At 45.7% G+C, this 70,704-nt stretch overlaps 5 protein-coding genes, 1 long non-coding RNA gene and 2 pseudogenes across 6 annotated transcripts; all 8 read left to right on the forward strand.

Moving 5' to 3' along the window:
- Positions 1-4,526: 4,526 nt before the first annotated feature.
- Positions 4,527-6,267, forward strand: LOC136474368 (uncharacterized). Its single transcript, XR_010762911.1, has 3 exons — positions 4,527-4,807; positions 4,914-5,037; positions 5,696-6,267. It is a non-coding gene; the product is annotated as an uncharacterized lncRNA (long non-coding RNA).
- Positions 6,268-7,052: 785 nt separating this feature from the next.
- Positions 7,053-7,817, forward strand: LOC136474376 (protein REVEILLE 8-like). Its single transcript, XM_066471971.1, has one exon. It carries the CDS (start codon positions 7,131-7,133, stop codon positions 7,680-7,682), a length of 552 nt encoding a protein of 183 aa, XP_066328068.1. The 5' UTR covers positions 7,053-7,130; the 3' UTR covers positions 7,683-7,817.
- A 4,484-nt stretch (positions 7,818-12,301) lies between these two features.
- LOC136452614 (uncharacterized) lies at positions 12,302-16,914 on the forward strand. Its single transcript, XM_066453221.1, has 8 exons — positions 12,302-12,441; positions 14,498-14,747; positions 14,834-15,045; positions 15,436-15,517; positions 15,775-15,843; positions 16,055-16,189; positions 16,280-16,836; positions 16,896-16,914. Exons 1-8 carry the CDS (start codon positions 12,302-12,304, stop codon positions 16,912-16,914), a joined length of 1,464 nt encoding a protein of 487 aa, XP_066309318.1.
- Positions 16,915-21,211: 4,297 nt separating this feature from the next.
- On the forward strand, positions 21,212-28,106 carry LOC136552303 (uncharacterized; annotated as a pseudogene).
- A 2,977-nt stretch (positions 28,107-31,083) lies between these two features.
- On the forward strand, positions 31,084-31,629 carry LOC136452626 (uncharacterized). The gene has a single exon (XM_066453230.1). The coding sequence runs from the start codon at positions 31,084-31,086 to the stop codon at positions 31,627-31,629; it is 546 nt and encodes a 181-aa protein (XP_066309327.1).
- A 3,426-nt stretch (positions 31,630-35,055) lies between these two features.
- Positions 35,056-39,021, forward strand: LOC136552388 (uncharacterized). The gene is made up of 7 exons (XM_066543973.1): positions 35,056-35,924; positions 36,115-36,153; positions 36,263-36,333; positions 37,425-37,489; positions 37,569-37,658; positions 37,771-37,863; positions 38,232-39,021. Exons 1-7 carry the CDS (start codon positions 35,506-35,508, stop codon positions 38,631-38,633), a joined length of 1,179 nt encoding a protein of 392 aa, XP_066400070.1. The 5' UTR covers positions 35,056-35,505; the 3' UTR covers positions 38,634-39,021.
- Positions 39,022-45,794: 6,773 nt separating this feature from the next.
- On the forward strand, positions 45,795-53,831 carry LOC136552470 (putative 3,4-dihydroxy-2-butanone kinase). Its single transcript, XM_066544073.1, has 20 exons — positions 45,795-45,954; positions 46,080-46,153; positions 46,236-46,299; positions 47,026-47,138; positions 47,228-47,275; positions 47,748-47,819; positions 47,903-47,992; positions 48,629-48,802; positions 48,950-49,033; positions 49,577-49,632; positions 50,507-50,637; positions 50,945-51,037; positions 51,663-51,727; positions 52,064-52,207; positions 52,297-52,340; positions 52,688-52,771; positions 52,869-52,936; positions 53,014-53,126; positions 53,204-53,299; positions 53,455-53,831. Exons 1-20 carry the CDS (start codon positions 45,915-45,917, stop codon positions 53,584-53,586), a joined length of 1,785 nt encoding a protein of 594 aa, XP_066400170.1. The 5' UTR covers positions 45,795-45,914; the 3' UTR covers positions 53,587-53,831.
- Positions 53,832-70,143: 16,312 nt separating this feature from the next.
- The window catches only part of LOC136452636 (putative 3,4-dihydroxy-2-butanone kinase), a 10,973-nt pseudogene continuing 10,412 nt past the window's right edge, over positions 70,144-70,704 (forward strand).

Genomic DNA, 70,704 nt, shown 5'->3' on the forward strand with positions numbered 1-70,704 from the left:
ACCCCACGCCCAATGCCGCCATCTTCGCCGACCATATCCGCTACAACACCGATGCTGAGCCAGACCCAAAGCCCGAGGCCGAGGCCTTCGTGGGTCGAAGCACGCAGATGATGCTCGTGAAGGGCCAAATCCTCTCCGTCTCCTCCAGTCTAATCGTCTCCAACCTCGCATCCTCATCGGGGCCTGCCCGTCGCGTGCCACACCCCGCCAGCGCCATGCCCTACCCACTAGTCGCGCTCAAGGTTCGTGCCACCGCCGACTCACCCTACGGGTCTACTCTGAGCACATCGCCGTCTCCCACATGCTCAGCAAGTGGTCCCGTGCATGCCTGGCTCTGAGGCAGCAGCAGGCCTATGGGTAGGTCCCCGTCCCTCATCACCGGCGCACCCACCAGCATGAATGTTGTCTTCGTCGGTGCTGAGATGGCGCCGTGGAGCACGACCAGCGGCCTCGACGACGTCCTCGGCGGCCTCCCGCCAGCCATGGCCACGAAAGGGTCCCACGGGATGACTTGGTCGACACACGTTGCTGAAGCTACTCCAACATCATCAATGACATCTACATTTCCAGGTGCCTCAACCCCAAGCCCTGCCATGTTGAGTTCGATATCTCTGGAGCATGCCAGCTTGGGTGCACGCCAGGTGTTCGAGGAATTGTCACTGCATGCAGACATCTTCTGCAACATCTGCATTGACTTCGAGCTACCGAGTTGTATGTCACTGGGAGTCAATCAACACCAACCATGGCCACCACCTAACGAACTGAGGTTGACAGGTTGTTGAAAGGTCCTAATGGCTAGAGGAGAGGTGAATAGCCTATTAAAATTTTCTACAACAATACTTAACAAACCGGTTAAACAATTATGAGGCGAAGCGAGTGTTACGCTAGCCTACTAAAAAGCAAGCCATCTACCATAATTCTAGTTTATGTAGTTTCTATCCACACAATAACTATGTCACTACACTAAGTTAGTGTGCTCTCAAAAGGCTAACTAAAGAGTCATACTAACCAAACTAACAAGCTCTCACAACTAGCTACACTAAAGAGCTTGACAACTAGTTTACAGTAATGTAGACAGTGAGCAATTTGTTTATACCGCCGTATCGAGGAAGGAGCCAATCAATCACAAGAATAAATACCAATGAAGACCAATCACCTCGGAATCAAATAATGAACACAATGATTTTTTTACCGAGGTTCACTTGCTTGCCGGCAAGCTACTCCTCATTGTGGCGATTCACTCACTTGGAGGTTCACGCGCTAATTGGCATCACACACCAAACCCTCGATAGGGTGCCGCACAACTAACACAAGATGAGGACCATATAAGCCATGAGCAATCCACTAGAGTACCTTTTAGCTCTCCGCTAGGGAAAGGTCAAGAACCCCTCATAATCACTACGATCAAAGCCGGAGACAATCACCACCCTCCACTCGACGATCCTCACTGCTCCAAGACATCTAGGTGGTTGCAACCACCAAGAGTAAGAAGCGAATCCCGCAGTGAAACACGAACACCAAGTGCCTCTAGATACAAACACTCAAGCAATGCACTTGGATTCTCTCCCAATCTCACAAAGATGATGAATCAATGATGGAGATGAGTGGAAGGGTTTTGGCTAAGCTCACAAGGTTGCTATGTCAATGCAAATGGCCAAGAAAGTGAGCTTAAGTTAGCCATGGGGTTTAAATAGAAGCCCCTATAAAATAGAGCCGTTATACCCCTTCACTGAGCACAACATGGGGTGACCGGACGCTGGACCTCAGCGTCCGGTCACACGATGTGTGCCACGTGTCCCCTCTCTTCAAATGTTGATTGCCCGATCTCAACAGTCAAGTGACGACCGGACGCAGCAGCTCAAAGTGACCGGACGCTGAACCCTAGTGTCCGGTCGTTTCCAGTAAGCATCTAGAGAGGACTTTTCACGACCGGACACGTCCGGTCATGCTTGACCAGACACAGCCAGCGTCCGGTCAGCCACCTTCAACACTGTGTGTTGCCACGTCAGTAGGACCAGATGTAGGCTTCCAGCGTCCGGTCAGTTTGTGACTCAGTGTCCGGTCAGAGACCGACGTTGCGCGCCCTCTGCTGCCACTGACTGGATGTGCTGGTCCAACCGAGACCAGCGTCTGGTCACTTACAATGACCTCTGTCTTTTCTATCTAGGGCATCGGTAAAGTTCCTAACCCTTACTCAAATATACCAACCACCAAGTGTATCACCTTGTGCACATGTGTTAGCATATTTTCACAAACATTTTCAAGGGTGTTAGCACTCCACTAGATCCTAAATGCATATGCAATGAGTTAGAGTATCTAGTGGCACTTTGATAACCGCATTCCGATATGAGTTTCACCCCTCTTAATAGTACGGCTATCGAACCTAAATGTGATCACACTCTCTAAGTGTCTTGATCACCAAAACAAAACAGCTGCTACTATTTATACCTTTGCTTTGAGCCTTTTATTTTTCTCTTTCTTCTTTTCAAGTCCAAGCACTTGATCATCACCGTGGCATCACCATCATCACGTCATGATCTTCATTTGCTTTGCCACTTGGAATGTGCTACCTATGTCATGATCACTTGATAAACTAGGTTACCACTTAGGGTTTCATCAATTCACCAAAACTAAAGTAGAGCTTTCACTTGTGCACATATGTTAGCATATTTTCACAAATATTTTCAAGGGTGTTAGCACTCCACTAGATCCTAAATGCATATGCAATGAGTTAGAGCATCTAGTGGTACTTTGATAACCACATTTTGATACGAGTTTCACCCCTCTTAATAGTACGGCTATCAATCCTAAATATGATCACACTCTCTAAGTGTCTCGATCACTAAAACAAAATGGCTCCTACCATTTATACATTTGCCTTGAGCCTTTTATTTTTCTCTTTTTTCTTTTCAAGTCCAAGCGCTTGATCATCACCATGGCATCACCATCATTATGATCTTCACAATTTCTTCATCACTTGGAGTAGTGTCACCTATCTCATAATCACTTTGATAAACTAGGTTAGCACTTAGGGTTTCATTAATTCACTAAAACCAAACTAAAGCTTTCAGTTGTGATGCTGAGTTATGGCCTACACCATGGCCGTCGTTCTACATGGCTGTGAGGAACTCTGCCACGGGTCACCCTGGCCGACTCTGGAAGCCTCCATGGTATGTATCAACTCAACAACAAATCTGGTGTGTGCTTCCTGCACTTGTAGAGTCTTGGAAATGCTTGATGAGACCAAGGAGATTCATTGTTTTTCATGTACCTCTTGGTATCTCATTGCTTGATCCTGAGGTGATGAATGCATCTGTTCTTAGCAAGCTAAAAATAGTTAATCATGGAAGAGGTTGTGACAGAGGTGTTTCTAGTGTGCACATTATAGTTCATACCAGTATAGCTTCTCAACCATGGCTGCCACCTACACAAGGTCAATCTGTCCAGATGAAGCTCTGCATTGATATCAGTTTTGATGCAGTCCATCTCAGGCCAATCCCTTGGGCATTTTTCTGTGGTTATGCAGCCCCTGTGCACTTGAAGACATCACTTTCAGTGAATAATATGCTTGTGAACTCCACTCAACTCTATTTTGGTTTCTGGTCACTGATCCTGTTTAGGATGGGTTGCTGTGCAGTACAAGCCTCCATGGCTGTCACCCCAAAGCAACGGGACATCGTTTCAGTTATCTGTGAGTTTGTGATTAGCTGCTCATTGTGCCAGTCTACAGTTCCATTCTTCCATTATGTAAGCTGTCAGGAGTGTTGGAAGCTTTGGCTGGAGTTACTTCAAAATGCAGTGCAAGTTGCTGGACTCAACGATATCAAGTTGTCATGCACATGGTTAAGGGTATACATGATTTAGTTGTTTCCTGGAAAGCTTCAGGCTCTGGCTATAATTCTTCTACATCTCATCATTGATAGAAGACCTGGGCTGCTACTTGGTGTTGACAATTGGGGTCTGATTATACTACCTGCATACATTCACCAAGGAGTGTTTCTGGTGGACGGTGTACATGACCCGGTGGCAGTCACATTTGCTGAAACTGGAGCAACACTTTAGACCTTTCCAGTAGTGGTTTGGCTTTCTAATTGGTTGTATTCTCGCTGCTCTGGAAGCCACCATGGGCCTGCATTGGTTGAAATCATAGATGCTAGCCTTGATGATGTGGACCATGAGCATGAAGCAGAAGATGTTGTCCATGCTGAATCAACTGTGTCGAATGCTGCAGCTCCACTTGCACTACCCAAAGATATTGAAAGACAACTTTTCCAAGACGGAATCGAAGAAACAGGTGATCGTCCAGTTCACTTGGGATCCCGGTGGTTCTGAATTTCTCCATCGGCTTGAGGGCAAGCCGAAGCTTAAGAAGGAGGGATATCAGGGATTACCTATGATTGGGCCTTTATATGGGCCGTGGGCTTAGGCCTAGTCGAGCAATACTGGACAGCTTGACGTCATCTTAAAAAAAGGCATGAGGACGGCAGCGAAGGGGCATGATCAAATTATCAGCAGAATACCTCTTTCTTAGTTGTACTGTTTATCTTCTTCTTAGGACTCTGTAACTTTATATAGTTTCTTGCTACTTGAATTGAATCAAGTATCTGAGGGCAATCCCAGTTGGGTTGCTAACAGTGTGAGATGCTCCGTCCGCTGCCCCGTCCCCATGGTTCCCGCTTTCTGCAGCCCCAGCTACCCTCCATGTGATCTATTTCCACCAGGCGATAGCAAGCAACGACGGTTGGTACAGATGTGTGGCACGGTGGCGCTCAGAGCGATGGCCCGGTGGTGGTGACGCCAGTTGAGGGTACGGCCAAGCAACTTCTCATTTCCCTTCTCCCCTTCTCACCATCCTTATCTCTGCCTCCTCTCCCAGATCTATTTCATGGAGTTGTGCTTGCTCTCCCTCTCAGATTTGAGTCATGAGCTCCTCGGCGGTTTGGGCTTGTGCTCGAATGATGCTTCTAGATGGCGCTGAAGAGCCTCCTTGACGGCACTCGGTGAGCAGGCGTACCAAGGCACAGCGCGTCGTCAAAGGTTGGGTCGGCCACAAGCTCGAGTTACTCTTTCCTCCTTGCTCTTGATTCACTCTGCTTTACATTGTAGCGACCTGCATTTGATCCTTAGCAGTATGTATTGCCCTTCACATCCTAATAATAACTAATATAAATCTGTTTAGTTGCATTGTTAGTGCCATCAATTCACAATACCTTAGATAGTAGCTCACAACAAAACTAAAATCACAGAGAGCCTACCAATCATGAAAAGTGGAATAAGAAAATTAGTGCTTACTAAACTTCCTAATAGAGAGCTGTTGCTATTGTTTTTTTTAAATGCCTTGTTACAAGTTCCTCTGTGTTCGTTAACTAAACTGTGAACTAAATATGTTGGCTTGCGGTTTAGATTCCTTCCTCTGGAATTTATACATGCTAATCTAGAACTATAGTTGTCTCTTCATGGACTTTAGCTTGCTGTATTATACACTTGGGATACAGTTTGAGTAATTGGACGCAATTATAACTGTACATGGACATAATCTTAAAGTGTAAAATTCTGCTTCTCAAGTTTAGCATGTTATAGTGATTTGTTGCTTCCATAGCCGTGAACCTTCTCGGAAACCTGATCCTGATCCGATGCTTGCCTCACCTGATACTTTGCATATCTGTGGTCATAGGGATGTTCCTCTCCTTTTCAGATAACGTGTGCTGATTCAGAGTTTTGGAACGTTGAATGTCACCCATTCTTTGCTGTTTGCTCCATCGGAACATCTAGGTACCATCTCTGATTGAGGTACCTCATCATAGTTCTACCGATCATGTCTTGCCTTTGTTACTAAGCGTGAGGCTATTTCACTTAGATGTATGACATCCTTGCAGCTAAAAAGGGTACCAATCTGCAGTACAAACTAATTTGCCTTCTGTTGATCATGCACAACTTTCCATTGAATTTGACATTAAACATACATATTTGATCATGCTCTGCTTTTCCTATGTAAAAAACCTGGAAAATGTGCATTCATCGCTGTTCTTAGCAAAAGGTACTTTAGTGATGAATTGGCCGGGAGTGATGCTCACTTTTTTTATTCGATTAGCAGCTCATGCACCCAGGGGTGTTGGGCGTAGAGTCGTGAATTGGTCTTTGTTTTGATAGTCGTGAAGACAACTGAAGCATGTACTCTTGCAGTTTTGCTAAGAGCGTATGTGAATGTTTGATTTTGTAAAGAAGAGACTGAAATATTTGTACCGCCTAAAATGATTGAAAAGCTATACTAGCAATAAAAGTATTCATATGTTGTATGTGAAATATATGTACAGTGCACTATTGTTTCCAAGATGCTGGGCGCCCCGAAGCGCGCAAAGTTTTCTAGTCATGTTAATGTTAACGAATATGTTGTCTACCACGAAGAAAATACCATTAAATTTTAGAATAAATCATGAAAAATACGAATACTGATAGTATCAAGTGACAAAATGCGTTGAGTGAACCAGATACACAATTTGGTGTGTTCCCCTTGCAGTTGAGTAAGGTTGATTTGTTGTTCGCTTTTTTAAAAAAAAGAAAAAGAAATCGCTATTTTGTTGGTTGGTTTATATGAAAAATGATCCCGGAACGCAGACTGATCCATATGAAAAATGTGTTATAATTATAATTTCGAACGAGTTCCTAATGGAGAAAGGGATTAAGCACGATTTATATACAATATACCTCAACACATGGAGAATATATAGGGTCGTTCGTTTATGCGCAGATGGTTCAAAGCAACCCCGAAATAGTGCGTCTTTCACCTAATGTCGCACATCGGCCAAACCCCCTCCCCCCTTGCAGCATGAGCCATGAGCATGACAACGCTTGAGCATCCGGTCCGTCGGAAGGCCTAGACGCGTCCGCCTAACACGAGAGCAATTCGCACCCGCTGCACATGTCTAATCCCCCAAGCTTGTTGAGCACATGCGCTGTATCGCCCACACGTTTTCTGCATCCGATGCTCACTCATCGATCCCTATATATATATGTGGTCACGCACTCTGCACACCAGCACACACCATCCCAGGCCGAGAACTCTCAATCCTCCGCTCTCATTTCATACGTGCTCTCGCCGCTTCTGCTCTAGAGGAGTGAAACAAACGTCGATGGCGGCAGTCGTGGTGGCCAAGTCTACCGGGATGGCGGGGAAGAAGCTCCGGAAGCCGTACACCATCACCAATCCTCGGCAGAAGTGGACCGCCGACGAGCACGAGCGGTTCCTCCACGCGCTGGTGCTGCACGGCCGCGACTGGAAGAGGATCGAGGCATTCGTCGCCACCAAGACAGCCACGCAGATCCGCAGCCACGCCCAGAAGCACTTCCTCAGGGCTCAGAAGATGGGCCTCGCGGTGCCGCCGGCGCACCCTCGCCGCGCCGGCGCCGTCCGCCAGGCGCAGCCACCCATCAGCTGGCTGCCCTCGTTTGCGGATGATGACGCCGTCATGTCGGAGGACGAGACGATTTCGATTCGTCAGCTTCCGCTGTCTCCGGACCATCCGGACTTTGCTCTGGTGTACAGGTTCGTCGGTGACGTCTTTGGCTCGGACGCGCCGCGGCCGGTGGAAGCGCAGTTGCAGAGACTGCTGGGCGTGGATCCTGTCATTGTGGAAACCATTTTATGTGTACTAGGGAACCTGGAAGCTAATCTATCATTTTAGGATTTCAGATTAGCATTGTTGTGATTGATAATATTTTGTACTCAGCTATGTACAATTAGGTCACCAACCTGTGCGGTTGCATTGGGTTGTATTTTTGGATAAAACACAGTACTAGTACAACTTTACGAAATAATTAGTTTCAGTTATTGTAGGAGCAAAATCCTGACATGTTTTGGACAAAAAAAATGCCACTGTAACGTCCCTCAACTATTCTCTCGTTTTAAATTATCACCGCTCAAATGAAGCCCAAATAGGTATAAAAAAAATGAAGCCCAAATACAAACCGTTTCCTCCCAACTATCAATTCGGTCCATAGAACTCCTTCCGTCTCTGTCTCAATTTCCCGATTCCATGATTCCATCTCTACCCCAAGATTCGTGCGGACACTACTATTTTGTACACTTTCGCACTTTTGTTTTTCAATTAAAAAAACAAGAAATCCTCAAATGCTGTGCACTGCATGTACACGTTGGTGGTGAGGTATGGGTATGACCACAGGATGTAATACAGACACTGTTGCTCTCTGGCAATATCAGACGGCACTATCTTGCGTCGGAAATGAAGAGTTTGTTCCTATAGTTATCGGTTACCCATTACTCTGACATATGTGTTTATGCATATAGTGATGTATTAGCTTTAGTAGCAGTGGTGCTTTTGTTTCTGTTTCTCGATAGACTTTTTTTTTTTTTGAGTTAAATGCATCAGAGGTTATTAACTTGTGAGGATGTTTCGGTTAGGTCCATCAATTTTTAAAGTGGTTTTTTAGGTCTATAAACTTTGTACGTCGTATCACTTAGGTCCATACCTCTCCACGTTGGTTTCTCGTGATGATGTGGCATGATGCCGTGGCCATGCGGGCGTGCAGGTGGCTTTCTCCTGCTAGCTGCTCGCTGTAGCTCCTGCTAGCTGCTTGCTCCGGCGCGTTTTCTCCGCGTGCGTTTTCTCCTTCGCGCGGTCCCTCTCCCAGATCTAAATACTACGCCGCGGCCAGCAGGCCGCATCATCGTCCTTGTCCTTCGAACGTGCGGAGGCAGAGCGAGAGCACAGCTCCTCAGTGTGTGCGCTACCGCCCTGGCGCGGCATGGGCGGCTTCTGGTGTCCGTCCTGTGCCCCCTCGAGCGCCTGGTACGACGCGTACATCTTGCTGCACACAGAGCACTCGTAGTCTCGTACCCGTACTGGCTCGCTTTGGCCGCTATAGCCGCGCTCGCTCTCCTGAAGAACCTGAAGAAGCATCACCGGATGCAGACCACAGACCATGTTCCTGCTTCAATCCTTGCCTTGGTTTTCTTGAGATTAATCTAGAAGCAGTAGGTGCACACGATCAAGAATCCCTAGATGAACCTGTATAGCACTGAGCTGCAAACATGGCCAGGCCAAGTCCAACAGCCCAAGCGACGAACAGCAAGACGCTGCACGGTGACTAGCCGTAGCCGGTGCCCAAGGTGCTGATATGGGTTCAAAAAAAATAGCTAGCCTGATTTAGAGATTCTGCTGCGGACATTACATGTTTTGATTGTCTAAATAGTTTTAGAGAGCCAATTTAGAGATCAAAATTTACATATACTCTTGGAGTTGCTCTTAGGGGGTGAAATATTAGTTAATCCCGTGCACAAGATGCATAGTCTTTTCCTGTTTTAGATAGTGCATGTTCTCCCTTGATTCAATCTAGCTAGTTGCATGTGTGTGAGTGGTGTAGAAGCGGAGAAGCCAGAACCGTGCTGCGTTCACGGTGCGGGGGGCCTCGTCACCACGCGCGTAGGAAACGTTCCAGCGCCTCAGGCTGGCACGACGCAGTGTGAGCGGGCATGGCGGGCGGGGGGGGGGGGGGGGGGGGGGGGGGGGGGGTTCTCGGATCTATAGATGGCCAACGGGCCGTGCCGGCCCGTTGGGGGTCTTGCCTCGACGGGCCATCGTGCCTGCCGTGCCATGTCTCCACGGGCTTCGTGCCTAGCCTACGGCCCGTGGGCCGTCTGACCGTGCTGTGCCGCCCGTTGAGCACGGCCATTTTCCCCGTGCCGTGCCGGCCCACAGCACGACAACCAAAAAAACATCTCATTTTCACCAGATTTTCACCGAGTGTTTGAACCACTTCTTCATTTTCACCAGTTTTGAACAAGATTCCATCATTTTCATCACCATTTTCACAAAAGCTCACATATTCACATTCACCACAGTACCACACAATTGCAAATCACAACACAAGAGAAAAGACAAAGAGACAAGGTTATATGAAAATGATGATCAAAAGGAGTTGTTTTGTGCAATGCTGCCTCATTAAAAACCTTTCTAGGTAAAACTCACCCTTGTGAGAAACCCTAGAAAGGAAAAAAGAGTGCAACCAACTCAAAGAGTCAAAGTATTAGTAGTAGTGTCTTATTACAAAAGCCAACCAAAGTGGCAAAGTCCTAGTGACTTAGTGAGTCTACTCCACAGTCCACTCTCATCTCACACTCACTCACTCAGTCAGTCACAGCAAAAGACCAAAAGTACCTATAAAATTGTACAGAATTCATGTCAATATGTCATTCTTTTGCCATCAGTCTGATCTAATCAGGAAACAGGAAAGAGTCACTACCTCTCCAGTTCTTCTTCTTCATCAGTCATCACTATCTAGCACCAGCAGTACCGTCGCTGCTGCTGCCACTGCCTTCGCCTTCTTCGTCCAGGACCCGCGGGCATCCTCACCGATGTCATCGTCGTCCTCGATTTCTAGCTCCTCCTTGGGCTCGGGGTGCTCGCCATCGGCTAGGTGGGAATAGACATCCGCCACCACCGGCATGGTGACCCTAGCCGATGAAGGGCCGGACGGCCAGCCCTGGCCCTGACCTCCAGCTCCAACACCGTCCCTCAACGGTGGACGTTGGCGCTTTGGCGCTGGCAGCCTAGCCATGGCGCCTCTAGAGGAGGAAGACGCGGCGTTAGGCACCACCAACCTATGAAGAACATAGGACAGAACAAAAGAACATGGGTGAGTCAGTGAGTGAGTGAAAGATGGACAGACACAATATAGATCTAAGGTTAGGGTTAGGGTTAACCCTAACCTACGCCACCGGAGCCCAGTGCCGGAGAAGAGGCCAGGGAGGTAGCCAGAGGAGGAGATAGACAACAGTTAGAACGACGACGAGTGGTGGCGGAAGGACAGACACGACGAACTCACATGGTACACCGAAGGAGGGGGAAAGAGGGGATAGGAAGGGAAAGGAGGGAGGAGATGGTTAGCGAACTCAGGTTGAGGTGGACGAGCGGCGATGAGGTCACTGGAGCAGGGCCAGCGAGCTCAAGGCGAGCGGCGACGAGCTCCAGGTGGCAGATCGAGAGCGAGCGAGATGAGACAATTGCGACTGCGAGCGGCGGGAGTGGAGTGGGACTAGGGTTAGGGATCGGGGGGGCGGGCCGAGGGGCAGCATATATACGGCCGCGGGGGAGGCGGCTTCATGGGCTGGGCTGCCTACGGCCTGCCTCACTAGCCGTTGGAGGCACCGGGCCACCTCTTTCACCAGGCTGTGTCCGTGCCATGTCGTGGGCCTAGGTGGCGGCCCAGGCATGTCCTGGTCCTTCGGGCAGGGATGGCCCGGGCCCGATGGCCACCAGGCCATTCCGTGCTTGGGTCGGGCCAAATTGCTGGGCCACGGGCTGGGCCACGAGCCCGCGGGCTGCATGGCCAGGTACTCGGATCTTCGGATAGATCGTGTAAACACCATGAATAAAAGGCAAGAACGAAAACCAGAAAAGTCACAACGACCCTCCAGTCGGTTCCGATGCCGCCAACGAACAGAAAACAACTCGGCCACCTACGCGAGTTCCGGCAACCCCTGCCTTGACCTCTTCTCCTAGGTCGTCCCCGACACGCCGACGCAGCGCGTGCGCGAGCTCGTCACCGTTGCGTGGGCGGCACGGGCAAGTCCGACAGGGAGGGCTTCTACGCTGTCGTGCTCTGGATGCACGAGCGCCATCCCAAGATGCTCACCTGTAACCTTCCCGCGCTCGCCGAATTCAGCTACCTCAAGGACTTCCCCGAGCTGCTCTACTGCATCGTCCATGGCGCCGACTACTCTAACCTGTCAGAGGAGCACTATGCCAAGGTCCTAGAGCTCCCAGAGGTGTACATGAGCGCCCAAAGGTGATCCGAGCTGCCCTACACCCGCATGGCATCGGTGGCCATGAGGCGCTACAAGGCCCTGTTCAAGAAGCACGACGAAGCGCGCTTCGACAAGTACCTCGAGGAAATTGAGGCTGGCAAGGCCAAGAGGCTAGCGCGCTCCTGCCCCATGAGATCGCCACCGCTGCATTCCGTCGCGAGGCCGACGACATGTCAGAGCTGTAGTGGCGCCGCATGGTGGAGGACCTCTACAAGAAGGGGTCTCTGAGCAACTACATCGCCGTCTGTGACATTTCCGAAAGCCAACGGCACGCCGATGGAGGTGTGCGTGGCGCTGGGTCTGCTCATCTCTGAGCTCAGCAAGAAGCCATGGGCGGGCAGGGTGATCACGTTCAGCATGATTCCCTAGATCCAAAAGATTGAGGGCAAGACCCTCGTCGAGAAGATGAGCTTCATCGAGCGCATGTAGTGGAACGTGAACACTAACTTCCAAGCGGTCTTCGACCGCATCCTACGCATGGCGGTGGATGGTCGGCTACCCAAGGAGAATATGATCAAGACCGTCTTCGTGTTCAGCGACATGGAGTTCGATGAGGCGTCTGCTAGTCCTTGGGAGACAGACTACCAGGCCATCTGCCGTAAGTTCAATGATGCCGGGTATGGCGATGCGGTGCCGTGGCGTAGTATTTAGATCTGTGCGAGGGACTGTGCGAAGGAGAAAACGCACGTGGGGAAAAGGCGCGGCGGTCGATCGCTCTATAGCGGCGCATGAGAGAACCAACAACGCGCCATGGCGAGCAGCAAGCAGCAAACAGCTGTAGCGGGGTGGCAGAGCATAGGGGCGCCAGAGCAAGGAGGAGCATGCGGCGAGCGGTGAGCAGCAAGCAGCAAGCAGGAGCATACGCCGGAGCAAGCAGCAAGTAGGAGCATGTGGTGAGCAGTAAGCAGCGAGCAGGAGCAACAGCAAACAACAAACAGCAAGCAGCCATCGGAGGAAGCCACATGCACGCCTACATGGCCATGACAGCCTGCCACATCAGCACGAGAAGCCAGCGTGGAGAGGTATGGACCTAAGTGATACGACATACAAAATTTATGGATCCAAAAAACCACTTTAAAAGTTGATGGACCTAACTAAAACCTCCTCACAAGTTAATGGACCTCTGGTGCATTTAACTTTTTTTTAATCTTGATGTAGCTTTCTTTCGGTTTAGGTCAGATAGACGTGTGGAGGATGGAGAGTACTGGAGACCCTGTAGTGTGGAGTCACTGACCGCATCTGCATAATAGCAACCCTGAGCCTGCTAGTAGCTTAGCATTGATTGGAGAAATTTTAACTGCAAGAAAGAAGATCGAGAGCAGACTCATAATGGCCCGTTCGGTTGATGGGGAATGGCTCACTGGAGATAATCCAGGCTGATTTTGTATTCTAATTTGAATAGGCTTTGTCTTGGGCTGTGTTCAGCTGGGAAAGAAGTCGTCTTGTTTGACTTATTTTTTCAACCGGAGCAGTGTTTCTCTCTCACAATATTCCAGCATAAACAGTGTTTTCAGCATGAATAGTAAATAATCCATACCAATCGAACACTCTCTGAAATTATTCCTGGCTAGGTTTGAGCTTAACCGAATGTGCCCTAAGGGCGTGATTGGTTGCCCAAACCGGACCGTCATTTGGCCCATCCCGCATCCTTTCGTGCGTTCACCTGTGTTTGGTTGCTCTACTCACATCTTTCTCCTGCTTCCTCCCATGCAGATTCGCTCGTCCATCCTGGACAGCGTCGTCTTCTCGATCCCCACTTCCCTCTCGGTGCAAGCTCGCTCGGTGCTTGACGGGAACCTTTGCGCTGAGCATGGGAGATGAGGCCGTCCGGCCCATAAAGCGCGCGCGGGGGTCTCGGCTAGGGTTACCGCCCTCACTTTTCGTCTCTCCTTCCACCATAGCTCTAGTGCGAACTCCCATCTTGCTCCCCCTCGACCTCAGTAGCCCTACCGAGGCAACCCTCGCCGATGGATTTCTCTTGGTCCTCTGGTGCTTGGACGGTATATATGCCACCTACGCTCTTTCCCTCCTCTTTCTTCAGTGTCGATTTTGTTGATTTGTTGGTGGTTTTTGCTTGAAATGCCAAGAAATCAGGGTTCTTGGTTTGACATCCTTAGATCTATACGATGCTATACCTGATTTACCTGTTCCTAGCTCAGATCTATATATGATGCTTCATATTTGGTTTATACCTCATGTTTTGTGTAGATCTTGTACATGTTGATGTCTATTTTGTTGTACAAACTGAGCAAAGTGCCTAGAGGTCAATGATGCGGATTGTGTAACAGTATACGCTGGAGGAGCACCCTTTGGTGTGGCAGCCGCGTCTTTCATAGTTCATTTTGTCTGATTTTTTGCTTGCTAAGCAGTACACACCCATGTTGCATGCTCCCTTTCTGATGTTGCCCTCCATCCTGTCGGTAGACATGACATTTGAAGCTAGGTGAAGGGTTGCTGCTGCTATGGTTGTTGTAGTGGCTGCTTGGTTTTTCATGTGGTTTAGGAGGAGAGTTGAAGATTCACGCTCAGTCACCTATAGTCCCTTGGCTGAGAGGGACAAAAAGATGATGAACAACCTTAGATACATCTATGAATCTGATGATGTGCACTGTGTCAACCTTCTTAGAATGAGGAGGGCCCATTTTTTCAACTTTGTGACCTTTTCCGTAATAGAGAGCTTGTCACTGACAGCATACATGCATCTGTTGAAGAACAAGTAGCCATGTTCTTGCATGTTGTTGGTCACAATGAGAGGTTTAGGGTGGTTGACCTTACTTTCGGGAGGTCCGCAGAGATAATTAGTAGGTTCTTCCAGAATGTGTTATATGCGGTAGGAGAGCTAAGGAATGAATTAATTGTCCCTCCTGCTACCAATGTCCATTCTAGGATCCTTGGGAGCAGAAGATGGTATCCCTATTTCAAGGTTGGTATCCATAACTTATCGTACATAGGTCTCATGCATATCAGTTTGGTGTCAATGTTCACTTGCACTTATATTTTTTCAATTAGGACTGCATAGGAGCAATTGATGGTACTCATGTATTAGCTAGAGTGCCTGTGAAGATGCAAGCTGCCTTTAGAGGCAGGAAGCACACCATCACAAAAAATGTGTTGGCAGTCGTGGACTTTGACCTCAGATGCACCTATGTGCTTGATGGTTGGGAGGGATCTGCACATGATGCTCTTATCTTGTCTGATGCTCTTGAAAGAGATGATGGCCTGTGAGTGCCACCAGGTATCATCCAAACCAAAAAAAACCTTTGACACTTTGCTTACTCCTAAATGAAACTACTAAAACATATTCCTATCTGCTAATTTTTAGACAAATTCTATCTTGTCGATGCTGGCTATGTAGTGAGGTCCGGTTTTTTGCCACCATTTCATACCATAAGGTACCATTTGAGGGAGTTTGGTTCAAACCGACCTCCAAATCAAAGAGAGCTTTTTAATCTAAGGCATTCATCTCTTAGAGTAACAGTTGAAAGGGCTTTTGGGGCTCTAAAGAATAGATTCAGGATATTGGACAACAAACCTTCCACCCATACAAGACCCAAGTTAAGCTTGTTCTTGCATGTTGTATTCTTCATAATTGGATCCTCAGACATGGGCAGGACGAGCATGTGCCTGCTGAATCCACATGGACACCTAACATCAATGACAATGCCTCACAACCAGATCATGTCCCTGACAATGGTATCTAGGCATAACAGAGGGAGGCATGGGCTGCACAAATGTGGTAAAACAGGGAGAATTCTAGAGGGTAGTGGCATGGTGTGTGTACTGTTTAGTAGCATTAGAGAAACTTATATTTTAACTGAGACCTATGGCACTTTGCAATGATATAGTACCTATTCCTTTTCTGCCTATTTGATCTATTGAACTTGTATTTCATACCATGCAATTTTTTTTCTTACGTACTGGTTGTTCAATGTTATGGTGGTTGTGGATAGGAAATGGACAATATGCCTGACCAGGTTGTTAACATTGGTGGTGAGGGCAATGTGGTGGAACAGGGTGAGGTAGTTGCTGCTGATGATGGCAACCAAGCAGCCCCTCAGCCCAATGGCCCTATGCACTAGAGTCCTATCTAGTTTGGGTTCATGCTTAGGAGGTTCCATGATTTGGTTGGACAGGGGGGTCAAAATTGAGAAAGGGTTTAAGGAGGTACATGTTAGGCAGGTTGCACCCATGGTCTCTAAGTTTGCTAGGGTCAATGTGACCACCCAACAGATTTACAATCACCTGAGAAAGTGGAGGCAAAGGTGGGTTAAGGTTGTTAGGCTCAAGGATTTGAGTGGTGTTCTATGGGATGAGGACTACCACATGATAGTACTTGATGATGAACACCTGCTTGGCCACACCAAGGTTAGAAACTGTTTGGATAACACCTCAGCTATCCCTTTTCTTTTCTTTTGCTCCCTTATGTCAAATAGTTATATCTGTTTCACTAACTAGGACCATCCTACTAATGCTAAGTTCTTGAACACACCAATAGAGAACTATGTTCAGATGGAGGCCATCTTTGGTGGTAACCAAGCAACAGGCAGGTATGCAATGGGCTCAAACAAGCCTTTGGGTACTCCAACCAACATTGGCCAAGGTGATATTGATACCGTTGAGGACAACACTAACTTAGGTGGCACAGAGGCTGATTCTAGAAAGGGAACTCCTTTTGGTATGGAAGACTCTAAGGGTTCTAATGCCAAGAGCCAGGATGAAAGGGGTGGCAAGAGAAGGAAGCTTGCCCTAGAGGAAATAGACCTCATGAATGGAATGATCAAGGCTGTGGGGTCTATAGGAGATGCCCTAAAGACTCCACAGCATAATAAGGTGCATCAGGATCTTTATGGTTGTGTTATGGACTGCCCTGGGTACTCACAGGAGGCACTCATGTTTGCCCTGGTTTACCTGCTGAAGAACAAGGCTGAGGAACTTTGCTTTGTTCAGATGATAGAGGCTCATAGGATCCCATGGCTTAGGACCTACCTGAGCACAACCTACTTTGCTTATATGTATACTAGCTGGCCTCTCCACTTTTGCATATATCCATGCTAACTGTCTTATGCTGTAGGAAGTATTTTGATGTGTAGCACTTACCTCAACTAATGCTACAAAGAACCATTTGTTGTCTAACCAAGGCTGCACCTAGTCTAGAATAGCATAGGCGCCATGGTGATGGATGTGAGACTTTGTTGATCTATGTGGTGTAGACATTAACAAAGGGTGATGGATTGTCACTTAGTTGATCTGAGCCCTATGCTATTATTGTGTTTTCTCATGTCTTTCATCAAACCGTGGGATACGTCCATTCCTAAGCAACTGTTGTAGGCATGCCTACCGGATGGCTGGGATGAACGTGTCCCACGCTTCCATGGGAGTCATGAACTTGCCTTAGCAATTTGTGTTCTTATTTGTTCTTATTTGCCACCTAGGATCCTATGTTTTTTTTGTGCTTCTAATGTCAACCATTTTTTGACCGAGACTGATACAATTGTGAGATCCTTTTCATGCCTATAAAGATAACAATGCCAGTTTGAGTAATAGATTAAGCACATTGTTGACCTTGGACTTGTGAGGTACTAGATCATTGTTTCTTCTATCTTCTGCTTCTGCTTCTCATGGTTGTAATCAAACCATGTGAGACATCCATGCCCAAGCAACAGCTGGATAATTCTAATGATCTGATGGCTGGACTGGATGCCTCACATGGTTTCATGACTATCATGATCTTAGTTTTCTACTATATGTTTGAGGTTTGCTGCTGTCTATGTTTCTTAAGCTCCAAGTTCAAGGTCAAATGAAAAAGCAATTAAATCTGAGGCAAATCGATTGAACTACCGCTCATCTTATCAACATCTTATACTTGCTTTTATGTGTTTTTTAAGGGGCAAATGGCTTGGTATGTTGTATACCATGGAAGAGTTTCTGGAGTATATGCAACCTGGGCTAGATGCAATGCCAGGTAACTGGTTTTAAAAACAACAGCTACAAGAGCTTCCCTAACAAAGAAGAGGCAGAAGCATCATACTTAGAGTTCATGGGTTGTGAAGATGATAAAGTTTTTATCAATCCTCCACCAAAGGTGCTTAGGAACAAACCGGTGTTATTTGTTGTGGTTGTAGGGCAGTGTTTTCTATTGCTGGTGCTCCTGTGGTTCGTTCTTGCTCGTTGCTACAACTGTCTGTGATGCTCAAAATGTCATGTCTTGGTATGTTGCCTGTCGAGGAAAGGAGCCTGGGGTCTATGCCCTAAAATGCCTCCTTGCAGTGCTTCGGGCAACCAATCAAGCCCTATGTTGTTTCTAGTTCCATGACAGAATGAGGTGACTGTAGCTTTGATATTCTTGTCAAGCCTATGATGATAACTAAACCACCATGTGTACTGGATTACAAATACCTGATGACCTTGAGCTTGTGAGGCACTGGAACTCTGATCTTATTCTATTTGGTTTTCTTGTTTGTTTGTTACCATTGCTGTGTGTTGCCTTCTGTGTTTCTTATGCTCCAAGCTCAAGGTCAACCGATGAAGAACTGTTATATGAGGCCAATATGTTAACCACTGTCTGTTCATACATGGGTGTCTTTTCCTCTATTATCTGAGCTCATCTTTTTAAATTGTTAAACGTGGGAAGAACTGCCTCTTACCATTGCTGTTGTATTATTTTGTAATATCTCTTATACTCCAAGGTCTTAGTTGATGATGATACAAATTGATCTGAGGCAATGTTTGTGTTCACATGCTTGTTCTGATAAAAATGGTGGTAACCTCACCAAAGTGATACATGGGTGCTCACACCTTGTGCAATGCGCCAAACTAAACACAACTAGCAGTACCAGCTCAGCTCATTCTTTAAATTGGTGTAAGCTGACAACCAAACAAACTGACAGTCATCCAGTATCAACCCCAAAGTTACAACCAAACACACCTAGATGAATGATTTTAACCTGCATCACACCATCCACGATCGGTCCTCTATCCCGGATATCCTACCCCGAAGCAACCAATCACGCCCTAAGTGTGTAGGACGGGAGAGTGAGGTGCAGCCTGCATCTGCATGTGATGAGTAGCAGCAGCAGTTCCTGTAACGTGCAGGTGCAGGCAATGAGCATCCAAACACCCTACCTGTACCTGACACTGACTGCAAGAGGCATGCATCGTATTGCAGGCCGGCTTAGCATTGATGGAGATCACGGCTCTCCTGTGAGACCGAGCAGTAAGGGTGGCCTTAGCTGAGCAGCTGTGCCATCACTGTCACAATTCGGTTATGTTCTAGTACTATTTAATCAAGGGGCGTCAGCGTCATTCGGTGCCGTCCAACTGCTGTAATCGCACGAAACCTACAGGTTCTGGATAAAATTGTACGGAAGGGGCGCCCGCCGTCTGCCGGGCCGCGCCGAGCCTCGTCCTGCTGCCGCCAAACGGCCGAAGCCGAAGCCATGATCGCGCAGTCCGCGGCGCAGGGGCTGTACCGAACCGGTCACTGGGATTTTTGGTTCTGATCCGGGGCCAATCACCAATCAGGGGGCCGTGCTACGGGATGGTGGATTACTCGCGGGCACGGGCAACGGGAAAGAGGGAACATCCACATCCCTCGGGCGTCCTGTCCTGCGACTGCGAGATGGGACCGTTCAACCGTTGCCCGTTGGGAGCCGTCCACTTCCACTTTAAAAGTCGCACGATTCTTTGACCAGTGCACTATCGTTTCCAAATCCAACAAACTGAGGGTTCGGGCCGTCCGGCAGTTGAACTGGAACTTTAATGGATATAAAGGGTCAGTGAACAAACAGAAAGATGGCGCCTGATTGGACTTTGATTCGAGATTCGAGAACGAGGTCTGGAGACAGCGTCCTGCTGACGGTACTAGCATGGCAACTTATCTGATGCACCCATTTAATCTGACTACTGCACTCTGCGGTAGGCTCACCTGATATAGTTTATCAAAAATATAATGGAACTTTGCAAGTTTTCTCAACTGTTTAGGTTCTTTATGTTGAACTTGTTTATCTAGGTTTAAATTCTCAATTTGTATGGGTGCTCATATTTTACTAGATTTATTCTAGCTTTTTTCTCGGTGCGAGATGACGTGCTTGTGACACTAAGGTACCTGTGTAAGTTCGTAGGAGAGAGTTCATGTGCATCTAAATTATGTAATTCAAAAATAAATATAAATATAAAATAATAACTTAATGTAAAGTTTTAGCACACTATTTTTATGAGGAGTAAAAAACAACTCATCAACAAATTACTAACACCTATGCATGGACAGCAGGAGAGCATAACCATAATTCTTGTGGAGCAACATATCGATTGACAAAGGGCCCCATTTGGTTTCACCCGGAGATCCAGAGTTATCTAGTCCAAAGTTACTAACACCTCAAGGCAGATGTGTTGCTTGCCTAGTGTGAAATCTCAACAACTGCTTTTATTTTTCTTATGGTTTCCCTTTTTTAAAACTATGAAACACAGGACAACCACATCGTCGACGATGTTGATAGAAGAATGATTGATTGTCACCTTACCTAGCTCCTCACAACCACATCGTCGACGGTGTTCTTCTAAACACGGAGACAAGTCTATAAATGTTTTTTTTCCAACTCTATAATGAAAAGGTAGAGCACTTGCTGCCCCCCCCCCCCCCCCCACTAAAAAAACCTAGCTCCTCACCACCACAAACACATCAATCGCAAATCCAAGACATTTTAGCTAAAATTTGGTCCATCTTTCAAAACTTTAGGCCATGAATAACTCTTAAAATATTTGATTTAGAGATATAAATATGGTACTAAGTACTTGTTTTGAATAACACTTTCATAATCATATACATTTATTAGACATCAATACATCACGACTATATTTCCAACAGAAAAGCTATGGTCAAAGTCATAACACAAAGATGAAAAAAAGTATGAAAACGTCCTAAACTTTTTACCGAGGCTTAAAGCCGGATCTCTATCAATCAATTATCTAAAATAACAAAACTTATTTCCACGCATCATGTAGGATGACATGCTACAATTTCAACGAGGAAAAGACTGCCGTCAGGGGTGAGGGCGACGATTCTGTATCTGTATCTGTATGGACAGACCCCGGCTGCGCAGCCAGCACCGCCGGCCGAACGGTCGCACGAACCGGGTTCCCTCCTGTTCGTCCGGCGGTACAGCCTCTCCCAGTCCCAGCCACGGACGTCACTTCCGCCTGTCCATGAGGCTCAAGCTCAAGCCCATCCAGCTACACCCACACGGGACCAAGGGGTCTTGAACGCCTTAGAGCTACGATTTGCCATTTTGCATTGCAATTTGCAACGCACAAAAAAGAAGGATTATCTGCGCAGTGCGAATCGGCGTCCCCCGCCCCGATCCCGCAAGACACCAAACGACCTGGAACGGGAAGAAAGGAGAGAGAGGGGAAAAAAAAAACCCGTTTCCCTTTCTTTTCCTCTCTCGCTGGGTCTTGGGGCTCTCTCCGGTCTGGCGCACGCGTACCACCACCACCACCCCGAATATGCTGCCCCCAGCCGCGCCGGCCGCGCCCTGATCCCCCCCCACCCGATGCGCCTTCCCCACCGCCGCTGCCACGCCGCCGCCGGATCCGCTCCCGCTCGGCCGCCCTCCGCTCTCGGCGGCGAGGGGTCCCGCTGACCGCCACAGGCGCGCTGCCCCCATCGTGCTTGCCCCGCCTCCGTCTCGCTCGCGCCGGCGCGGGGTGCGGCGACGGCCGCTAGGGTTTCCGGGGCTGTCGCCTCGCGGTCCCCTCCCCCGCGGATTCGCGCCTCCCCCCTACGGGCGCGCGTTGCGCTTAGGGTGTGGGTTGCGCTGGTCTCTTCAGCTTGGTTGCGGTCCCGCTGTTCCGAGGAGCTCCACGGAAGCTTGATTTGTCAGGGGGCTTTTCGAGGCAGAGGCGCCGATCTGCGGCTGCCGGCGCCGCGGCATTGGGTTGCTTACTAAGTCCCCGAGCGTCCGGAGCTTCGATTCGGCTGGTCTGGGAGCTGGGCTGCAACAGGGTGCTGCCTTCAGCTCTTCTTCGGCCTCACTGTAAGCATTTCTTCGCAGGGTTCTCGCTTCCAGGCTAGCTAGCTGGTATTGGAGGGAACCATGTCGGAGAACATTGATCTGGTGCTTGAGTTCCTGCGGAAGAACCGGTTCGCCAAGGCAGAGGCAGCTCTCCGTGGGGAGCTCACCGGCCATGCCGATTCGAACGGCATGACCACGCAGAGGCGCGTCGCTGAGCTGAAAGAAGACGAAGAGCAGGAGGACCTGGTGGGCTCCAATGTAGGGCCCAAGGGTGCTGCGACAGCGAGGAGTGCGGACTCATCGAGGGAGTTCATCGTGAAGGAGATTGATGTTGGAGCCCTGCCGAATGGTTCGGATGGAAAGAAGGGCTCCGGGATTGGCCAGCCTCAGGAGAACAACGTGGGGGATCTGTATCCTTGGACCTTCAGCATTGCAAACAGCACTGCAGAACAGCTAGCTGAGCTGCTGGTGTCAGGAGGAGGTGCCAAGACATAGGCGTGGTGCGATGCTGGCAGAGAAGAGGGATCGAGGTGTTGGGACCGAACAGCCTGGCCCAGTGCTGGAGCAAAAAGTTTCTTTTGGAAGAGGGAAAGGAAAAGTTCGATGCTGCTGGAAGGACTGAAATCAATGAACAGGGTCATTCTAGGGATAAAAATCTAGTGCCAGAAAAAGAGGAGATGTTGAATGGTTGCACAGTTAAGACAGTGCTTCCATTCCCTGCGGAAAACCCGTCATCTAGTTACAATAGCACGCACCATGAAAATGAGAGGAAAGAAGTAAAGAGGAGCACTAATGTAGATGGTGTTGGAAAAGGAGCAAAAGGACAGCTTCATGAGGGGAACAGGCAATATTACTTTGAAAAATCCCTAGATACAGATCAGGTGTCTGACCGATGCTTCGATTTACAGCTTGTTGGAGATAATCAGCGTGAGGAGCTTCCGAAGTTACCTCCTGTGAGACTCAAGTCTGAAGATAAGCTAGTCAACATGAACTGGGAGGAAAAGATCAATCACCATGGATCTGGAGCCAAGCAATCTAGTGCTGATCATGCCTTTATGATTGGCTCTTATCTCGATGTTCCCATCGGCCAAGAAATAACATCTTCAGGTATGTTGCTAGTGAGTTCAATAGTGATATGGTACTTTTATTTAATAGGTAAGACCACAATCAATGCAAAAGTTTCCCAGGCCATAATGTTTGACTTTAGTTCTGTAGGCCAAAAAAATTGAACATTCGAACTAATGTTCATGTTTTGTGTATCATATTTGTGACCGACTAAGGACATTGGTTGATATGTAGTTTATTGATGTACATTTGTTATAATAATACAGAATAAGAATCTCGTCTTATCTTGTGAAATATTGCAGTACATATCTTTTACACTTACATGATTATTAATGATCTTCCATTTGAAATGATACATGGAGTTGCAATTTTTTGTCAGACCCATTTATTTTTCTAAGCGTCGTCTATTGCCACTACCATGTGAGAAAATTATTAGATTTTTGTTTCTCCAGAGGTTTCAAGTACATATATTGCCACTACCATGTGAGAAAATCCATATGTTGCGATTCAATTGTTTAAAGTAATCCCCCCCCCCCCCCCCCCCCCACACACACACAACAAACAAACAAACAAAAAAGAGGGAGGGAGGGGATAATTGACTGGCATTTCATGTTTCTGTAACTGTTTTGCTTAATGGTTTCTTTCTTTTCCCCTAGATAGATCATTGACCGACGTTTCATCTTTCTATAGTTGTTTTGCTTTCCATTCATCTTCTATGTTTTTTTTCTTCTTTTTTCCCCTGAAGTGTGAGGTGATGACTCCACATGTTCTTAATGCTGATTATTTTAATTTTTCTGTATCATATTGTTTGGCTCCTAGAAGGGCGGGCCTGGTGCAAGCGGTAGAGTCTTACCGCCTGTGACCGGAAGGTCCCGGGTTCGAGTCGCGGTCTCCTCGCATTGCACAGGCGAGGGTAAGGCTTGCCACTAACACCCTTCCCTAGACCCCGCACAGAGTGGGAGCTCTCTGCACTGGCCACTGGGTACGCCCTTTTATATTGTTTGGCTCCTGAATAATGACCTTGCACTCACATATTCAGGTGGAAGACGTACAATTGGCAGTAGTTGGTTGTCTGTCAGTCAAGGTATTGCAGAAGATACCTCCGATCTGGTATCTGGTTTTGCAACACTTGGTGATGATTCACTTGAATATCCAATTGGTGAATACTGGGATTCCGACGAGTATGACGACGACGACGATGTTGGCTACACCCGGCAACCAATTGAGGATGAAACCTGGTTTTTAGCACATGAGATTGATTATCCTAGCGACAATGAGAAGGCAACCGGCCACACAAGAGGGACTGATCGTCATGATCGCCCTACAAAGGATGAAGATGATGACCAGTCATTTGTTGAGGAAGATTCCTACATATCTGGTGAGCAATATTTTCATGGAAAGAATATTGCACAAATAGGTACTTCTGAGGTTCCAATGGTCCATGGGATTCCTGATAATGATATGATAGCTCAGTATGATGGCCAACTTTTAGATCCTGAAGAGCTTAATTTGATGCATTCTGAAGCAGCCTGGCAGGGCTTTGTATCGCAGAACAGTGAACTAGGTATGTTAGGGAATGGGAAATTCCTTAATGATTCGGAACGACCTCATCCTGATGACCCTTTTGTGGAGGATGATCAGCATGGCTCTGTTAGGTCAATTGGTGTTGGGATAAGCAGTGATGCTGCTGACATTGGCAGTGAGGTGCGAGAAAGTCTGATTGGAGGTAGCAGTGAAGGGGATATTGAATACTTAATGAGAGCAGCTTGAGCGTTAGTGGAAAAAGACATTCTCAGCAGGATACTGAAAAGAAGAGAGTAGGTGCTAAAGGAGTTAAACATGACCAAATCATTTACACTGAGAAGGGCAATCTACCACCAGGAGTGGCTGATGGTGGATTTTCTTTTCCTCCACCTTTGCATTCTGGGAAAAATCATGACTCTGATGCTAAATCTTTGTGGTCAAAGAAGGATGAAATGTATTGCATTAACGATCCTGATGACTGTCAAAATGGCATGGTATCAGATGATATGCTTGCCACATGGAGGAAAAAGAACAGTGAATCTTCTCTAAGGAGCTCTAGAGATGAAATGACATCTGATGTTGTTAGATCAAGAAATTCAAGTGCATCGTATGACGAAACAGAGGACACAACGAATGTTCGGCATCACAAATTAGATGACGCACAAGAAGAAGACACTGGAACCAACTTGGATGATGAGGAAGCAGCGGCATTGCAAGAGCAAGTCAGGCAGATAAAGGCGCAGGAGGAAGAGTTTGAAACGTTCAATCTTAAGATTGTGCATAGAAAAAACAGGTACTGCCTTTAAATGTTTGTTCCATCTTTTAATTTTACTAAAGCATAAAAAATGATATGGTGATTTCCAGTTATCTTTGGTCCTTGTGGTGTTCCTGTGTTCACAGTGTGACACCTACACTTTGTTTTTTAAATATTTTATGTCTTCTAACGTTGTCTCCTATTAATTATCAGAACTGGTTTTGAAGAAGACAAAAATTTCCATGTTGTTCTCAATTCTGTCATTGCGGGGCGTTATCATGTATCAGAGTATTTGGGTTCAGCTGCATTCAGCAAAGCCATCCAGGCACATGATTTGCACACAGGAATGGATGTATGTGTTAAAATTATAAAAAATAACAAAGATTTTTTCGATCAGAGCCTTGATGAGATCAAGCTCCTGAAGTATGTTAACAAGCATGATCCAGCTGACAAATACCACCTTTTGCGTCTGTATGATTACTTCTACTATCGGGTAAATTTGAGCTTTTACTCTTGATAGATCCTTTTTCAGTGTTATTTTTCGATCAAGTGTTGAATCTATCACAACTCCACTGCTTGCTTGTAGTAGTAAATATTAATGTTGCATTATTGTATGTTTGAAATTCTACTAATTCAATACATGTCTTGTACTCCACCCTTAACTGTTAAAGTGAATGTTTCTTGAATTACAACGGTTAAATGATTTGGCATGTAATGTATCTATACATTTCTCTCTCTCAATATCAACGGTTGTGCGCCACAACACTTCATAGACCACAGAATCTGGATATTGAAGTCACATGTTAAGATTATCCTGAGGTGATCCATTAGAATGGCTACATTTTTTGTTATTTCCATGCAATGACGTTTGCAAATCTGTGGCATTACATCACATCTTGTAACAAATTCTGCCATGTTTATGATCTGCAGCAAGCGACTTATGTGAATTTTATCTTTTCAGCAAAACTACTTTTTGATTCTTCAAATTCATCCATTAGAATGGCTAGATACTGCTTATAGGCATTTAGTATAAGGTGTAAAGTGAACGGAGTTTCAGAGTTCAGGGTTGATAAATGACTCTTTTCCAAAAACAAATTGCTTTCAAGTCACAACATTGCTGTACCACTTATTTCAAATATTGTTTGCAGGAGCATTTGCTGATAGTCTGTGAACTTCTGAAGGCAAACCTGTATGAGTTTCAGAAATTCAACAGAGAATCAGGGGGTGAGGTTTACTTCACAATGCCAAGACTGCAGGTATTACCGAGTTATGATATCCACTAATATTGACATAATGTTTCATGACCAATAACGAAACATGAGACTAATTTTTCACATAGGTTTAATATTTTCCTTTGTTGTACCCCTTGGCAGTCAATAGCTATTCAGTGTCTGGAGGCGCTGCAGTTTCTGCATGGTCTTGGTCTAATCCACTGTGATTTAAAGCCAGAAAACATATTGGTAAAGAGCTACAGCAGATGTGAAATAAAAGTAATTGATCTTGGGAGCAGCTGCTTTGAGACAGATCATCTATGTTCATATGTGCAATCACGATCTTACCGTGCACCTGAGGTTATACTGGGCTTGCCTTATGACAAAAAGATAGATATATGGTCACTTGGTTGTATATTAGCAGAACTTTGCACTGGAAATGTAAGTGGTTACTGCATATTGGCTACTATTGGTTTTAACTGTTACTGCTATACTTATGGTTATGTGTTGTTCATGATGTTCTGGTAATGTGAAGGAGATACAAACAAATACATAATGCAAGAGAGGAATGTCATAAAACAAAATAAGATATCTCATTTTATACCTCTTCTCCCTGCTCCATTCTACTTTGGATGTGCTTATCGCAGTAAGATCATGTATTTAGAATTCATTGCTCACTGCTGATAATTAGAGGAGTGGGCGACTGGGGAGCATAGTGAAGGTGATGATTAGAAGCTATGTAGCTTGTTATTTTTTATTTTTTTATTGTTTCAAGGTGTCTGTTTTATCTATTTTCTGTTATATGCTTGTATGGTGCATGGAAGCTGATGTGTGCGTCCTCTATGCTTTTCAGGTCCTTTTCCAAAATGATTCTCCTGCAACATTACTTGCTCGTGTGATGGGCATCATTGGCTCCATAGAACAAGCTATGCTTGCACAGGGACGGGACACCTACAAATATTTCACAAAGAACCACATGTTGTATGAAAGAAATCAGGTTTGTGCTCTTCAGAGGGGCGTCATTCAGTAAATTTACCCTATAACATGATTAGCATACCTTATTTTAGTAAATCTTTCCTTATGATATTAGAATTGAAACTTGCATTTCATTGTGCTTCAGGAAAGTAACAGGCTTGAATACTTGATCCCGAAAAAGACATCCTTGCGGCACCGCTTGCCTATGGCTGATCAAGGGTTTATTGAGTTTGTTGCGTACCTTCTAGAGGTGAACCCAAAGAAGCGCCCAAGTGCCTCAGAAGCATTGAAACATCCATGGCTTTCTTTTCCTTATGAGCCAATATCTTCATGAGGCAAATTACAATTGGATCCTGGGTGGCTTAACATTTGTCTCAACACCTAAGCACCATGAAATTTTGATAGATCAAGACGAAAGATTTTCTACCACGACTGAGCCATGGCATCAGCCAAGTCCAAAAGGAAAATCCACATTCGGTTCGATCATGTCTTGGTGCCACAATCAGCGGGTCTTAGGCGCCATGTGCAATCAATGCATGCCCCGTGTTGTGCTTGTAATATAACTTTTTTTTTCATTTCTAGCCCCGATGTAACAGGCCATTTTGGTTTTTTAGGTACTTTGGGACGCATTTCTAGCAATAGGGCTGTCATGTTGTACATGGTGTGATCATTGTTGAACCCCTTGCCATGCTGTGCACTTGTTACGGTTCTAACCCAAGCCCTGAATGTCGTTCATTGCCTTTCGTGCTTGTCTGTGAAGTAGCTTACGAGTTTATTTGCTTTTTCGGATTGCCAACGAGTCATCTGTAGATTGTATATGATGTATCATGTATCTAGGGAATTCTCAAAAACTAAAAAAAGGTCACTACGTGATGTACACGTCCCGGTTAAACATTTTACGAGCGGTTGACTGGCATTAATTTTACACTGTAGCAGCTTAAAAATACTGTAGCAGCTGATTTTTTTTGTGAGAGAAAAATACTACTCCGGCTGAAAAAAAACTGGTCAGCCAACCGATTGTGGCCAGCCGAACAAGCTGTTAGTCTGTTTTGGCTGTCACGCCTAATCCTTCCGTTCCGTTGGCGCTTGAATCCTGTCCAACGTCACATGTGCTTGGGTCAGAATATGCTTGCTGGAAATGGTGTCTATAATATGATTGTTAACAGTCAACGGCAGTCATCAAAAAATTGGGAAATTACACAGTAGCCTGAAGGGCGATCCTTGTGATGTCTTGATGGTACCAAGCTGATGGGTTGCACATACTCGAGCCCTTTGCCTGTTACCTCTGTAGCGTGTGAAATGGCTGGTGCTTTTGAAGCAACGGCTTTGTTTTCTCCGCCAGAGCAATCGTCAGTCGACTTGCTATGCCTTTTTTTTCCTTGCATCCTGACTTCGTACGTTAATTGTTTTTAGCGCATTCTTGTTTGTCAAACTTATACGCAGATTGAATAGACCTAATCCGCCTTTGGGAACACCACTGTTTTACGTGTCATCTTGGATAATTCAGAGGATATCCTTTGGTGTCAAGTCTCAAGACAAAGAGCTGAAGCATAAACGTGCTGGAATCTATTCCGTTCTTCAGCACATTTAAAAAAAAATAGCAGGAGCACTTTTGTTGGCAGAGAGAGAGAATGTGTTCTTAGAGCATCTCTAAGACTTTTCAATATCCACTCTCAATCTTGATTGTTTGGCAAGATTGAAAAAAACACACACTCTTCGACAACTCTCTATCTCAATTTCGAATCTTTCTACACTTGGGAAGATCGTTCCAATCATGCGAAAATATACGTGCTCGTATTGATCAGCCAATCTGAAGGTGAAAAAGGCATGTGGAAAAATAAGGAGCAGGACAGCGCTCTCCACACAAATGTACAAAAAAGAGAGAAATATAAAAGAGGTTAGAGATGATTTAGAAATAGTCCGAAATTTCTAATGTAAAAATTGCACCCATTACTTTACCATTTTTTTTAAATATAGGAGATACTCTTAGAAGGGTCCTACTGCATGAATGAATAAGCAAAAATACACACGGGCTACTAAAGCCAAAAGATCACCCAACGGCCGTACTAGAGCCAAAAGATTACCCAACGACTTGGGAAAGCTAGACTAGCCCCGTTCGCTTTGTTGAAAAAACAAGCAAAAATACTGTTTCGACTAATTTGTTGTGAAAGAAAAACACTGTTCTGGCTGAAAAAAAAAGCTGAAAAGTACGGATTATTGGGTGCCGGAAGGACATCTCCTTCGCCAGAGCAATTATCGGCGAGTTTGATCTTCCCTCGAAGATGCGATAGTTCATTTACGTCCAAATATTCCAGGCCGTGTACATTATTATTGCGGGGGAGCTCTAATTTCCCAACACAGCCAGTCAGGACTCAGCCACCAATCTTCTAAAGGCAGAACATTTGCATCAGGCACCCGAATTCAGCACGTTTCCGAACGTATATATTGTGTCGGGAGTTTAGTGCACAAACTGAACCACAAAAGGGTGAAAAGCTCTCGTGTCCATCGAGAATGTTTGGCATTACCTAGCCACTCGAGGCCCTGTTCACTCTTCTCGAATAGTACAGAAGACGTAACACGCTCTCCTGCAGCGTATCTATTCTTCCGTACACAGACAGCGACGTCTCCTTGATCAAACAAGTCTGGTAGAAGAGCGGGAGGGCAAATTATTGGCGCGCCGGCCCATCTCCCGTGCACAGCACAGCCCAGTTTCCGCACCGCACCTTTGCGTTTGCGTGCAAGAGACCGGCGGCGATGGACAGAGTTCGCCGGCCGGATATAGATTCCGTCAAGAGCATGGGGGCGCTAGCTAGCTATCTACTGGTCGGGATCGTACGAGGACCGGTGGACGCCCGAGAGCCGTGGGTGCGCTTGCGGCGCACCGCGGCTAGATTCGGTGGTCGTCAGCTGCCTTGGTTGGGCTTGGGCACGTCACAACCGCACAGCAGCCAGATAACGCTACCCCTCTGCTCCGTAGTCCGTGTCCTCGAGCGCGCCGTGCTGGACCCGTTCCTGCCGTGCAGCCGCGAGCTCTGCCGAGTCCAATTCATCACGCTGGTAACTTGAGCGAGTCATGGGGCGTCTGGCACGGCCTGACCGACGCCGCTCCATGCGTGTCCTGTTGGTATGACTCCGCCGACCCACTGAGCTCCCTGCAGGGCTATGCGCGGTCGCCATCCACGGTCGGGCGGCCGGCCGTGACGGACCGGGTCGCGCACGCCACACGCGGAAGGGGTCTGACTCCGCGAGTTATTACTAGCTATAGCTAGTAGTATGAGATTAGTCGTCGCAGCCTCGTGGGTGTGATTGTCCGTCTCCGACGGCAGTGCTGCTTAATTAAGCGCTTCCAGCGTGGTGCGTCAAGTGCACGTATGGTTAGTATTATAGTACATACAAATGTATGGGACTGTTTTACTACGTACTACCTCTGTCATAATACTGTCTCCAATACCGAGACACATACCTAAAATACGTCCCCAACAGTACTTTACCTGTCCGAAAACAACCTCCAACGGCTGACCCAAACCAGTAACCCATTTTGCCTACCGAAGCATACGATACGCAAAAAAACATGTCCTCTCTCCTCGCTACGCAAATCGTCGGCGCTCGCTCGCGTCCGAGGTGGCCCGCTCCTGCACCGGGCGCGCCGCCGGCCCCGCTCCTCCGCGCTCGTCTGGCGTCCGTGCTTGCTCCCCCGCCGACGGACGCGAGCTCCGCCGGATGCGAGATCCGCCGGGGGCGCGGGATCCGTCGGGAAACACGAGATCCGCTGGGGACGCGAGATCCGCCGGGGGCGCGGGCGCGAGATCCGTCGAGGGCGCGGATCCGCCGGGGACGCGAGCTCCGCCGGGGGCGTGGGCGCGGGATCCGCCGGGGATGCGAGCTCCACCGGGGACGCGGGCGCGAGATCCGCTGGGGACGCGAGCTCCGCCGAGGGCGTGGGCGCGGGATCCGCCGGGGACGCGAGCTCCGCCGGGGGCGTGGGCGCGGGATCCGCCGGGCCGGGGACGCGAGCTCCGCCGGGGGCGTGGGCGCGGGATCCGCCGGGGACGCGAGCTCCGCCGGGGCGCGGGATCCGCCGGGGACGCGAGCTCCGCCGGGGACGCGGGCGCGAGATCCGCCGGGGGCGCGGGCGCGGGATCCGCCGGGGGCGCAGGATCTGCCAGGGACGCGAGCTCCGCCGGGGGCGCGGGTCCGGGAGAGGGAGGGTCGGGGAAGAAGAAGGAGAGGGAGGGGGGCCAGATCCGGGCGCCGCGCCAGCGCTAGAGCGCGCCGTCGCCCCACGTCGTCGCCGTCGCCATGTCCTGCACGGCCGCGTGGGAGAGAGGAGCGAAGATATTTTGCGTTCGCTGTTGGAAACGAAAGAATCTGGGTAGCTCACTCATTTACTGTGCCGTGACCCAAACGGTGAAATTTGGGTCGGCTCTGTTGGAGATAGCCATAAAGGATGTAACTATGAGTTGCGTGCCACTTTAAATGCTTTTTGATCATGTTTCTAGTAAATAATATTCACATTTATAGCTCCAAATTAATTTATTATAAAAATACATTTCATAATTAATCTAATAATATTTATTTTATATTATAAATATTTATACTTTTTTATCTATAATCAGTCAAATGTGATATACTCAAACATGATATTGTTCTAGAATTGCATTCTTTTGGGGATGGAGGGAGTATTAGAGTATCTCCAACAATCCTCCAATTTCCACCCTCAACGAGAAAAAACTATAATTTGAGGGATTTAAGAGCTACAACAATACCCCAATCTCACCTTCAATGAGCAATTTTTTTTCTCAATGCTCAAAATCTAGCCCCCGACCCCTCAAAGATGAGGGACATGGACTCGCCCCCAATACGAGCGATAGCACGCACCTGGCGTCTTTCCAAGTCACTAGCGGTCTCGGAGTAGGAGGGCGGCAGAGGAAGAGGAGTGGCGGCGCAAGAGGATGCGCCGCGGCTTAGTGACGTGCCCAACAAGCGAGGTGACGGCGGCGGAGGAGAGGTGGCCGAGGAGGAGGAGCATGGGAGGGAGTGGCGACGAAGGAGGGCGACAGAGGAAGAGGAGCGGTGCTCGGAGAGTCGGAGGTCGCGGGGGAACGAACGGGTAGGGAGCGAAAAAAAAATGAAAGAGTGTGAATGACAAATTGACCCCACATGTCACCGGAGATATTGGAGGTGGGATTTTCTCGTTCCGGAGATGAAGCATCTTCAAACCCTCAAAACAAAATTATAGCTTCGTTTTGAATTGAGATTTTCTCCTACTGCTCGAGATGCTCCTAGCACAAAAATAGTTAAGAGTACGAAGCATCATGTCGCTAGCTAGCTACTGTATGAATAAGACATATTTCAAACGTTCTTCCATTTTGATTGGAACTCGATAGAGACGTGCACATGGGTTACGATTGAAAGAAGTGTCCTTTATCACCTTATTAATTTGTACTGTCCATGCACAATCATCTGCGCAAATGTGAATAAGGTGGACCATAATCGGCTCCTCCTATGCATCGCCCACACCGACTCACGTAGGAATTTCTCTGGCTAAACAGGGCAATGATCAAACAGCAAACTGTTTACGAACGAGTAAGCACATTCCTCAATCGCAAACATGCTAACGGATCCGTTGGGTGGTGGTAGTGCATGGCTGACTAGCCACCACAGCACGAGGATATTTCCAGAGTCACGGGCACGCCAGCTGCGGTAATCAGTCGGTCAGTCCAGGAACGTGCGGCCGGCGTGGCTCCTCTCCCAGATCGCGCTCGTACGTCGTTGGTGGCTATACGTCCCCCACCGCCGGCAAACAAGAACCGAACAGTTCCGGACACCTATGTCCCTCGCCCTCTTTGTTTTGCCCAAAGCAACGCACGCCTACGCCTTCCTCTCCCTCTCCCCCTCGAGATAGTCCGCCGTGACCCCGACATCTCCGGACGAGCGGGTTTATCGTCATCGCAATTCGCAAACGCGCGGTCCGCCTCGCTCGCCCGTCGCCGGCCGCGCGCGTCACCACTGCCTCACGGCGCTGTGTTTTGTCCCGGCCCGGGCCTAGTAAAATACGGAGCACTAGTCGTGGTACTGCGCCGAGATGTGGGCACGCCGGCACGGGCACCGCACAGCCCCGCTAGTGTGGGTGGCCCGCATATGCGGCGACGCTCCCGAAAATTCCAGATGCCCCTATTCCCGTCCGTCCGCCCGCCCTGGCCCTGGCCGTTCGGTTTACATGAATTTTTCAGGTCGGGTAGTTCATGTCATAAAAAATTCAGGTAATGGAAAACGTTACCCGAATTCAGTCTCGAAAAACCACTATCCAAAATTTTAGGTACTCGATAATTCAGATTTGGATTCGGATATTCCCAAACTACCCGATATTCAGAAAACCAACATTTGAACATAATTTCAGCAGCATTCAGTTAATCAGTTTTCTTTCCAAGTTTACAACATTTCATAGAGAAAAATGTATAAGCAAAGCTTCAGCTAGCAAATACCAAAGTACTAACAGTACCAGATACCATAAGACCATAAGTTCACACTTCACAAGTACAGAAATGTTAAAAATAGAGTCAAAACACAATGTCACATAAATATTACAGAGAGAGAGAGAGTCACACAGTAGGGAATAAGGGCATACATTGCGCGATTCCTCGGAGCTGGTCAGCTGGATGCCGTCGGAGTTAGGCGGTGGTGCGCCGGTGTGGCCGCTTGCCGGTGTGGGAGCTCGGCCGCGGGGGCTCGGGCACATCAGTACAGCATCGGGGTTGGGGTCGGCCAGTGGGCGGGGCAGAGTGCGGCCGCGCGTCGAGCCTGCCTGGCGGTCGCGGAGGCGAGAAGCGGCATGTCGAGCCTGGCGTCGCGCGGCGTCGGCGTCGGGGGCGCGGGGCTCAGCGGTCGCTAGGGTTCGGGGGGGGGGGGGGGGGGGGGGTTGGGATTTGGGGGCGCGACGGTCTGAGCCTCTGGGGGAGTCGAGGTCGGGGTCTCGGGTGGAGACAGGAGAGTGGAGACTGTGGACTTGCTGGCCGCAATGCGCCAATGCCGCATAGTGCTATAGTGGGCTTGAATTCAATCTAGATGTTGAATCGTTGATGACATTGGTCCATGGGCTCTAAAAATATCGGGTAATATATGTAAATTGGGTACCGGACGGTGTTATCCGAATTTCTCGAACTAATTTTGGGTATCTAGAATCACTATCCGAAATTATAACCGAGTAGATCGGGTCGAATAGTTCAGGTACGAATTCAGATGGTTCAGGTTCGGATGCTAGGTAGCGGGTAATTTGCCCAGGTTACCTTCCACGCCACAGGCCGGCCCCCGAGAGAATCAAGACGACGAGGAGAGCCCCGCCCCACGCGCGAGTCGCGACGATACCTAGGCCCGGTGGAGATAAGCGACGGCGACCGGTCGCCCACCCAAGCCCGCTGCCACACGGGGCCCGCCACACTCGACCCACGCCGCGCTTCTCTTTTAGCGGCTCCCCAGCCGCTACGGTTGCGCCACGCGGCCTGCCGCTTTACCGCCGTCCACACGCTTTGCCTGGAAGGAGGCTGCTGTGTGGGGCCAGCCGTTCCCCGCCACGTGGGCCCGTTTGCGGCCACGATCCCCGCCCGCCGCGGCCCGACAAGCGACGATTCGTTCGATTTATTCATACTCCCGGTGCTCTCCCTGCCTTGGCGCCTCCGCCTCCGCCTGCCCTCCTCTCCCCCCTCCCCCCTCCCGCCTCCCGGTGCGGTAGCGAGCGGCGGCTATAAAACCTTCGCCTCCGTTCCCACTCACGAAGCCCTACTCAACTTCTCCTCCTTTTTCATCGCCGATTATTCCGGCCACTCGCCTTCGTTGCGTGCGCCTCGAGAACCCGGTTCGAGAATCGGCGGCGGGCGGCTAAAGGAGAGGGTGCTAAATCGATAAAAGGACGAACACGACTCTTTTTTTTTTGGGGGGGTGGCGGTTGATGTTGAAGAGGATTGCGCTGGAGAGAATCCATTTTTAGGGCGGTGCCGGCGCGACCGTTCCGGGATCGGGAGCTTTATCTGGGGGCGAGACGGGTCACGGCAGCGGCGACGACCGACCAACCCAACCCACCAGTTCCCGCGGCCCGCGTCGAGGAAGAAGAAGGGATAGGAGACGGAGCCGGTGGTGGTCGCAAGGATGGCCGGGAGCATGCAGGCGGCGGATGCGGCGGGCCGGCTAAGCGCGCTGCTCTCGCTGCTCGCGCTGCGCCGGCTCCTCGCCGTGCTCCAGCCGCTGGCCCTGCTCCTGCTCCTGCCCTTCCGGTGGCGCGCGCGGCCGGGGGCCGTGCCCACGGCCATGCCGTCCGATGCCGCGGCCTCCGCGTCGTCGGGGGCTAGCGGGAAGAAGGGGAAGGCGGCGTCCTCGGTGGTTCTGCGGGTGCCGGCCGGCTCGCCCATGGTCGCCGCGCGGAGGCAGGCGTCCGCAAGGAGGGAGATAGCCATGCGCCGGGCGCGGGAGGCCGGGCGGGAGTACGTGCTCATCGCCACCGCTCGCGGCGAGACGCTCTTCACGCAGTGCTGGTGGCCGCACCCGCCTTCCTCCACCATTAAACCAAGGTGAGGCACTGAGACAAGGACACTAACTCACGAAACAGAGGAACCCAATAAAATCCAGGCATCCTGGGGACTCTGTCCACATGTGTTTTGCAAATTTTGTTCCTTTCTTCTCCTAGGAAAGGTGCCTTCTGGTGCTATTGACTTGATGATCTAATTATTCGTCCTTTGTTGTTGGTGATTTGTGACACAGGGCGCTGGTTGTTGTCATGCACGGGCTAAACGAGCACAGGTAAGAACGGTTCCTGTTCCTATCAGTTTCTTTCGAAACGGTTCTCTAGCTATGCTGCTTTGTTGGTAGCGGATGGCTGACCCTGACCTTCCTTGGATTGGTGTGGCAGTGGGAGGTATGATCATTTAGCGAGGCGATTGAATGACATCGGCATCAAGGTGTACGGAATGGACTGGACTGGTGAGCATCTTTTTCCTCATTTTTTGGTTGTAATGCTTCAAATCTTATGCGTGTATGCTTTGATTTAATTTTCATCCATGTTGATGATTGTGTGATTGTGACCTTAATTAACTGGTGCCAGAATCTTTCACCAGCGATAACGAGAAATGAATAAAAATGCCAATTTCTCACTAGGACGAAATGAACACAATTTTTCTGGTCTTAAATCCTGAAAGTGAAATGCAAGGCCGTCTATTTTTTACACTTGACTTTGGTGTCCAGGTATTTTGTTGGCTTCATTTTGGCTGTTCATTCCTTGGTTGTCCGACTCCGTCTTAATCAATTCAAATTTCATCGCTCGATTCCAAAATAGAGCTTCATTTTAGCTGTTCATTCCTTGGTTGTCCTTACTCCGTATTAATCCGATTCTAATTTTATTGACCCATTTCAAAAATAAAATTCAGGACCCTGACTCCCTGAGTTGCCCTCGACTGACCTTCCTGCCAGCTAAATTTCAGAAACTTACCATGAGAAGTTAAGATGAATAATGTTATCTTGTTTGTAGCTGGGAGCTTATCTATGATGCTTCTTTTCTGTCATTGTTACTTTGTGGTTACCTTCCTGTATCGTGTATTATCTGGTTGTGATCTGGAGCTTAGATAAGGTGCACCAGTTCAATGGTTTCTCATTCGATATTGTGATTGGAGTGTTGATCATTCATTATTGTTGGCTTGGACACTAACTCTATTTGAGGGGTACAGATTGTTGGGTACACATCATCATTTGACAATTCTAAAATAAAGAATGGCTTATGAACTAATATTTCCCATACTCAGTTTAGCTTCTCCTTGTTGAATTAGACAAACTACATGCTAGCTTGAAGTTGCTTATAGGTTTTTACTATGTATAACCATGTAAAATATTAACTATGTCAGGCTGTAAGAGTATAGAATGAGATTCTAGATTAGGAACCAGATGGCAATAGCAATAATGCAGCAAACAATTGAGCTAACTAATATTTGGAATTTGTCAGAACTGCAGGCATCACTGTGAGAATCAGTGATAAATATATTAGTCTGATCTGACCTGTAGATTGTGTTGTGTTACAACAGGTCATGGTGGAAGTGATGGTCTCCATGGATATGTGCAATCTCTTGATCATGCTGTCAATGATTTGGTAAGAGCAATTGAATATCTTCACATCTGTCTGAGACTATCTGTGTAAATCCTTATTCAAAATCTTCTGATCAATATAGAAAATGTACCTCAAGAAAGTATTAGCTGAGAACCCCGGTCTTCCATGCTTCTGCTTCGGCCATTCTACTGGTGGAGGTATCGTTTTGAAGGTAACGTCAGTGATACCATATGAATTGCATTATTGTGGTCCTTACTTTCTCCAAGAGTGTTGTTATACATTTCTTTTCTGCTGTAGATTCTAATTGTTTTGATTCTTGACAGGCTGCACTTGATCCAGAGGTTGAAACTCTCATTAGCGGTGTTGTCCTGACATCACCAGCTGTCCGTGTTCAGCCTGCCCACCCAGTCATAGCGGTATGTCTTGTTTTTCTTAAACAATAGATAATCTACTACTTACATCCTTGAAAAAATGAAGGAGGTTGAATGTTCAGTAATATTTGTCTTGTTATTTCTTGAACAATATAATCTAGCAGTATATTTATATTATATTACTTGAAAAAAAATGAAGCAGAAGCACGGTCCCTTGTGGTTTCCTAAACATTGTGTCACGGGGTCAGTAAACTTTCGGACTAGCATGTTGTTCCATGGTTTGATTTGTCTGAGAAAATTATACTTCAGGCTTGCTACCAATTCTGTGCTTATGTTGGAGCGTGCAGTCTGCAGACACCATTTGTCCTCACCCATCTCAATTTCAAGAAAAGCGTTTGTGCTTCCAACTGCAGGTCATGGCACCGATTTTTGCCCTCATCGCACCGAGGTATCAGTTCACGGCGTCCCACGGGAACGGCCCACCGGTGTCGCGCGACCCCGAGGCCCTGCGGGCCAAATACACGGACCAGCTCGTGTTCACGGGCGCCATCCGCGTGAGGACGGGCTACGAGATCCTCCGCCTGACGTCGTACCTGCAGCAGCACCTGCACAGGATCGCGGTGCCGCTGCTGGTGATGCACGGCGCCGACGACCTGGTGACCGACCCCAGGGGCTCGCGGGCGCTGTACGAGCAGGCCTCGGCCGCGGACAAGTCCCTCAAGCTCTACGACGGGCTGCTGCACGATCTCCTGATCGAGCCCGAGAAGGATAGGGTGATGGACGACGTCGTGGCGTGGCTGAGCCCCAGGGTCTGACCACGCTGGCATTGCATGCTGGCCCGTAGGACACGCGCGGCTTCGATCATCTGCTGAGCGCGGAGGACTCGCAGGCGGAAGACGCCTCGCCTCCGGACGGTGATGACGCGGTCTGGTCGGCCGCGGGCGGGTGTGCCTCCTCGCCCCCTTGCCTTGGCGTGGTGATTGATGATCCGAGAGCAGGACAGGAGTACGGAATACTACTACCACTACGTACGGCGATGGCTTTACTCGCGCCTCCCGGTGTATCCCGATATTTTTGTCAGGGATACGTACGAATTATGTAAACGATGTTCGTTTCGCCCTGTGTGGCTGCACGAGCGGTGTCCGATACTATGGAAGACGCCTTCCCTCTTGTGAATTGTGAATGCATTAACGCAATTCCATATCAGAGTTTCAAGTTGCAACAGGCTCGGTCTCCTCATCTGTCTGCTCTGTTCACCCTAGGCAGCAGTTGCTGCTGCTTGCAATTGCAACGTTGATCCGGAAACGGGGCCTTGGTGCTGCGTAACCAAGTTGGCTGTCCGCAGGGTCACCGTGCAGCTCGGCTATTGCCACCGCGAGCTGCTGCCGGTGTCGGAGGTTGTGCGACCGTGCCAGCGTTTTCATGATCTTGGTGATTTCAATTCAAGTCTTCCATTTCTTTGTACGGCGAGATCGTGAACCGTGATCGCTTGAGTAAACTCGCTGGCCTTCAAATTTTGCGAATCAGCACAGTCGGATCCATTTCTATTTTCCTATTCACGGAATCACGGTGTTGTTCAGACGTCGCAGTCTGCGACCGCGGGAGCTGGGGCTCCTGACTTCACTCAACGTAAACGTAATGACTGTTCACGGTAGGTCGCCACTTGCGCTGAACGAAGTGTGTCGTGGCCATTGACGCGGCGACTAGCGCCGCCCGATCTGCCAACGGACGGCGAGCATAACTCCAGCAGGTCGCAATGATGAGGTCAGCAGGCGACGCCAGCTAGCGAACTTGACGCCGCGATGCGCCGTGCACTTTTTTTTTTTTGACAATTTTCGCCGTGCACGTTGTCTAGTAGAAAGCTGAAAGCTCCAAGTCTCCTCTGCTCTGTCCACCTTGCCACGCACATCACCGAAAATTACATTCTTACCACCGAATATTCTTCGTCGCACTTCGCAGCTCAACACTCGTAGATATCACCGGCATTCGGTTGGCTGTTTCATATTATTGCTGTTTATGAAGAAGTACTGCTGGCTGGTTTATGTGCGAGAAAAATATTGTTCTGGCTGAAAATTTACGATCGTATACGATCGTTTTCCTCTAGCCGAACAGGCTGCACATCACATCAGTGAATGAAAAATGCCCATATGAAAAGCTGGGAAGCTCCTCTTTTTATTGATTGCTTAATGTGTGGCTTGTAATTGACACATTATCATTTAACTTCCATCTAATCAGTGGAAATGTTGGCTAGAGGATAAAAAAGGCAACCCGTGGTATTGAAGCAGAGTTTAGGGTGTATGTGCAGATTCGCTATTACTGGTACTGTCCTTTGACATTCTATCCATAATCGATGCAAATATGTTGACATAAATAGGATTACTCTTGTACAGTACTCCTCATCATGGTCGATGAGGTGTCATTGTGGGTATCATTAGTTTGTTATGGTCTATAAAATGCAAGATTTTTTTTCTTCACAATATACAAGTTAAACAACAAGGCACAAATAAAATAGGATAAAATGAATGCCAATACCTGTTCCTATTGTTCTCACCAAGTTTCACTTTCAATTGAGCGCTACTCCCTCTATCCCTAAAAAAGAGTCATTCTCACTTCTCAAAAAGTCAACTACTTTTAACTTTGACCAAATATATTTGATAAAATATTAATATTTATGGTACATAATTAGTACCATTAGGTAGATCATTGAATATACTTTCATAATAAACTTATTTAGAGATATAAATGTTGCACATAAGTTGAGAAAGTTTGACCAGCACGATTCCGATAACGACTCTTTTTTTGTGACGGAGGGAGTACATGATTTGTCATGAGCAATACTAAGTCACTATGCAATTGGTGTCATTATTTGAGAAGAGATATTGTGATTGTAAAAACTATATATGTCTATTATGTGAGATAAAGGATTGTCACATCCTATCAATCTTTTTATTCTACTGCTACGATAAAGTGATATCGCTTCGGACTAAGAAGCATTGCATTGATTTGTCATGAGCATTACTAGATCATTATAAAATCAATGTCTCTAGAAAAAAAGATAAGGTGATTGTATGATCCATCTCTATGCAAGGCCTATTGCTGAGTGTTTGCCTATGCGGTCATCCATACAAAGCGTCAAACGGGTTTGATGTTGAGATTTGAAGCTATTCACAATATGGGTACTGTTTAGATGAAAATCAGTTTCTGGACATATGTAGTGTATTCCATGTACGCAGCTATTATCTAATATAATTCTTCTTTCGTCGCAAAAAAAAGAGATACCACTTTCAAACCAGGAGTGTTACCCAAGATTGTAAGATCCGTCTATATGCATGAACAATAAAGGATTATCACTTACCATAATTTTTTTTGACAAATCACTTACCATAATTTCATTGTTCTATTACTACCACTTCCAACGAGGTGTTCTCAGTTTTTAGTTTCTTGGTAGTTCATCTTGGGTTGCGTCCCTCCAGAGGTGGTAGTTGTTCTAAGTTGTCTTTGGTGCATGTGACCAGTTTGTCCGTAGTTGTTAGTAGTTTGTCGCAGGTGTGGCCATCCTCTTTTATTAGTGCTTTTATTGTGGTTGCTTCCCTCTTTTTTGCCTGTTTTCTTCCATTGTTTCCGGTGCGGATAGTTGTTTTTCTTAGAGCAAGGCTAATAATACAGCCGGCTTGCTGGCTGTAAGGTTTCTTGCAGCCTTCTCTCAGTCCACTCATATAGTAGTTAGCTCTTTACAGTTAATACATGGCCCACTTGTCTCTCTCACAGACTTTCTTGGTTCTTGTGCCCAAGCCGGCTGTAAGCTTACAGCCCGCTTCTTCTCTCTCCTCCCCTCTCTCCTCCACCTCAGCATTTAGTCGGCCTACAGCCTGCTATTATACTTGCTCTTAGTAGTATGGAGTGCGGTATTTGTCGGCTTTTTTAGCTGAGTAGTTGTTTGGTTCTCGGGCCCGGTTGCGTCTTAAAAACTGAGTCAATTCTTTTTTTTCTAATAACATATGTGGCAATGCTTTGGTTGCTCTTTCCAAAATAAAAACTACCACTTCCAGTTGAGAAGTATCACGTGATTTGTGCCGAGTAGTACAAAATCACTATGCAATTAATGTCTCCATTTGAGAAAATATGCAATGATGGTATCATCTTATCCCTATGCCGGATTTCCGCGTGACATCGATTTCTTTTATTCTACTACTATGATATCGTGATATTAATTCCAACTGATAAATGCTACTGAAAGCTCTAGTTTGGTTTTGGTTAATTGATGAAATCCTAAGTGCTAACCTAGTTTATCAAGATGATTATGAGATAGGTAGCACTACTCCAAGTGATGATGCAATGGCGAAGATCATGACAATGGTGATGGCGTGGTGATGGTCAAATGCTTAAACTTGGAAAAGAAGAAAGAGAAAAACAAAAGGCTCAAGACAAAGGTATAAAATGTAGGAGCCATTTTATTTTGGTGATCAAGACACTTAGAGAGTGTGATCATATTTAGGTTTGATAGTCGTACTATTAAGAGGGGTGAAACTCGTATAGGAATGCGGTTATCAAAGTGCCACTAGATGCTCTAACTCATTGCATATGCATTTAGGATCTAGTGGAGTGCTAACACCCTTAAAAATATTTATGAAAATATGCTAACACATGTGCACAAGGTGTTTGCAGGGTTGAGATTCGGCGCTTTTGGAAAAATAAAATGTCTATTTTCTATTGCGCCGGATGCAAAATTCTTAGTGGTTGGCACATTTGAGCAAGTGTGAAGAAGTTAGAGTTGAAATGGAGTTGGTCGAAATGATGCTGACGTCGGTCTACTGACCGGACGCTGAAAGGCTGCGTCCAGTCGAGCTGTCAGACGGCACAGTGGGTAGGGTTGAGCACCAGACGCTGGTCTGCGTCCGGTCAAGGTGGACCGGACGCGTCCGGTCGAAAAAACATGCCTCGGGGAGCTTACTGGAAACGACCGGACGCTGGGGCTTCAGCGTCCGGTCAGTTTTGATCGGAGCGTCCGGTCAGCTTCGTAGCCGTTGAAATCTGACGAACAACGTTTGAAGCTGGTGACGCGTGGCGTCCATCGGGCGACCGGACGCTGAGGGCCAGCGTCCGGTCGGTATGACCGAAGCGTCCGGTCAGAGCGTGTTTTGCTCAGTGAAGGGGTACAACGGCTCTATTTGATGGGGGCTCTATTTATAGTTCCATGGCCGGCTCAAGGGATAACTCTTACACATTTTCATTGACATAGCAACCTTGTGAGTTTAGCCAAAGCCCTCCCACTCATCTCCATCATTGATTCATCATCATTGTGAGATTGAGAGAGAATCCAAGTGCATTGCTTGAGTGATTGCATCTAGAGGCACTTGGTATTCGTGTTGCGCTGCGGATTTCGCTTGTTTCTCTTGGTGGTTGCCACCACCTAGACGGTTGGAGCAGCGGTGAAGGATCGGCACGAGTTGGTGATTGTTCGTGGCCGCCTTCGGTGATTGTGAGGGGAGTTGTACCTTTCCCGGCGGAGCGCCGAAAGATAACTCTAGTAAATTGCTCGTGTCATTGAGTTACCTCACTTGTGGGTCGGTTCTTGCGGTGTCCAATCGTGTGGACGAGGTTTATGAAACACCTCTTAGCCGCCGAACCACCAAGTGTTGGTCGACACAACGGGGACGTAGCGTGTTGGCAAACACGTGAACCTCGGGAGAAAATCGATTGTCTCTTGTCTTTGGCATTCTCCCGGTGATTGGCTATATATTCATCTTGTGATTGGTTCATCCCCTACACGTCGGTATAATCACCTTACTCACTTATTTACATTCTTGCAAACTAGTTGACACAAGCTCTTTAGTATAATTAGAATTGAAAGCTTGCTTTATTATTTATATTCATCTAGTTGAGCTCTTTAGAGTAGCAAGGTTGATAGCTCTTAGTGAGTAATTACATAGCAAGTTTGTGTGCCTAAGTAATCATTGCAACTAGAATTGTTGGATAGGTGGCTTGCAATCCTTGTAGAGCTAGAGCAAGTTTGCATTACGCTATTTATCACACTAATCAAATTGCTCTAGTTGATTTGTAGATTTTTAAATAGGCTATTCACCACCCTCTAGCCATATTAGGACCTTTCAGCTACATGATTTTTCATGAGCATTACTAGATCACTATTCATTTAGTGTCTCTCTTTGAGAAAAGATACGATGATTGCATAACCCATCTATACGAAGGAGACATAAAGGATTTGTTGCGTGCTATCAAATTCTTATTTTCTATTAGTGTGATAAAGATATATCACTTCAACCGAGAAGTATAACCTGATTCACCATAAGTAACATTAGACCACTATGCAATTAGTATCCTCATTTGAAAAAAAATATATGATGATTGTAATATCTATCAATATGTAGGAGGACTAGAGGAATAAAGGATTGTCGTGTGCTATCAATTTCTTTCCTTCTTCTACTACCACTTCCAACTACCAAGTATCACACAATTTGTCGCGAGCAAATGCTAGATCACTATGTAATCAATGTGCAATTAGAGAAAAGATATGATTATTGCATGATCTATCTCTACGCGAGAGAAAGGATTGCCTTGTGCCATCAAATTCCATTTCTTATAATATGCTATAATGATAAAGAAATATCACTTCTAACTAAAAGGTATTGCATTGTTTGTCAAACAGTACAAGATAGGTATGCAATCAATGTCTTTTTTTGAGAAAAGATTAGGAGATTATATGATCCATTTCTATACATGAGAAACAAAGAATTGTTTTTCCATTAAATCCATTTCTTCTACTAACCATGACAAAAAGAGATTCATCCATATAGAGAAGGGATATTGCTGCATTAATTTATTTTTTCTACTAGTACCACTTTCAGTAGAGAAGTTTTTAAGTGATTTGTAAGGAGCTACACATATCACTATGCAACCAATGTCTCCATTTGAGAAAAGAAAGATATGCCGATTGAATGACCCACCTCTATCATCTTATGCCATCAATCTCTTTTCGTATACTACTATGAAAAAAGAGATATCCTTTTACATGCACATGATCGAAATTGTCAAACAATTTAAACAAATAGTAATAATAGACTACTAATCAATACTCACAAAAACATGGAATTATGATATTATCTATCCCTATGCAGGATTTATCTTCTACTACTATGATATTGTGATATCAATCCCAACCGACAAATGCTACATTATTTTTCATGAGCATCACTAGACAATGCCCCCCCTTTGAGAAAAAAGATATGATGATTGCATAATCCATGACCCATCTATATGAAGGAGACATAAAGGATCTGTTGCATGCTACCAAATTCTTATTTTCTATTAGTACAGTAAAGAGACATCACTTTAATTGAGAAGTATAACCTGATTCGCCATGAGCAACATTAGATCACTATGCAATTAATATTCTTTTTTGAGAAAAGATATAATGATTATAAGATCTATCTATATGCAGGAGGAATAAAGTATTGCCGTATAGCATCAATTTATTTTCTTCTACCACTACCACTTTCAACTGAAAAGTATCACGTGATTTGTCGCGAGCAAATGCTAGATCACTAGTAATTAATGTGCCATTGGAGAAAAGATTATATTATTGCATGATTTATCTCTATGCGGGGGAAAGGATTGCCTCGTGACATCATTTTCTTTTTCTTGTAATATATGATATTATTATAAAAAATATCACTTCTAACTAAAAATTACTCCGTTCTAAATTACAAGACGTTATGGTTTTCTAGATACATATTATTTGCTATGTATTTAGATATACACTATGTCTAGATACATAACAAAAGTAATATATCAAGAAAAGAAAATCTAAATCAGGTATATTTTGGAACCGAGAGAGTAATAGAAGGGTGGGGTTATAAAAAGAGGGGCATTACGGTAAAACTTGATTTTTCTCAGTTTCCTTGGACTGCTAACTCGCTTCTATAAAAGGATAAGCTCCTGAGCAAGCAAAAGCCCACAGAAGTACAGAACGAGCGAAGCCAGGCGACTTCATACTGCTCGTCTCGCCGTCTTTCCCCCAATCTGCCGCTCCTCCCAGCTGCGGGCGATCGCCGTACCCCGCCGCAGGGAGCCCCCTCGCCATGGCCTTGCAGGGGAAGAAGCTCATCAACAACCCCGACGGTAACAGCCTGTCGCCACCATTTGCCCCTATTTCTCGCTAAATTTCAGATAGTTTTTCTTCGATTTCTAGGGTTTAATCGCGTCCGATGGTCTCGACTGGGCTTCGTCTTGTTAAACTTTTGCAGATGTGGTGACGGAGTTCATCGAGGGGTTGGTGGAGACTTACCCGGGTCTGCAGTACCTCGACGGGTTCCCTCAGGTGAATTTTTTTCGCAACACGAAACAATTTTGAGTTGTTTCGGCAAGCATTGAGTGACAGAACTCCCCTGAAATCTGTGCAGATTAAGGTCGTTCTTCGTGCTGATGTCGAGCGCGGTTCCTATGACAAAGTTGCAGTCATCTCAGGTGGTGTTCTGTGTTCTGCCTTGGTTGCTTCGAACTATACTTTTGTTCTAATTTTCATGTGAATGTGATGGTTTCTGCTTCGAACTATGCTTTTGTTCTAGTTTTCATGTGAATGTGATGGTTAGTTCCTATATTACATTAAATGTATCCGAAATGATTAGGAATTCCCCTGTTTCAAGTACTAGATATGGTACAATATAACTTAAAGGAACCTGATGGTAGTTCACAACAAGTGGTTGCCATGTTAGTGTGATGGTTATCTTCTTGACCGGAATTGGCAACATATAATATTCTTTTGCTCAGTTTGTCACCTTACATTCAAGTTTCCACATATTAAGCTACTTGCTAATGTTATTTTGCTAGTTGCTTGGAGTTACGATTCTTTTTACATTTAGTACCACGTTGTACTCTGCTTTGGAGACATTACTGCTGGAAGAGGAACGGATGACGGTGTATTGCATGGACCTCTTGCATACCATGGCATCATCATACAGAAATCCATGTATATAATCTCTCATGCGCTTGTTGTGTTTCCCTGTTTGAACTAATAGTATATATAAGCATATGGCCATACTGTTTCTTTTCCATCTTTAAGAAATGTCAAATAGGAACTTCTGCATGAAAAAAATATCTTCATTGGTAACTTTCATGGCTGATGGTTGCTGGGATATTTCCATTTTTTCATATCAAGTTCAATTACTTATTCTAGCACCGTTTTGTTCATAGGTGGTGGAAGCGGCCATGAACCTGCCCATGCTGGATTTGTTGGGCCAGGGATGTTGACCGCTGCTGTTTCTGGAGATGTTTTTGCTTCTCCACCTGTTGATTCTATTTTAGCTGTATGTTTCTTTTTTAGTAAAACAATGTCTAGCTTCTTAAGTAGCATAAATCATCTTAGCTGACATTTAACTGCATCTTCTCACTGTAGGCTATTCGTGCTGTAACTGGTCCCCTGGGGTGCCTTCTAATAGTAAAGGTACTCTCACTGTGATATCAGCTTTAAAATGTTAAATCATGAGATAAGAGGGATCTTTTAGTACACTTGAGGATTGTGCAATATGAGTATCTGATGCTTTGGGACCGTGCATTGTTTATTTATTACCACATCAATAACTACCATTTCCTCCACCTATCATCCTGTGTTCATGCATGAATGGATAGAGAGGAGGGATAACATTTGCTTTTCTGAAATTTGCTTGGGACATATCAATTTTAGTTCAATAAGAAGTCTGTGGTACATCTGTATTTGCTTTGAAAGGGGCCAAACTGTGGGCTGTTTTGGATAAATGTGTATGCTTGATGTAGGGATACTGGTACTTTTCTCCATTATTTTTAAACTGCAGTGCTCCATTTTGTTCAATTTTATAAGTGTAAACTGTGAAGCATTGCACTGCTCTCATCTTACTAAGCTTCATTTCTTCTTACCTTCAATTGCCAAACATTTGCAGAACTACACTGGTGATAGACTGAATTTTGGATTAGCTGCTGAGCAGGCAAAATCTGAAGGCTATAAGATGGAGGTTGAAAAACACACATATTACTATGTTGTGTGGCAGATCATATTAATTTTAATGACTATGTATCATTTATCCTCCAATTGTAGATGGTCATTGTTGGAGATGATTGTGCCCTTCCCCCACCTAGAGGGATAGCTGGTAGAAGAGGTTTAGCTGGAACAATTCTTGTGCATAAGGTATTTTGTTGTTGCCATTGTATTTTCTATCCTAGATTTTCCTCTTAGGCTCATCCCCAGTTACTGGCATGTTACATTCTTTCACTCAGCCAAGTTGACCTGCAAAAATCTCTTTAACACTCATCTGATCTGCTTTTTCATGCAAGCAGCCTTTTCCCTCTAATTTAAGTATTTAACTATTCACTATGCTCATCTAAAATAATGGGAGTGCCTTTTTAAGTAAGCTGATGTGCTATCTGCATGAACACTAAACACTTTTTCTCGAACACGCAGGAGAGTTGCGTATCATTATATTAAGATGAACACTAAACACTAACCAATAGTGATCTTAACTGGAATCAAAGATATACTGCTTGTTCATGAAACACACGTTTCTAATCTAAGCCAGCACCCTGCACCCTGTACATCAAATATAGTGACTAAACCTTGTACAGTTAGGTGCTAAACTTGGAATGGGGAAACAGTAAGTAATAATTAGTTTTTCAATAATCTTGACTTTTGGCATATAAGATCCTTTCTGTTGGAAGAAATTCTGGCATTGTATTGCATGGATTTCAAACTTGAAGCAGCCAATGATTTCTTGTAAAATTTCTTCTCGCACTCTAATGTCTAATTTTAAGTTTGTTTAATCCATAGGTTGCTGGGGCTGCAGCAGATGCTGGTTTATCTCTTGCAGAGGTTGCTGCAGAAGCAAAGCATGCATCTGAGGTTGTTGGTACGATGGGAGTTGCACTTTCTGTTTGCACATTGCCTGGGCAAGTAACTTCTGATCGTTTGGGTCCAATGCAAATGGAGCTTGGCCTTGGAATCGTAAGTTTAAACTGCATCTGTTATTATGCTTGTATAATTAAACAATTAGCATACTTAAGTGTAGTTGTAAGGTTTTGTGCATTAATGTTTGTTTTCTACATTTCTGAGATTGATAAATCTGAAATTAAAACATCTATTTGTTTCCAGCATGGAGAACCTGGTGTTGCTGTTGTTGAACTCCAGTCAGTTGATGTAGTGGTAGAACATGTTCTTAAGCAGATATTGTCACAGGTAAGTTTTTGATTTGCAATGTTTGTTTAATCCTCTATGTTTATCTATTTGTATTTGTTGAACAGAATGCAAAATTTATTTTGTTTCCCACACCACAGCCACACATATCACTACATTTTCTGGTCATATTTCTCTGTTTAATTCAAAACCCTATTTCACATAATTTGTGAAGTCTAATGCTGAACTGTGTGTAGTGTCGATTAATTATTTAGAAAAGGCAAAAACTAAAGTTTGTCTCAGCTTTGAGGTTCTCCTTTCTGTTCCAGACATATCCTTTTTTCCCGTTTACCAAAAAGGCAGCATGTTTTTATTAAGACAAGCCTGGATTACAGGAGAGGTAAGGATGACAATGGGAGTTGAATGCGTATTACAAGGAATGAGGACTAATCCTCTCCTGGGATGGTTTTCCTTAGTGGAACATTATACGACTTTATCTGTCTCACACTCTCAGTAACTGCATTTTGTAAAATAGGGACTTTCTATGGCAGTATGGCTAGCTTGGCTGCTATTAATTATTCATTTGGTGGCCTTGCATCCTTGCAGGAAACTCAGTATCTTCCTATCACAAGGGGTTGCAGTGCTGTTCTCCTAGTGAATGGGTAATACAAATCTGAACATTTCTCGCCACTGTATAAATTGAATAATATTTGCAGAATCAGTAGCACTAGGTTAATTGTATCTTGTATGTGTTCCCTATCTTTTCTTCATCTTTCATGATGAGCAAGTTCGCATTTTCAATCTTGGTTAGTTGGTTTTGGTGATCTCATTGCTCATTCTTCTTATGTGTTACTGTGAAAGTTGTTTCCTGTAAACTTATCCCGGATATACAACACTAGACTTGCAGTGAAAAAATCATCATACATGGGAAAGCAACAACAATTTAAAAATTATGAATATGTTTCAGTTGGAGACTTCTACCTCCCCTCGTCATACATCAAAGGGATCTGGTTAGAAGGTTGCATATTAATGTCACTTGTACCCAGGTCATCGTCTTTTATGGATAATTTCTTTGTTTGCTGATGGTGGCCGGGGTAGGGGGCATCCATTTTGAATTCCTGAAAGATTACTTATTACCATCTCTATAGCACTTCATTACGTGGCTCGGATAGGCCAGAGACTTGGAATAGCTGGAAGGGCTCACAGGATTGAGTCAGACATAGCATTAGAAGTATTTTTTCTTTTTTCAAATTTAACTTTGGCCTGCCTACTACATTAATTACTTCTGCTTATTAGTTGTTACAAAATGTATTTAACGCTATATATGAGAGGATTGAGAGCTTATGGCAGCGTGGTTATAATATTGTCTATCCATATAAATCGTACGTAGATTAAAATTCACTTTTTCTGACGATCTCTTTGAAAGTGTACATTACTTATTTACTTTATAACTGTAGCTATTTCCTTTCTCCCCACTTTGTTCTGAATTGAGTACAGTTTGTAACTTTGTTCTTTAACCCCATCTCTAATGTGCAGATTAGGAGGCACTCCTATCATGGAACTTATGATCGCAGCGAGAAAAGCAGTTCCTGAGTTGCAATTGGTGTATGGCATTGCTGTTGACAGAGTGTACACTGGCACACTTATGACATCTCTTGATATGGCAGGTCAGTTTTTTGCGTGATTCCTCGAAATGATGATGTGGATGAGCTTTGTCATCTCTACATTCAGTTAACATGATTTTACCAAACCTTGTAAATCATTCACTGGTCAAGATAACTGCTTTGCTCCAACCGTCACGCTCACAAACGAAAATGTTTTATATATTGTTCATAATCATCTGATATACGAGCAGTTGACTTAAGTGGAATTGTTTATCTAATCACAATGCATATGTCAGCATTTTACGTTGACTCAGCTTCCTAAGTAACCAGGCAGGCAGGCAATATTGTTTCAGACTCTTTCCCTTTGCAGGATTATCTATTACCATTATGAAGTCCGATGATAGCATTTTGAAGAGACTTGATGCTCCCACTAAAGCTCCAGCTTGGCCTGTTGGTTCGGAAGGTGAGTTAATTTGGCCTGCTCCCACTGAAGCTGTGTATCTAGAAAAGCCAGAATGACTTATTATTTGGAATGGAGGGAGTGCCTTTAGCTAGTGTTCTCTAACAATGCTCAGAAGCGCTCTAAAAGGTGCTAGGTGTTCGGTGGGCTCCATGTCTGGTGGCTAATCAGTGCTAAGCGGGTGGTTGCTCGGTGCGAGTGGCTAATTGGATGATTAGGTGCTAGGAGGAAGGATTTAACTCACACCTAGGTGAAGGCTAGGTGGGTGGGTGGGATGGTCACATTTTAGAACAATGCTGTAGTCAGTTTATTTCTGGTGTATAAATTGGACCTATACTGTTATCTTCCTTTCATTATTTTTCCCCTTCTACCATCATCTCACTTGCCACACATTTCCTTTTCTTAGTACATACTAAAGACTCGCTTACGATCCGTGTTGTGCGAACATTGATTCAAGGCTGTAACAAGTGTAGGTTGTTCAGATAAATGGGAATTTATTGAGACACATAGACTGCTATCAAAACTTCCGAATCATGTTTTCAGCACGGGGGAAAATATTTTAAGCCCTATCAGAACCTTTCAATTATGAATCAATTTTCTAAACTTAGTGTTGATCACTTGACTGTAGGAAACCGTCCACCAGCAAAGTTTCCTGTTCCTCTACCACCATCACCTTCAATTAAGGATGACGAGGTAAAACAAATTCCCTATTTGGATTTTTGCGATTTTTTTCTGAGGCCGTCAGTTCACCTGTGATCTAATGTGGAAGCGTGCAAGAAGTGCAAGTAGCTGTTTGCTGGTTCTGTAGGGGTTATGGGTGTATTTTTTTTTTATTTCAAGCTGTTATGTGGTATTGCTTCGTCTCAGTTTCTCAATGCCAGATCCAGAGAATGGGAAAACCGTGGGCTCTGTTGTCACTGTCCCTTTTCACAGAACTTTCAAGACTGTTCTGCATTTTTTTTGTCTTTTATCACACTGGCATATGCATTTGCAGTCCCTCAGTTATCATGATTTGTTATTCTTCTGCAGATTTTTGCTCCATCTCAGGAGCTGAGCAAGCAAGGGTGTATCCTGGAGGCTGCTATTGAAGCAAGTGCTACTGCAATTATCAATATCAAGGATAGCCTAAATGAATGGGACAGTAAAGTGGGCGATGGTGACTGTGGAACCACAGTGAGTTAAATTGTGTTTACCAATTCAATTCAATGCTTATTTGACTACTGCTATTTTAGGATTGAGTAATTCACTGCTGTTCTTTTCAGATGTATAGAGGTGCAACAGCTATTCTTGAAGATATGAAAAAGCGGTAAGTTAAAAGCACTACAAATCATTGGCAAGAAGTTTTTTATTCTTGAAATGTAGATTAGAAATATGATAATTGTGCTGCTGACATGTGATAAAAAGACGATATATGAACTCCCACCTGGTTTTACTAGCTTTAGTATATAACGCTGGTTCCTGTCCAGTGGAAATCATATACATGATGCTGATGATTCTCATTAGTTCTATCACTGTATCACACTTCATTTCCAGACAGTGTCTTTTTCTGTATCATTTTCCTGATATTATAATCGGGTTAGCTAATTTTATGATATAATTCGTTTTTTTCATGTAAAATTTGACCAAAATTTAGTGCATTTTTCTCTATTCCAGTTACCCTATGGATGATGCAGCTGGAACAATAAATGAAATTGGGGCAACAATCCGAAGGGTGATGGGTGGAACAAGTGGAATCTTGTATGATAATTTGTGCTTTCGGTGCCCATTTTTTCCTTATTGAATGTATGATTACTACGGAGTAAACTTACAGTTCCTATTTCCTAATATACTCCAGGTATGACATACTCTGCAAGGCTGCCTATGCAAGCTTAAAGCAGAGCTCAACTGTCACTGCAAATAAATGTAAGCAATGTGCTTGATCTTTCTGACCATATATCATGAATTTTACATGCTAAATAAACCTTGCTGCTTTTCTGCAGGGGCTGATGCTTTAGAGGCCTCCGTTGCTGCTGTTAGCAAATATGGTGGTGCCAGCGCAGGATACCGCACAATGTTGGATGCCCTAATTCCTGCTTCTGCTGTTCTGAAACAGGTTACTTCTTGATTCTACTTTATCTTCCTGCACAATTGTCCATGGTTATCTGATAATAAAATTACTGTGCTGAGCAGAGACTTGAGGCTGGGGATGATCCTGTGACTGCTTTCATCGCTTCTTCTGAAGCAGCATCGGCTGGCGCTGAATCCACCAAACAAATGCAAGCAAAGGTATATAATCTCACTCACCCTACTCCACATACTTAACGTTTAAGCTCTGTACAACCTTACTATTGCAGGATCATCGAACAAGAATGGTTTTCCAATTTCCTCTTCCTTCGATAAACATTCTCATATTTACACAAGAATTTGGAATGCACTTGCAGGCTGGACGGTCATCATACATCGCACCAGATCTCCTGGCTTCAATCCCTGATCCTGGAGCAATGGCTGCAGCTGCATGGTACAGAGCCGCTGCCCTTGCAGTGAAGAACAAACTGCACGGTTCAAAGAGCTAGTAGCATATGCTATGCTTCATTGCTAGACCCAAAATAGACTGACAGGAAAAATCACCGGGGCATTTTCTCACTCCCCTTAGATTTGGTTTCCGCTTGTGCTTTTGCATGGGCCGAGAAAAACGACTTCCATATTGTTTCACTCTCTTCACAGCATACAAAGAGATGTTCAAAGAGTTTGTAGACGGTAGGAAGCTATGCTTTTGCACTGCCGTGATATCTCAGTATGCTTTCAGTGTTGGGAATGACCATGTTTATTTTGCCCGAGTTTCGTTTTAATGGTGCGCATTTCAGTTGGCCAACTGCAACGTTAAAAAACGGTTATCCGTTGATCGAGCTCGTGCTGTCAGTGGTGGGAATTGATCTTTGTTTATTTCGCCCGAGTCCCATTTCAATCGTGCACATTTCGGTAGGACGACTATATATACTGTATACTGTCTATAAAACGTTGTCCTTGATCGAGGGATAGTTTTTACTACAGTTTGACGACTTTTTTTTTTTATGAAAATGAAGATTTTATTTCATCCTAAGATAAGTGCATTGAGTCCTAAGATAAGTGCGTAAGTGATAGGCACACAGCTTAAGATTAAAAACATTCTGAGTACACTCAGTGACATTCAATCGTCCTAAAAACGAGTTCGCCATCTATGGGTAATTTTTATCCGGATAAATGACATGCTGCATGGTTTCTTTCTCTCTGGACAAGATTCCTGCGAACGGGAACCTAAAACGGCTATTTATCGAGGTGTTGCAGTCTTGCAGATCATGACTCAATTGTATTGTTGAAAACTTTGTTACTCGTACTTGCCTCTGTATACCTGAAAATCCAATTGTTTTGTGGTTCTGCACTTTGGTAGTCCGTAAATAAAAATATTCGAATGAAGAGATGTCCATAAAAAAAGAAAGAAAGAAAAGGAACTGAGTTATTAGGTTCCTTGGTGAAACTTGTTAATTCGGATTCGGAATCTCTAATTTAGCATGAGTGCTCATCACTTGTAGTTGCCAAGCTAGACTAGTAAAAGTTTTGCATTTCTATGGACGCGTAAGCTTGATTGTCCTTTGCGTTTAGTGAACATCCCATGTGTATTGTTACTTCCTCTATCCCAAAACTAATCAACTCTTGGAGTATGCTACTATTTTAAATTTGATTAGGAAAAACACAAACATCTATGACACCATATTAGTATCATTAGATCAATCATCAATCATATCAAACAGTTCGGCACTCTATAAATTGATTTATTCTAAGGTGGAAGTTAGTATAATCTAAATCGATATCTAATATTACAAGGTGAAGTGATTTTTTCGTCCATCTTTTTTTACTTCACATCAAATGTCCCCATATCCTTCGTATGTTGTATGTGATTTGGACTCATGATAGGTTTTATACGAGTTAGAACAACTTGCGTCAAGTGATCAACATTTTGATTCAATATGTATGTATTGGTTCCATTAGGCACGTTCACGCTAGAAGAAAAGAAAAGAAAATGCCACCATAGGGGAGCATCGTAATACAAGCACGTCCAACCAAAACCCATACGATATTGCTCCAATTAAGACATCCGGATGGACAGATACCTCGCTCTGCTCACTCCCGCACCCAATTCTTCGCTTCCTCCTCCCTTTCGCGCTCGTGCCCCGCCCCACCCCGACGCACGGTCATGTCTGCCTCCCTAGCCGGCGGTGCCACCCTCTCCCACCCCGACGTGCGCCCTCCCCCACCCCGGCGTCCTCTTCCCCTACCCTGGCGCCGCCCGTCCCCCACCCCGACGTCCTCACCCACCAGGAGCGCCCAACACGCTGCAGATCCGGTGGCCCTCTTCCCCACCCCGGCGAGATCCATGGAGGTGGTGCGGCGGTGTTGCAGAGGAGTGGACGGCTCTCCTCCACCCCAACGCGGTGCCCTCCCCACCCCCGATGGCACCCTCTCTCACCCCGGTGGCGCTGAGCCAAGCCCGGTACTGGTGGCGGTGGTGCTCACGTGCAGCCTCTCGCCGCCGTCTTCGACGACCGGAATCGACCGGTCCAACCTTTCTCTTCCCTATGTTGCATATGTATATTTCAAGTGTTTCATGAGTTTCAAATGTATGTTACAATTGTTTCATATAGATGTTGCAAAAGTAAATCGGAAAGATGTTGCAATTGTTTCAAAGCCATGTTGCAAGTGTATGTTTCGAGTGTTTCAGATGTTTCAAAGGTATGTTTTATCTGTTGTCGGGGACCTAATACTGGGGTACCCCAGAAGGTGGAACCAATAACCATCAAACATTAAAAACTTCTGGACGGACAAGGGCGCCGCTACGTTCCTTGCCCGAATGACGAAAGTTTGGTTCCGTCTCCCCCGATGCCTTTGGGCCAGCCCTACCTCGCCTGAGGGCTAAGGGCTAGTCTCCGTCTCATCCAACGTCTTTGGGCCAGCCTCGCCTCGCCCGAGGGCTAAGGGCTAGCCTCCGTTCCGCCCGACGCCTTTGGGACAGCTCCGCCTCGCCTGAGGGCTGAAGGCTAGTCTCCACCTCATCTGACGCCTTCGGGACAACTCCACCTCGTCCAAGGGTTGAGGGATAGAATCCACCTCGCTCAACCCCCGAGGGGTGGGCTCGGTCATGCCCAAGGGATAAGGACTAGACTCTGTCTCACCCGACGACCGAGGATGAACCTCACCCCGTTCGATGTCCAAAGACTGGTTTCATCTTACCTGATAACTTCTCCCCCGTTCCCTCATGATGATGGGTACAGAGCAAGACAAGATGTTTGGGTCAACCACGGCTTCAAGGACCATACCCTGCGCCCCGACAGGAAAGGTACTGCCAGGGAGCGACTGGACGGGTGCTTTAGACCCTTTCGAGCGCCGCAGAGCCCAAAAGGTATTGTAGGCGCGTGCTCCTCGCCCTATAGAGTTGTAGGCGCCGCCTTCAGCTCTGGGACACAAAACCTGACGAAGATATACGACAACCGCTACGCTCCAGAAAAGGATTTGCTATCTCCACGAATGACAGATATTCCATCACCACGCTATGGACCCAAGGGAGCGGCACCCGCTTCCCGACCCCTCGGGTCCACCAAATCAGAAGACCTTGCCCACGACGCTACTCCAGACCCTAACCCCGCATCCCTTCGACAGAGACTTATAGGAACCAGAAGACGTGCGGAGCAAGGCTGGGGAGGCTCATAAGTAAAAACCACTGTACTACAGCCCGTACCCTACGCAGGGCAGCATTCTGTAACCGACCTGACATTCTACAGAGGCATCGACAGTATTATAGGCGCTTATCATCCTTTCACACCCATCAGAATGGGTAACCGAGCTGGGTAGACATGAGCCACAAGGCTAGGTAGAGCACGCATCCTAAGCCCTCACCCTTGTAAAGCCATCCCCTTCATCTATAAAAGGGGATGCACTTCCTCCAACAAAGAGGGACCGAACGACACAAGACACACACACACAGTCAAGCTGCTACCAAGCTCTTAGCCTCCTTTTGACCCTTCCATCAGAGACTTAGGACCTGTCCCTCTCTCGATCATTTGTATCCCCTACTACGAACCATTCACGATGCTAATAATACGAGCAACAACAAACTGGACATAGGGATATTCAGCCCGAACCAGTATAAATCTTATGTCCTTTAGCGCACCATCCGAGCCTAACGCATATTACTATAAATTTACTTACCAGTGCTTGTACGAAACATCAATATCTGTGTTTTCCGTATGCATGCTGCAAGTGTGTTTATCTAGATGTTGCATATATTTCACGCATACGTTACAAGTGTTTTATTTGGATGTTGCATATGGTTGTAATGGTTTTCAAGTGTTTCCAGGTGTTTTTAAGTGTTTCATAAGCATGTTTTAAGTGTTTCAACTGCCTTCATACGTATACGTTGCAATTGTTGTATTAAGATGTTTCAAAAGTAGATCAAATGTTGCATCTCTTCTTCCCACCTTCTGTTGCATCGTCTCGGTGTGTCCTCCTCCCGGCTGAAAGGTCCTAATATGACTAGAGGGGGGTGAATAGCCTATTTAAAAATCTACAAATCAACTAAAACAATTTGATTAGTATGACAAATAGCGAAATGCAAACTTGCTCTAGCTCTACAAGAGTTGTAAGCCACCTCTCCGACAATTCTAGTTGCAATGATTATTAGGCACACAACTTGTAATGTTACTACTCACTAAGAGCTCTCAATCTTGCTACTCTAAAGAGCTCCACTAGATGAACTTAAAATAACAAAGCAAGCTCTCAATTCTAATTACACTAAAGAGCTTGTCACAACTAGTTTGCAAGAATATAAATGAGTGAGTAGGGTGATTATACCGCCGTATAGAGGAGTGAACCAATCACATGGTGAATATTAAATCAATCACCGGGAGAATACCAAATGGCAAGAGACAACCAATTTTCTTCCGAGGTTCACGTGCTTGCCAACACGCTACGTCCCCGTTGTGTCGACCAACACTTGGTGGTTCGGTGGCTAAGAGGTGTTGCACAAACCTCATCCACATAATTTGGACACCGCAAGAACCTACCCACAAGTGAGGTAACTCAATGACACAAGCAATCCACTAGAGTTACCTTTCGGTGCTCTACCAGGGAAGGTATAGATCCCCTCACAATCACCGAAGATGGCCACAAACAATCACTGACTCGTGCCAATCCTCCTCCGCTGCACCAAGCCGTCTAGGTGGTGGCAACCACCAAGAGCAACAAGTGAATCCCACAGCAAAACACGAACACCAAGTGCCTCTAGATATAATCACTCAAGTAATGTACTTGGATTCTCTCTCAATCTCAAATGATGATGAAACAATGATGCAGATGAGTGGGAGGGCTTTGGCTAAGCTCACAAGGTTGCTATGTCAATACAAATGGCCAAGAGAGTGAGCTTGAGCTGACCATAGGGCTTAAATAAAAGCCCCTATAAAATAGAGCCGTTGTACCCCTTCACTGGGCACAACATGGGGTGACCGGACGCTCCGGTCAGTTCGACCAGACGCAGGACCCCAGCGTCCGGTCGCCCGATGCTTGCCACGTGTCATCGGCTTCAAACGCCAATCGCCCGATCTCAATGGTCAAGTGATGACCAGACGCGTTAGTTAGAAAGTGACTGGATGCAGGACCCCAGCGTCCGGTCATTTCTAGTAAGGTTCCAAACGCGAAATTTCATGATCAGACGCGTCCGGTCATGCTCGACCGGACTCACCCGGCGTCCGGTCACTCCATGTTTCCTCTGTGCGCCTCATGTCAGCGTACGTCAGCACTGACCAAACGCACCCTGCTAGCGTCCGGTCAGTTTACATGCCAGCATCCAGTCACAAGACCGAGACCATGTGCTTACTACTGTCACTGACCGGACTCTGAACACAGCGTCCGGTCACTGCACCACCAGCATCCGGTCACTCTGTGAACTCCTGTCTTTTCTGTATAGGACGCCGGTGGCACCGTTAGACTGTCCGCACTTCTAACCCTTCCTCAAGTGTGCCAACCACCAAGTGTGTCACCTTGTGCACATGTGTTAGCATATTTTCACAAGCATTTCTAAGGGTGTTAGTACTCCACTATATCCTAAATGCATATGCAATGAGTTAGAGCATCTAGTGGCACTTTGATAACCACATTTCAATATGAGTTTCACCTCTCTTAATAGTACGGCTATCTAACCTAAATGTGATCATACTCGCTAAGTGTCTTGATCACCGAAACAAAATGGCTCCTACTATTTATACCTTTGCCTTGAGCCTTTTGTTTTTCTCTTTCTTCTTTTCAAGTTCAAGCATTTGATCATCACCATGCCATCACCATCGTCATGATCTTCGCCATTGCTTCATCACTTGGAGTAGTGCTACCTATCTCATAATCACTTTGATAAACTAGGTTAGCACTTAGGGTTTCATCAATTAACCAAAACCAAACTAGAGCTTTCACCGGCGTCGGCAGGGCATCCATACGACGCCGCGGCTGGGTCCTTCCGAATTGGAGGCACCTCGTCCCTCTCCCTCTTGTCGCTCGGACGACACAGCCCACGTGGAGCGTGTGAAATGGAGTGTAGCACGTGGACATGTGGACACGGGCGTTCGGACACTGGCAACTACCTAAACCCATAGGAGCCATCGTGGCAACACCGATGACACTTGACAGTGACATGAAGCGCCACTCCACTTCCCCTCCGGGGAATCAGATCCTCTAACTTTGCCTCCTAAACTATACTCTACAGTTGCTTGAAATCTGACCACTCGCTCATATCAGACGGTGAGTAGATTATATGCGCTGCCCTCCTCTACACGCTGGGCTTTGGCCCAACAGAGCACGGCCTATTTCAGTAGAAAAGAGCCAGGGTGTTCCTTTTTTGGCGCGAGTACTTGTTTTGGGGCCGTTCCTCTGGTTTTTGGTGCGAGTGCAATCGCACAGACGTATCCAGGCGTTGCTTGGGTGCCATGCGACGATGATCGACATCTCCTGGTGCAGTTCGATCTCCACAGATCTAATGCAAAAATCTCTGATTGTAGTCATTGAAAAAAGTTCAATTGTATTTCATTATTTGATTCTCTTTTACCTGAAGGAACATGAAACTTTTGCAAAAAAGGGAGGTAAGAAAAAGAAAAAGGCTTTAGAGGAACAAGAAAATATACAAGCTGCATTCCATAATGGTGCAGCAGCACCAAATATTTCCCCTAGTACTTCCTTGCCTAAGGAAGGGATGTGTGAACCATACATAGTCATCAATAGCTTTTCTCAACTATTACAACAACAACAACAACAACAAAATCTTTAAATCCCAAATAAGTTGGGGTAGGCTAGAGTTGAAACCCAGCAAAAGCAATCAAGGTTCAGGCACGTGAATAGCTATTTCCCAAGCACTCCTATCTAAGGAAAGGTTCAGGCACGTGAATAGCTATTTCCCAAGCACTCCTATCTAAGGCTAAGTCTTTGGGTATATTCCATCCTTTTAAGTCTTCTTTTATTGCCTATACCCAAGTCAACTTCGGTCTTCCTCTATCTCTCTTTACGTTACTATCCTTGCTTAGGATTCCACTACGCACCAGTGCCTCTAGAGGTCTCCATTGGATATATTCAAACCATCTCAACTGGTGTTGGACAAGCTTTTCTTCAATTGGTGCTACCCCTAATATATCACGTATATCATCGTTTCGAACTCGATCCCTTCTTGTATGATCGCAAATCCAACGCAACATACGTATTTCCACGACACTTATCTGTTGAGCATGTCGTCTTTTCGTAGGCCAACATTCGACACCATACAACATAGCAGGTCTAATCATCGTCCTATAAAACTTGTCTTTTAGCTTCTATGGTACCCTTTTGTCACATAGGACACTAGATGCTTGGCGCCACTTCATCCATCCTGCTTTGATTCTATGGCTAACATCTTCATCAATATCCCTGTCTCTCTATAGCATTGATCCTAAATATTGAAATATATCTTTCCTAGGCACTACTTGACCTTCCAAACTAATATCTTCCTCCTTCTAAGTAGTAGTGCCGAAGTCACATCTCATATACTCAGTTTTAGTTCTATTGAATCTAAAACCTTTGGACTCCAAAGTCTCCCGCCATAACTCCAGTTTCTGATTCACTTCCATCTGGCTTTCGTCAACTAGCACTACATCGTCGGTGAAAAGCATACACCAAGAGATGTCCCCTTGTATGTTTCTTGTGACCTCATCCATCACTAAGACAAACAGATAAGGGCTCAAAGCTGACCCTTGATGTAGTCCTATCCTAATCAGAAAGTCATCCGTGTCTCCATCACTTGTTCGAACACTAGTCATAACATTGTTGTACATGTTCTTAATGAGCTTGACGTACTTTGTTGGGACTTTATGTTTGTCTAAAGCCTATCATATAACATTCCTTGGTATTTTATCATACGCCTTCTCCAAGTCAATAAAAAACTATGTGTAGGTCCTTCTTCTTCTTCTCCCTATACCGCTCCATAACTTGTCTTGTTAAGAAAATGGCTTCCATGGTTGACCTTCCGGGTATGAAACCAAATTGGTTCATAGAGACCTGCGTTATTGCTCTCAAACGATGCTCGATAACTCTCTCCCATAGCTTCATAGTATGGCTCATCAACTTAATTCCCTGGTAATTAGTACAACTTTGAATATTCCCTTTATTCTTGTAGATTGGTACCAATATACTTCTCCTCCACTCGTTAGACATCTTGTTTGATTAAAAAATATGGTTGAACAGCTTGGTTAGCCATACTATAGCTATGTCCCCGAGGCATCTCCACACCTCGATTGGGATACCATCCAGTCCCATCGCCTTATCTCTTTTCATCCTTTTCAACGCCTCTCTGACCTCAAATTCTTGGATTCTCCGCACAAAGCGTCTATTGGTGTCATCAAAAGAGTCATCCAACTGAAAGGTTATATCTGTATTCTCACCATCGAATAATTTGTCAAAATACTCTTGCCATCGATGTTGAATCTCATCCTCCTTCACCAAGAGATGCTCCCTTTCATCCTTAATGCACTTAACTTGGTTGAAGTCCATTATCTTTCTCTCACGAACCCTAGCTATCCTATAAATGTCCTTCTCTCCTTCCTTCGTACTCAAATGTTGGTAAAGATCCTCATACGCTCTATCCTTTGCCACAGTTATAGCTCACTTTGCAGTCTTCTTTGCCATCTTGTACTTCTCTATGTTGTCCACACTCCTGTCATGGTACAAGCGTCTATATCATTCTTTCTTCTCCTTAATAGCCCTTTGGACTTTCTCGTTCCACCACCAAGTATCTTTAGCCTCTCCTCCACTTCCTTTCAAGAGTCCTCTTTGATAACCCTTTCCCTGAATACCTCTGACGTCTCCCCTATCGTAGAACCGACCAATTTATAAGAGTATAAGTACAATGGTAGCCCGCAAGCGGTCGCACTGTCATACTTGAACCCATATAAACCCGGTAGTCCGTCGAGTACCACGACGGGTCTCGATAAACAATTTACAACAACCAAGATCGCACATGATTCAACATACATGCCACATATTATATAAAGTCCACAGATATATTTCTCTATCAGAGTATGAATAAAAGTTATTACAAACCGAGTTTGATAGAATAAAGCGGAAGCAATTAAGTTCGAAAATAAAGTTTCCAACATAGTTTGATACAGTGCCAAGTTGGATCACGGTCCACAAAAGCAAAGATAGGGATTAATAAAGAAGCCTGCCTAAGGCTTACTCCTCATCTACGGCGGGATAGAAGCAACTCTTGCAATAACCATGATACACAGTGCCATCTGCAACAATGGAAAATAAAAACTTGAGTACAAGAAGGTACTCAGCTAGACTTACCCATCATGAACCAAAAATAAAATGACTCCAAGGATTATGCAAGGCTGTATAAGTGGATGTAACTTGACAACATTTTGCGTAAAAGGCAATTGACTCATTGTACAATTACGATTCCTTTATCAAGTTAATTATAACTATCCATTTCTAGATTAGCAACTATCCTGTGCCAAACATGTAGTATATCAATTTAAAAGCATACAATAGTAACCATAGCAGGTATTATAATTCCATATTCATCCGAACCATCATATTTCATAACACAGTTACTATGATATTGGGACTAGCCAAGTTTCTCATTATCCGGAAGAGACGGCGATTCGAATCGATTTCAACCAGCTGGGAATTTATTCCTAACATAAACCCAGGTCTACCAGCCATGATAGCCTTAGGTCACCTTTGGTACAACTCAGGTACACATTTCATGGGTCCGTACTGCGCCGCACAATCTGGAACACCAGATGCTAGGACGTTCAGGCCTAGCCTGCCCTTGGGCTCAGTCTGATCGTTTCCTGGAAGGAGCGCACAACAGAACGGGTCCCAACCTGAGTTGAATTACTCGGCTTCGCGGTCGGAACGAGTTATCTGGCCAGCTAAGTGAGAGGCATGCGTTCAATCTTGTCAAAAGCGCCAACAACGGTACGGTCCTTAATCGACACAGATGGGGATAGATCCACACCCAAGACCTCCATGTCTTGTTGCTTCTCTATCGTCATCCCGCCCGGTCTCGATTTTCTTTTACCCCATGGTTCTGTTCCACGATAGCAAATATAGCCAACCGTGCTCCGGTATCCATCTATATCTCGTAGGTAACAGGACATCACCCGACTTCTACCGGTCTAAGCATGGCTAAGTATATATTCGATCCTGGACCTATACCGGTAAAAGGTGTAATATCTAGACAAGGAATGTACATGCACCAAGTGGTTCCATTCAACTCTTATAACCTAATGCATCAATCATAAGTACTTAAGTAAATATTTGTAAAATACTAGGAGACTTAGAATGCTCCGGGGCTTGCCTCATAGAAAGGAAGTAGGGCGGTGGTCAGGACACTCCGGAAGCTCTTCAGGATTATGCTCCACGCCTTTGGGAGCTACGACTTGCGGATTCTCCTGCTGGTCCCCTTCCTCTGCTTCTTCGAAGTCCAGCAACGTTATTTCTTCCTCCGATCCTAGATGCATGAATATGGCATAAGTATTACGGATGCATATATGTTAACAAGTGCATCATGTTTATTGAGTAGGTGCATATCTCTTCTCGATTATTTAATTACTACTTCCACAATGCATCTACTATATCACAAAACAACAGCTATTTGTTTCACTCATAACTGGAGTTCTACTAATCCAAATGCAGTGATCCTGGACTTTCTGGAAAGCTTATCAAATCATCTACAACTTTGTTATTAACCATTTTTACAGCAAACATCATTTTCAACATGCAACTCATCAAACTCCAGAATCTGTTCGGAAACTATTCAATTTGCAATACAAAGTAACAATACTTCTACTTCATGTAATCAGTCAAAATTTGACAACATAAAGTCTATCAATAGTTTAAGCATACCAAATACATTTAAGATAATATAATGCTGAAGCCCAAACTATTTATTTAAATGCCTTTATTATTTTACTTAGATATTTAGGTTAAATAATAAACATATACCAGATCTACTTCATAAATTCTCAAAAATTTACAGTGCCTTACTAATGCTATCAAAGGACTACTGTAAAAGTTTCATGCCATTTTATTCAATAAAACACTCTATACAAAAATGACAAGACAGAAAGGCTTACAATAGCAAAAATAGAAAACCCTAGTGAAAAGTGTTAAGCAACAGATTTACTATTTTTCTTAGCATCCTTATGGTACTATTATTACCCCCAACAAATTTCATGAATTTTGGATTCATAAATAATTTATAAAAATTTATACAAGGATTAACTATTTATAAAAGAAAAATCTATAACTATAAATCTACACATGCACTGATCCTCAAATTTTTACTAGAGTTCATACATGACAAGAATAGCTTACCACAAAAATTTCATAATTTTTGGAGCACAGGAACTCTATATATAAAATAAACAAATTTGAATGCATTCAAAAGCACATTTCAAATCTCTATTTAAATCTCCAAACATTTCTATTGTAAATGTCAAGAACATATTTTTTCTAAATACTACACTTCCTAAGGAACACTACCAAATTTATTTCACCATTTTTGAAGCTACCAAACTGAAGATATAAAAATCACAAAAGAATTCAAAAACTAGAATCAAATGAGCTATCCCACACTCTAACAGTCGCTGACCGGTGGGACCCGCTGGTCAGGGGACCCCACATGTCATTGAGACAAAAATAGAGCCGGCGGCGCTACTCTACTGGTGCGGTTAGAACTCAACGGCGGTGAGTTCACCGACGGTGACGTCTTCACCAGATGTTCTACTCGACTTTGCGCACACAACCATCAACTTGGTGGGACTGCTCGTCGATGCTAGCAACAGCGGCGGCGCTCATGGCGAAGCGGTGGCGCTGGACGACGGCGAGGCGCTGGTGGAGGCTACGGCAACTCGATCGAATGCTACGCCGAGCATCACCGAGCTACGGCGGACCTAGCTAGTGCCCTATCGTGGCTTGGGGTGGTCGGTGGCGACGTGGCCACGGTGACGGGGCTGGCAGTGGAGCTTCGACGAGGTCGTGCGCGTGGCTAGGGCTTACCAAGCGCGGTCAGCGAGCGTAGGTGGAGGCGGTGAGTAGCGGGGGCACTGGTGGAGGCGTTGCAGTGGTGGAGAAGCGACGATGGCGAGCTGGCGTTGGCTATAGCGACGGCGGAGGCTCTCGGTGCTACGAGAGCTCGGCGGCTATGTGCAAGGACGAAGGAGGAGCCGAGGAAATGAAAAATGGAGCGCGGGAGGGGTCGGGCGGGCGCTGGCGGTGTTAAAGCCGCGCTCTGGCTTGACACTACCGCGCTGGGTAGAACGTCGGCGATGCGCGGCCAGTTCCCGCGCCACGCGGCGGCTTGGCTCTAAGCCGGTCGGCCACTGAATCCATTGATTCAGTTCGTTCAGTTAAGCCAAAACTGAGCCTGACAGCGCATATCACAACGATTAAAACTTCATGACTAAGGGCTTTCAGCGAAAACTTAGTACATCAAAGTTGAAGTCTAATGTACTAGCTACAACTTTCGTTCAAGGACCATGCTCTAATTCTCAACCGAATTCAAGACCCCAAGGTTGGCTTGTCAGCACTATCGGTCGAATATGACAAAAATTTGAAGTGTTGAAAACAGTGAAAAGCTGATTTTTGTGAGTCCATTTCAAGCATGTTAGAAGCTAAATCAGTCAATGACCCAAAAATAAAAGTTATTCCTTATGTCAAATACTACAACTTTGCTATAGTGATCTCCTCCATGCAAGGTCTCTAACACCTAGTTCAAATTTGGTCAAACATGTCACTTTTAAATGATGAAACACTTCAAATCATGGCTTAAAGACTTATTTACCCCTAACCATGAATATCAAAGTTGTTCATAATGATACTCTAAACATGTTTAAGCAATTTGCAAGGTCATTCAATCATTTCATGTAGTAGTCACTCATAGGGCTAGCTAGTGTAATCACATGAACTTAAGTGTTGGTTCATGAAATGTGACCATTAACAAAGTCCTATTTGCTAACCTAGGTGTTGCTACATGTTTGTGTGACTCCCATCCACCAAGTACATGTGTCCACTCATGATCATATGCATAGATACATGGAGACATGAAATAACGAGAAAAGTTGCATATGTTTAAGAAACATGCGATAACAAGCAAACGTTGTAGATGTTTCAATCCAATGTTTCAATGGTAAATGCTTGTTTATGAATGCTTGATGATCATGCTCATGTTATGCAAGTCAAGTTATGCAAGGCTAACACCCGAGGTGTTACATCCCCTTTCACTTTCCATAACTTTATTCCTTCAATCTTAGCTTGTTTATCCCTATGGGCATGCACCTAAAAACGAAAGTCTGCCACCAAAAGCTTATGTTGAGAAACAACACACTCCTCTGGTATCACCTTGCAACCCAAGCATGCTCGTTTGTCCTTTCTTCTTGCGAGGACAAAGTCAATCTGGCTAGAGTGTTGTCCGCTACTGAAGGTCACCAGATGAGATTCTCTCTTTCTAAAGAAATAATATTTCAAAGTAAGAGACATTTTCTCTGAATCATACATGGCCACTATATTGAATATTGTTCTTTTATTTTCCAATCCAGGGATTAATGACAGATGGTGTTATTGCTATCTTCTAGTAGTAGTACAGATCAGATCATCAACCTCCTTTGAATCATGTTTAGATAGTTTTGGGTTAATTCAAGTGTAATATTCAGTAGTATGTAGCTTCTGAAGTTGATGTAGCCTCTGAATCTGCAATTATCAGCAACAGCTTTTGTGGATTCCATTGATAATCACCGAACCAATTTATAACACAATGGCAAGCTTGGCCACACTGGCACAATGTCAATCTTTACAATTCCTATACAGTCACAATTTGCATAGCACTTGCATAATTTACAGGACTCAAAACACAATATGCAGTCTTCTCTATTCTACCGACCACCACCTGCCTGCCCATGGAGGACCATGCCCACCGCTGAAAGGTCTTTGTGTGGTTTTGGTAATTGAGTGACAACCTAGGTGGACTAATTGTGTTTATGTGAGATACACAGGTAATTAGTCCACAGGTACATATGTGTGAGCAACATATGCCATGAAGGTGAAAATGGCTTATAGATGTTGTAAAGCTCACATATGTGATGATGAAGGAGCTCATTGCACATGAGACATGACATTGAGTCATGTGATCAAGGTGGAGAAGATCAAGACAAGACTTGGCTTGATGGACCGGTTGCAAGCGTGAAGGGCAAGTCGGAGGCTTTGGAGCAATGGACCGTGTGGCGGTGAAGCTTGAGCAAGACTTGGCGTCGATGGACGAAGGCAACGATGAAAAGCAAGTGAAGTCAAGATCGATGAACCAATATGATCACGTGATGATATGAAGTGGATCATATCATTGTTGATTATGTTGGTGCATGCGTTGCATCGACATTGGAGGAGATGGAATGGAATGCGCAAGTCAAAGGTATAACCTAGGGCATTTCATTTCACCGGTCATAGGTGTGTAGAGAAGTTGATGACCGGGTTTAGGATAGATGGTTGTACTATCAAGAGGGGCAAACTTGTTTGCATATTGGTCATCTATTGCCACTCGAGTGATCTAACTTTGCATTGTCGCTAGGATTGAGTGGCGTGACAAGTTAAGTGGCTAATCTTTTGGAAAATGATTATGAAAAAGCTAACACACATACACATGACGGTGTACACTTGGTGGTGTTGGCACATTTACAAAGGAGATGAAGTTGGAGTTGATGTGGATCAACTCGGCGATGAAACAGAGGCGAGAAGGGTTCGAACTCCACCGATGCCCTATACAGAAAAGACAGGGTCTCATAGAGTGGACCGGACGCTAGTCACGTGGTGATCGGACACTGGGGTCCTACGTTCGGTCAGTGACAGCAGTGAGCGTGCAGGCACCAGTCTTCGACCGGACACTGGCACTGGAAGTGACCGGGCGCTGACAGGGTGCGTCTGGTCAGGCTGACGTACGGTGACGTAAGTGGCACAAAAAAGTTGGAGAAGGACCGGACGCTGACGCTGCGTCCGATCATGACCGACCGGACGCATCCGATCGTGACTGATACCTTACTAGAAACGACCAGACGCTGGGGTTGCTTCGTTCGGTCAGTTTGTGCAGCTGCGTCCGGTCATCACTTGACCATTGAGATCAAGTGACTGAGGTTGAATGGAGGCGACACGTGGCGAGCATCCGTTGACCGGACGCTGAGGTCCTACGTCCGGTTGATACGACCGGAGCGTCCGGTCGTCCCGAGTTTTGCCCAGTGAAGGGGTAACGGCTAGTTTAGCCCGTGGAGCTATAAATAGAAGGTGGCCTCGGCCATGGCTGGGGTTGAGCACCTCAGGGGACTTTGTGTCCATGCTTGTGAGTGCTTGGGAGCCCTCCATCTCACATATACTTAATAGTGATCATTCAATTGTGTGAGAGAGCGATTCTAGTGCGATTGCATTATAAGGTTGCATTGAGTGACACTAGGTGACCGAGTTGCAAGCCGGTGGTGCTTGTTACTCTTGAGGTTGCCACCTCCTAGACGGCTTGGTGGTGGTCTCCGTCGAAGCCCATAAAAAGTTTATGCGGTGCTCTAGAGAAGAGCTTTGTGAGGGGCATTGTGCTCGCCCTACGGGAGCCGCAAAGAGTAACTCTAGTCGAGCGTGTCATTGAGCTACCCTCAATTTTGGGGTAGGTTCTTGCGGTGCCTAACTTGTGGGCTTGGCGGATGATGCCAATTAACCACCGAACCACCAAGTGAGTGGTCGACACAACGGGGACTAGCGTGTTGGCAAACACGTGAACCTCGGGAGAAAAACCACCATGTCAACCTTGTTCTTACCGTTAGTTTACATCCTCGTTACACAAGCTTGTAATTACTTTTGCATACATTATGTTTGTGTAATTGTTCTTGTAATTAGTTAACTTGTGTAGCTTACTAGTTACCTTCTTGCTTGTGTAGCATAGAAGTAGCTCCCTTGCGTGGCTGATTTGGTTTGTGTGAACTTGTTAGTCACATTGCTTAGTTTATGTAGCTAAGTAATTACGCTTTCTAATTTGCATTGGTTTTCTTGTTATTGAGCATTGTTAGTGTGCATTAGGTGGCTTTGTGCTTTTACTTACTAGCATGTGTAGGAGCTCCCTTGTTGCTTAAAGTACTAGTGGCATATGTTTGTGTGGCCTGCTTCTAGAATTGGTTAGATGAGCTCTAGCTAGTCCGGCACCTTTGTTGCTTAATTAGTATCTTTGGAAGGTGCTAGAGAACATAGATAGAGGGATGTAGTCTTGGCTAGACCGATAGTTTTAATTCCGCACTTATTTCGGTTAGCCAACGCGATTAATTTTAGAAAGTACTATTCACCCCCCTCTAGTCCGCCGTCTCGACCTTACAACAACCTACAGCCATGAAGCAAAATCTTTACAATTCCATTGGCAATAGTCACAATTTACATAGGTTACTAGCACTTGCAAATTTACATCACTCGGAACACAGTTTGCAACATTCCTGGGAACACAATTTATCCCCAATGTACTAACCACCAGGGTGCCTGGCCATGGAGTGGCGCTGCCTGCAGCCACGATGACGATTGACGCAGTGGCGGGGAGGAACTTCCGGCGTGGTGAGGACCATCGCCGATGCGACCGGCTACGGGACGGCGACGATGCTTGGTGGCGCGAAGGGGAGCGCGGTCGAGATGGAGAAGCAGCTGACGTACCATGCCATCAGATCGTGTAGGGAGTGGAGGGGAGCGCCGACAAGGTGGAGAACTCGGTGACGGACTGGTGAGGACAGGCGTGCCGATCCAGCGACCTGCAACAGCGGCGTAGGTGACGACCTCGCGTAGGGGAACGGGAGTCCGCAACCGTGGCGGAGGCGACGACCGTACGAGTCACGCAGGGGAACGGGAGGAGTCCGTGGCTGGGCTCAGATGGGCTGGCTGCAGGCCTGTTAAATTGGTTACGGGAGAGTCTCATAGTTGCATCTAAAATGGATGGCTACAATGATCGACTGCAGAGTACAGTTCATTCAGGAGGTCAAAGTTCGACGATCTGATTCCCCCCTTCGGGGAGCACCAAAAAAGCATGGGGAATTCTTTGTGTGCCATAAAAAAGATCGTAATGCCCTGTGTGTCTCTGGAAA

The sequence above is a fragment of the Miscanthus floridulus genome, chromosome 1 (assembly GCF_019320115.1).
Source record: "Miscanthus floridulus cultivar M001 chromosome 1, ASM1932011v1, whole genome shotgun sequence".
Classification (NCBI taxonomy): Eukaryota; Viridiplantae; Streptophyta; class Magnoliopsida; order Poales; family Poaceae; genus Miscanthus; species Miscanthus floridulus.

What these genes read in the sequence shown, in the direction of transcription:
- LOC136474376 (XM_066471971.1), top strand. Translation starts at nt 7,131, where the DNA reads ATGGCGGCAGTCGTGGTGGCCAAGTCTACCGGGATGGCGGGGAAGAAG.
- LOC136452614 (XM_066453221.1), top strand. Translation starts at nt 12,302, where the DNA reads ATGGCGGTGGATGGTCGGCTACCCAAGGAGAATATGATCAAGACCGTC. An exon ending in CTTGAAAGAGATGATGGCCT is followed by an intron (nt 15,046 to 15,435) that starts GTGAGTGCCACC and finishes AGACATGGGCAG; the next exon opens with GACGAGCATGTGCCTGCTGA. An exon ending in AGATCATGTCCCTGACAATG is followed by an intron (nt 15,518 to 15,774) that starts GTATCTAGGCAT and finishes GGTTGTGGATAG; the next exon opens with GAAATGGACAATATGCCTGA.
- LOC136452626 (XM_066453230.1), top strand. Translation starts at nt 31,084, where the DNA reads ATGCGAGATCCGCCGGGGGCGCGGGATCCGTCGGGAAACACGAGATCC.
- LOC136552388 (XM_066543973.1), top strand. Translation starts at nt 35,506, where the DNA reads ATGGCCGGGAGCATGCAGGCGGCGGATGCGGCGGGCCGGCTAAGCGCG. An exon ending in TCCTCCACCATTAAACCAAG is followed by an intron (nt 35,925 to 36,114) that starts GTGAGGCACTGA and finishes TTTGTGACACAG; the next exon opens with GGCGCTGGTTGTTGTCATGC. An exon ending in GTACGGAATGGACTGGACTG is followed by an intron (nt 36,334 to 37,424) that starts GTGAGCATCTTT and finishes GTGTTACAACAG; the next exon opens with GTCATGGTGGAAGTGATGGT.
- LOC136552470 (XM_066544073.1), top strand. Translation starts at nt 45,915, where the DNA reads ATGGCCTTGCAGGGGAAGAAGCTCATCAACAACCCCGACG. An exon ending in CAAAGTTGCAGTCATCTCAG is followed by an intron (nt 46,300 to 47,025) that starts GTGGTGTTCTGT and finishes TTTTGTTCATAG; the next exon opens with GTGGTGGAAGCGGCCATGAA. An exon ending in GAACAATTCTTGTGCATAAG is followed by an intron (nt 47,993 to 48,628) that starts GTATTTTGTTGT and finishes TTTAATCCATAG; the next exon opens with GTTGCTGGGGCTGCAGCAGA.